This window comes from Pseudorca crassidens, chromosome 3, assembly GCF_039906515.1.
Source record: "Pseudorca crassidens isolate mPseCra1 chromosome 3, mPseCra1.hap1, whole genome shotgun sequence".
Taxonomy (NCBI): Eukaryota; Metazoa; Chordata; class Mammalia; order Artiodactyla; family Delphinidae; genus Pseudorca; species Pseudorca crassidens.
The window spans coordinates 159,226,933-159,277,861 of record NC_090298.1 but is presented as its reverse complement, the minus strand read 5'-3'; the positions used below and the strand labels follow the sequence as shown (position 1 = coordinate 159,277,861).

Here is a 50,929-nt window from a genome sequence, read left to right as displayed (position 1 = left end):
GGGAACAAGCTTGGGGCACACAGGTGGGGGTGGCGGGAACAAAGGGGAGGAGGGCGAGAGTGGAGGCCTGAGATCAGACACTCAGGCGAGGAGGGAGGGTTTTACTCTGAGGGCACTGGGAGCTATGGTAGGATTTTGAGTGAGGGTGGGACAGTCTTTATTAACAGTGATCTTGGGCTGTCACAAAAACACTGATGATAATTTAACATGTATGCAGCACTGACCAGAAGAAATAAAACTTGCCAATGCAATCAAGGCCCATGGTCCCCAGCTCAGCCCTGAGTGTTCCTCTCCCTGCCCCAGAGGGTACCTCTGTCTAGAATTTGGAGTTAGTCTTTCCCATATACCAGCGGTCCCCAACCTTTTTGGCACCAGGGACTGGTTTCGTGGAAGACAATTTTTCCACGGGCCCGGGGGTGTGTGGATGGTTTTAGGATGATTCAAGCGCATTACATTTATTGGACACTTTATTTCTATAATTATTACATTGTAATAATATATAATGAAATAATTATACAGCTCACCATAATGCAGAATCAGTGGGAGCCCTGAGCTTGTTTTCCTGCAGCTAGATAGATGGTCCCATCTGGGGGTGATGGGAGACAGTGACACCCGAAGTGTGTTGCTTATATCTAGCCTGCTCTGTAAGATGCAAGTTCATTGTCACTTGCCACTCACTGACAGGGTTTTGATATGAGTCTGCATGCAATTGATTTATTATGGTCTCTGTGCAGTCAAACCTCTCTGCTAATGATGATCTGTATTTGCAGCCGCTCCCCAGTGCTGGCATCACTGCCTCAGCTCCACCTCGGATTATCGGGCATTAGATTCTAATAAGGAGAGTACAACCTAGATCCCTCCCGTGCACAGTTCACAGTAGGTTTCTCGCTCCTATGAGAATCTAAGGCTGCCACTGATCTGACAGGAGGCGGAGCTCAGGCGGCAGTGCGAGCGATGGGGAGCGGCTGTAAATACAGATGAAGCTTTGCTCACTCACCCGCCCCTCACCTCCTGCCGTGCAGCCTGGTTCCTAACAGGTTGGGGACCCCTGCCTTACACAATTTTATATTTTATTATATTCTATGTGACCATAGATGTCGAAGTGTTGTTTTACGTGATTTTAAACTTTGTATAAATAAGGGGGGGGGGAACATCCTCCTGCAGTTTGCTCATTTCATTAACAAGGTTTATATATTTTTAGCTATTAGTTTTTCAGTTTTTTTTTTTTTTTGCGGTACGCGGGGCTCTCACTGTTGTGGCCTCTTCCGTTGCGGAGCACAGGCTCCGGACGTGCAGGCTCAGTGGCCATGGCTCACGGGCCCAGCCACTCCGCGGCATGTGGGATCCTCCTGGACCAGGGCACGAACCCGTGTCCCCTGCATCGGCAGGAGGACTCTCAACCACTGCGCCACCAGGGAAGCCCAGTTTATTTTTAAACTTTGAAAAACTGAGGTATAACACGTGCACATAAAGGGTTTAAAGTGCATGTCTTCAGTGCATGTGACTTACACGTGTGTAAGCAGCACCCAGGTCACAATGTAGAGCTTTCCCATCACTCCAGAAGGTTCCCTCCAATCAGTAGCCTCCTGGTCCCAGCAGCATCTGCTTTCGCTCGTGCCTGTGATCCGTTCTGTGGTGGCGTGGGGAGAGCCCTTCTGCTTTTTTTGTCGCTGTATAATATTCCACTGTGTGGCTCATCTATGCCTTGTGTTTCTAGTCTGGGGCTATCATGTGTCAGGCTGCTGTGAACATTTGAGCGCCTGTCTTTTCGTGGCATGTGTGCTCAGTTCTCTTGGGTGAATACCCAGAGGTAGAACTGTAGAGTCGCAGCCTGGGCAAATGGTCAGCTTTGGGAGAGACCACTGGGCGTAGCTGAGAGATGTGGCCGTGTCAGCATCCCCAGCCCTGGGCCATTCACTGAGTGAGCAGAATATGTGCCTGGATAAATTGACAACTGTTCTGCCATCATCCCACCAGCTCCCATTTGGTTATTTCCCATCATTTGCTCTTCCAGAGCTATGGTGAGTGTTCTTGGACCGTTTGTGCTTGTGTGAGGGGTATACAGGGGAATTGTGATGGAATTTGGGTCAGGGCCCTAGGACAATGACATTGTTACTTTAGCCTCTAATTTAAAATTCAGCATTTCTGAGACGGGGCTGTGAAATCATAGGGGGCTTAGGGGGGCATTGATTACTGGCCCTTCCTGCCGGCTGTGTGCCTGTGCCAGAGAAAGCCTTTCCTTCTGTGCTTGTCTACTAGGATCTCCGAGAGGGGCGCTTTCTGATGTTTGATGGTAAATGGGGATCGTTTATGATGGGGAAGTAGCTTCCTTCTATCCCTACACCTGTTTCTATTAGAAAAGTCTGCTGTGTCTTAAGCGTTCCTTTCCCAAATTTACTGATGTGGTTCAGTTTGCTGGTGGGATGAGTTATGGGGATCAAGTGTACTCTGGAACCCATATCCTTCCTGGAATAAACCTTGCTTAGTCAGAGCATGTTGTAGTATTGACTTGCCGCTCAATTCTGGTTGCTAATATTTTGTTTAGAAGCTTCTAAAAGTAAGGCTCATCTACAGTTTCCTCTTTTTCCCCCCTATCTTTTTTTTTTTTTTTTTTTTTTGCGGTACGCTGGCCTCTCACTGTTGTGGCCTCTCCCGTTGCGGAGCACAGGCTCTGGACGCGCAGGCTCAGCGGCCATGGCTCACGGGCCCAGCCGCTCCGCGGCATGTGGGATCTTCCCGGACCGGGGCATGAACCCGTGTCCCCTGCATCGGCAGGCGGACTCTCAACCACTGCGCCACCAGGGAAGCCCTTTCCCCCTATCTTTAAAAAAAATTGTTTATTTGTTTGTTTTTATTTTTGGCTGCGTTGGGTCTTCGTTGCTGTGCACGGGCCTTCTCTAGTTGCGGCGAGAGGGGGCTACTCTTCGTTGCGGTACGTGGGCTTCTCATTGTCGTGACTTCTCTTGTTTGCGGAGCACGGGCTCTAGGCGCGCAGGCTTCAGTAGTTGTGGCAGGTGGGCTCACTAGTTGTGGCTCGCGGACTCTTGAGCACAGGTTCAGAAGTTGTGGCACACGGACTTAGTTGCTCCGCGGCAACTAAGCCCGGGCCAGGGCTTGAACCTGTGTCCCTCGCATTGGCAGGCAGATTCTTAACCACTGCACCAGCAGGGAAGCCCCTTTTCCCCTATCTTTAACTGGTCTGGGTGTTCAAGTGCTGGCTGCTTCAAAAACTGAATTGGGGAGTTTTCCACCATTTTGATTGCCTGGAATTAGAGTCATCTGATTTGTAATACATTAAACTGGGGGAATTATAATATCATACTGTAAAGTACATGAAATAGAAATGTACAGTTTAACAGAGTTATGAGGCAAACATCTGTGTTACCACCATCCACTCAAGAAACAGAGTACGGGCAGCATCCCAACCCACACTCCCCTGGTCCTTCTCCTCTCCTCTCCCTCCCCCAGGTAGCCCTGTTCTGACTTAACCTTCATCTGGCTTTTTAGAGTTTTTCCCTTCCTCTGGAAGCATCACTCAAGAATATAGTTTAGTTTAAGCCTGTTTTTGAACTTCATCCCAAAGGAATCACACTGTTTATGTTGTGTGTCTGAATCACTATCGATTAAGTAGGTCTTGATGACCAGCTAAGAAATCCATCCCATCTTATTCTTCTTCAAGATTCTTTGTTATTCTTGGCCCTTTGATCTTCCATGTACATTTTAGAATTCGCTTGTCAAGTTCCACAAAAACCTGACTGGGATTTTGATGAAGAATGCATTTAAGCTATAATTCAATTTGAGGAGGGTATTAGTTTCTTCTTGCTGCGGTAACAAATTACCACCAAGTTAAAACAACACAAATTTATTAACGTAACAGTTCTGGAGGTCAGAAGTCTGGAATGGGTCGCACCATGCTAAAAGCAAGGTGTCAGCAGGGCTGTATTCCTTCTGGGGGTTCCAGCGGAGAATCTGTTTCCTCACCTTTGCCAGCTTCTAGAGGCTGCCTGTGTCCTTGGCTCACGGCCCCGTCCTGCATCTTCAAAGCCAGCAACAATGGGCTGAGTCCTTCACACACTGCAGTTTTCTGGTTCTTCCTCTTCTGTCACTTTCTTCCACATTTAAGGACTATTGTGATTACATTGAGCCCATCCAGGTTATTCAGGGTAATCTCCCTCTTAAGGTCAGATGATTAGCAACCTTAATCCCATTTGCAAACTTAACACCCCTCTGCCATGTAACTTAACATATTCATAGGTTTGGGGGATTAGAATGTGGACATCTTTGGTGTGCATTATTCTGCCTACCACAAGGAGTACTGGCATCTTTGATACTGCGACTCTATAATCATGGTATTTTAAAAATTTAATCCTAGGTACTTCATTTTTTTGACACTATTGTCAATATCTGTAGTTTGCTCAAGAGTTGTTTATTCTTTTAAATCATAAATGAATGTTTAATTTTTTCAAATACTTTACCTGTACCTACCTACTGAAATGATCACATATGTTTCCCTCCCTTACTCCTTTTAAGATAGTGGATTGCTTTTCCAGTATTAAACCAATTTTGCCATCCCAGGATTTAACCCAATTTAGTCACAATGTTATGTCCTTTCTATACATTGCCAACTCCACCCCCCCACCTCCTGGAATTTTATTTAGGATTTTCACATCTATGGTCATCAGTGAGATTGGTCTATAATTTTCTTGTCTCAGATTGTTTCATGGACATGCTTGATTTCCTAAAATGAGTAAGGAAATGTTTCTTATTTTTCTATTCTTTGGGCAGAGTTTGTGAAATTCTTCTTTTTTTTTTTCTTTAATGTTTGGTAAAACTTTCCCAATAAAGTCATCTGGATCTGGAGTTTTGACTAGTTTAATTTCTTTAGTAGTTATAGAACAATTCAGATTTTTCATTTCTTTTGAGTCAGTTTTTTTCCCCTCTAGGAATTTGTCCAAGTTATCTAAAATTTTCAAGTTTGCTGGCATAAAGTTGTTCATAATACCCCTTTATCCAGTACTCACTCCTTGCCCATATGGTATCTTCAGGTGGATTAGAAAAAGACAGTCCTCTTCGAGATGGATGAAGCTCTGGGCCAGGCACACAGCTTGGTAGACAGAAAGTGGGCTGAGTGACTTTGTGAAGTGGCACTTGCCTTGTGCTCATCTTTTTAATGTTTCAAAAGCTACAGTAATGTCTTTTTTTCCCCCATTTCCAATAATAGCTATTAGTGCCTTTTATTCATCTTGCTCAAAATTTCCAGCAGTTTTTCAATTTCATTCATCTTTTAAAATAGCTGACTTGTTGATTCTTTTTATTTGAATGTTTGTTTTCTATTTCCTTCATATCTACTCTTTATTATTTCCTATCTATACTCTTAGGTTTATTTTGTTCTTTTCCTAAATTCTGGAGACAGATGCTTAGCTCATTATTTTCAGTCTTTCTTTTATAATATATATTTTATCAATATATATAATTTTGTATTACATATATGCAACATATATTGCATATATTTTAATATCTAGTATTAATACACTTAAGGCTACAAATTTCCTTCAAAATGCTACTTTAGCTGCATTGCACAAGTTTTTAAATAAGTATTTTCATTATCTCTCAGTTCAAGATAATTTTCCAAAATTTAATTATTTCCTAAAAATTAATTTCCCTAAAATTTCCTAAAATATAATTTTCCTAAAATTTCTTCCTTGATCAGTGGGTTATTTAGAACTGGTTTCCAAAATATGGAGATTTTTCTTATTATTGTTTTAAAATTGATTCCTAACTAAATAACATTTTGGTAAAGGGACTAACTATTTCCTTCAACCTTGCTTTATAACCCAGTGTGTGCTTCAAAGAAAAATGTATTTTGTAGTTGCTGAATACAATGTTCTACATATACAGGCCCATTAGGTCAAATTTATTAATTGTATAGTTCAAATATTCTGTATCTTTACTGACTTTTTTGGTTTACTTGTTCTATCAACTGCTGAGAGAGATGAATTTAAATTGCTCATTATTACTGTGGATTTAACTATCTCTCCTGGTAGTTGTGTCAAATTTTGCTTTATGTATTTTGAGGCCATGTTATTAGGGTCACACAAATTAAAAATATTTTTATCTCCTGATGAAATGAATCTTTTATTATTATTATAATAATATGTCCCACTTTATCTCCAGCAATGATTTTGCCTTAAAGCATATGTTGTCTAATATTAATATAACAATTCCAGCTTTCTTATGGCATTTCTATGGTTATTTTCCCCATCTGTTATATATGTTTTTAAATTAATTAATTAATTAATTTTATCTTTGGCTGCGTTGGGTCTTCGTTGCTGCGTGTAGCCTTTCTCTGGTTGTGGCGAGTGGGGGCTACTCTTTGTTGCAGTGCACAGGCTCTAGGCTCGTGGGCTTCAGTAGTTGCAGCACACAGGCTCAGTGGTTGTGGCGCATGGGCTTAGTTGCTCCGCGGTATGTGGGATCTTCCCGGACCAGGGCTCGAACCCGTGTACCCTGCATTGTCGGGCGGATTCTTAACCACTGCGCCACCAGGGACGTACCCATCCTGTTATTTTTTAACTTTCTGTATTTTAATGGTTTTTATGAGTCTCTTATAAATAACATAGAGTTGAAATTTTTAAAAATCCAGTTTGGCAAACTGACCTTTAGCTGGAGTGTATAGTCCATTTACATTTAATGTAATAATTGATATCACACTTAAATCTACCCTATTAATTTACTTTCTATTTTTACCCTTTCTATGTTCCTTTTTATCCCCCCTCTGGCCTCTCTGGCCTCCTTTTAGGTTGTCTGTGAGTTTTTAAAAAAATCATTGTCTTCCCTCTGAACATTTGGAAGTTACAATTCTGCTTTTATTACTGTAGTGATTCCTTTAGAAGTTATAATGCATGCTTTTCAAAATGCAGATTTCATCGATGTTTTTTACTTTTGTCCCACACAATCGTGGACTTGGAACACTTTAACTCCACTTACTCCCTGAGGACTTTTTTTTTTTCTGTTGTACATTTTAATTCTATCACTTTTTTTAACTCCAGGAAACATTATTATTGTTTTATGCAACCTATGTTTGTTTAAGTTTTCCCATGTATTCACTCCTTTATTCTTTATTCCTTCTTACATCTTGACCTTCCATCTGGGATCACTTTCTTTTTGCCCGAAGCAATATAATTTAGAATTTTCTTTAGTGTGAGTTGGCTGCTGCTGGCAAACTCATACAGGCTTTGTCTGAAAAAGTTTTTATTTCAACCTCATTCTTGAAATATTTTTGTTGGGTTGGCAGTTTTCTTTCAGCACATTGAAAATGTCATTTTGCTTTCATCTGGTTTCCTTTGTTGCTGATGAAAAGTAGGCTGTTTACCTTGTCACACTTTTGAAGTTAATGTGTTTTCCACCCCCAGCTGCTTTACAGATTTGTTGCCTTTTTTTTCTTTATAAATTTTACTGAAGTGTAACATATATACAGAAGAGTGAACAATCATAAATGCTTGATGAATTTTCAAAAGTGAGAACACCATGTAACCTGCATCCAGATTAAAAAACTAATCTCTGGTATTTTCTAATTTCCATTACATATTCTTCTTTAATTACACATGGTAATTTAGAAGTGTTCTTAAAAACTATATTTGGGCTCAGTGACGTGGCGGGGGGGGGGCGCAGGCCCAGGGCGTAGCGGTCACAGCAGCGGCGGCGGAGCTAGAGCAGAGCGGAGCCACCACGGGGGCCCGGCTGAGCACGTTGGGCCACGTGGTCCTCTCCCCAGTCTGGTTCCTGTACAGCCTGCTCATGAAGCTGTTCCAAAGCTCCACTCCAGCCATCACCCTCGAGAACCTGGACATCAAGTACCTGCTGCGGCTGATTGACAAGGAGGTCATCAGCCTTGACACCTGATGGTTCCACTTTGCTCTACCGTCGCCCCAGCACATCCTGGGTCTCCCCGTAGGGCTAGCACATCTACCTCTCGGCTTGAATTGATGGGAACCTGGTCATTCTGCCCTATATGCCTGTCTCCAGCGATGACAAGGGCTTTGTGGGCCTGGTCATCAAGGTTTACTTCAAAGACACTCACCCCAAGTTTCCCGCTGGTGGGATGTCCCAGATGTCCCAGTACCTGTAAAGCATGAAGATTGGAGGCACCATTGAGTTCCGAGACCCAAATGGGCTGCTGGTCTACCAGGGCAAAGGAAAGTTTGCCATCTGTGCAGACAAGAAATCCAACCCTGTCATCAAGACGGCGAAGTCTGTGGGCATGTTTGCGGGAGGAACGGGCATCACCCCAATGCTACAGGTGATCCACGCCATCATGAAGGACAGGGATGATCACACCGTATGCCACCTGCGCTTTGCCAACCAGACTGAGAAGGACCTCCTGCTGTGGCCGGAGCTGGAGGAACTGAAGAACGAACATTCTGAGTGCTTCAAGCTCTGGTACATGGTGGACAGTGCCCCTGAAGCTTGGGACTACAGCCAGGGCTTCGTGAACGAGGAGATGATCTGGGACCACCTTCCACCCCTGGAGGAGGAGCCGCTGGTGCTGATGTGCGGACCCCCGTGCCTGATCCAGTATGCCTGCCTGCCCAACCTGGACAGCATGGGCCACCCCAAGGAGTGCTCCTTCGCCTTCTGATGGGCGGGCCCGGGCTGGCTCTGCCCCACACTCACCTTGCCCTGTCTGCACCCACCCCTACTGCTGTTGTCTGTTAACACCACTCTCCCCCACATCTCCTGCTGCGGCCGGGTTCAGCCTGGCCTGCCCGTGCCTGGGAGGGCACCCCGCTGGGCTGGTCCCCAAGGGGCCCCTTTGGGAGCAGGGCTCTGTTACAGGTGGGCCGCTGTCAGCCACCTTTAGGGCAGATTCCTGTCTGGGCCTCACTGGAGATGCCCTTCCGCACCCCCCTCCTGGCAGGGGCTGCTAGGTGAGAGGCTGCCTCGACCCTAGGGTACAGCAGGCCCGGCCAGCAGGGAGTTGCGCTCTCCCTGAAGCTGGAGTAGGAGGAGGGGGCTGGCCGAGGGCCCTTCCAGCTGGCACATGGGCCCTCCCAAAGCCTCAGCATTTCCCCAAAACACCCAAACATTCGGGCAGCTTTGGAAGCTCCAAGCAGTCGACCTCTGATTGACCAGCTTGGGGTCCCGGGCTGCCAGCCCTAATGGCAGAGCTAAGACGATGTATTTATCCCTCTGTCCCAGACCCCCATTCTGCTGCCCTCACCCCAGATGGGGAGATTTTGAGCAGAGCCTCTTGTCTGAGGGATATTCTCAGTGGCCTCGACGTCGCCTTTAGACCACAGTGTGTCGGCCTCTTGCATATCGGCTTTTTAGAGTCATTTATGAGCAAATTGAAGTAAAACTTTGCTAATTTGGAAAAAAAAAGAAAACTAATTATATTTGTAAATATTTTAAAGAAATTCATTTGTTGTTGATTTCTAACTTAATTCTCTTGAGAATTCCTTAGAGAATGTGGACTCTAATACCAAGAATTCTTGGGAATTTGTGAAAAGTGTTTCAAGGTCTAGTACACTTTTTTTTTTTGGCCTTAAGTCTATTTGGTCTGATATTAATATAACTACATGAGGTTTATTTTGGTATTGGTTAGCATTATTTTCCTTTTAACTGTGTTGTGTACTTATATTTCAGGTGTATATTTCACAAACAGGATATAGCTGGATTTTGTATCTTAAACTAGCAGGTTTGCTTCGTTTACATTTATTGTGATTCCTAACCTTTGGATTTATTTCTACAATCTTATTTTGAGGTTTCTATGGCACAGTAGGAAAAGTTGTGCAGTTTTAAGTGTTATTATTAAAAGATTCTTAGGACACCTTGTATTTATCCCGCTTTTTCATTCTCCTCTCTCCTTTCCTGTTGGTTTGTTAAAATTTTCTTTAAACCGTTTCCCAACCACTGGTTTGGAAGTTATACAAGAATATATAGCTTTTTTAGACTTTAGTCCATCTTCTTCCCAAACAGTAAAAAGACCTTGGGAGGTATGGATGCCAACTGCCTATCTATTTTGCAGGATGCTGTCCAGAATTTTAGTTGTACCTTATGTTACTACTCAGACATTACTAACTCATCACTACCACTGCTTTATATAGTCAATGATAGTTTAGATATTCCCAATGTTTTCCAAGTTTTTCAGCAATCCTCCTCAAGTCTCTTTCCTTCCTCCTGCATTGAATCCTTTTTGTTGTTGTTGTTGTTGTTGGCGGTGTTGGGTCTTCGTTGCTGTGCACGGGCTTTCTCTAGTTGTGGAGAGCAGGTGGCTACTCTTTGTTGCAGTGTGCGGGCTTCTCATTTTGTGGTGGCTTCTCTTCTTGTGGAGCACGGGCTCTAGGTGCATGGGCTTCAGTAGTTGCAGCACACAGGATTCAGCAGTTGTGGCACATGGGCTTAGTTGCTCTGCAGCATGTGGGATCGTCCCAGACCAGGGCTCAAACCCATGTCCCCTGCATTGGCAGGCAGATTCTTAACCACTGAGCCATCAGGGAAGTCCTGAATCTCCTTCTTCTTGTACGCCAAGTTGCTTCGTGAGGGTCTGCTATTGTTAAACTTTTAATTTTGTTCTTTTGCTGGGCACAGAATTGGTCATCACAGACTAGTCATCTTCTCTTAGCAATTTGAGCCTATTCTTTTTTTTTTTTTTTTGCGGTACGCGGGCCTCTCACTGTTGTGGCCTCTCCCATTGCGGAGCACAGGCTCTGGACGTGCAGGCTCAGCGGCCATGGCTCACAGGCCTAGCCGCTCCGCGGCATGTGGGATCTTCCCGGACGGGGGCACGAACCCGTGTCCCCTGCATCGGCAGGTGGACTCTCAACCACTGCGCCACCAGGGAAGCCCTTGAACCTATTCTTTATCTTCTGACTTCCATTCTTGCCATTGTGAAACCAGCTCTCAGCCTAATTGCTTTTTTCTTTTTTGTGTGTGTTGTGTGTTTTTATCTTCTTTGCATTGCTTTTTGTGAACTTCACTGAGTCTCTAATGTTCTGCATTTTGACTGTGATGTTTCTTAGTTTTAGACTTAGATTTATTTATCCTGATTTGGCCTCACTGGTTTCCTGAATCTAAGAATGTAAAGATTTTACATTTAAAATGTTTAATTTTGGAAAATTCTGGTCATTGTCTCTTTGTATATTGTGGCTCCCCAGGGTCTTCTGGAGGGAGGCCACCAGGGCTTGCTGCAGATGTGGGCATGCGAGTGAGGGGTGGGGCATTAAGGGTGCCTGCAAGGGCTTTGGCCTGAGCCCTGGGCCAGGGCAACGTCCTTTACTCCACACGGTAGAAGGCCAAGATTCCACTCAGGCTGACGCCCACTAGACCTCCAAGGAGGAGCTGGGTGATATGGGAGAGGGAGAAGAAAACACAGTCCTTGAATGTAAGAGGGTGTGGGGCAGGCAGGGCCATCAGCGTTGGAGGGACAGTGGGTGCAGGTGCCTGCAGTGGGAACACAAGCTCCTCCTGCCCATGTGCCCACCATGATCCCCTCTATGGACCAGGCAGAGGTTCTCAGACTCCAGTGCGTGCATGAATCACATGTAGAGCCTGTTAACTGGTCTCCTGGGCCCCATCCCGAGACTCTGCCTCAGCAGGTCAGGGTGGGCCTGTGAACCTGCATTTGTAGTGAGCTCGAAGGGGACGCTGATGTTGCTGCTACCAGGACCACACTCTAAGGAAGACCACTGGGCTGGGAAGGGATGGGGGCAAGCTGTTGGTGATCTGAGGGTTGGGGGTTGTAACAGTCATCTCCGATGAGAGGGATCCATTTTGCTCATGTGCTCTCCTCTGTGTGGCCCCCCTGGAAGGGGTGGCCCTGGTGGCCCAGTGCAATGGCTCTGCCGTCCCATTGCCTGTTCCCGTCTTCCCTGGGGTATGTAGGGGCACTGGGAGCTGGTGACACCACACGGAGCCACACATAGGTTGGCGTGAGCCTGCACCTCCCCCTGGTCATCCATGGGGAGTCAGTACCACGCTGCATCAGATGGAAGGCAGGCAGCATGTGTAACTGATGGAATTTAATGTACTCATGACACAAACACAGACAGGGTTGAAGGGGGTGGTGTCCAAGCACGGATGTGGATGACCCGTGCGCCCCACCCTCTGAGGCCAGGGGCCCTTCCTGGACCCCACCTCCCCTGGTGGGACAAACACTGATGTGGCTGAGTGACAGCATCGTGTGGCACAGGCTGGCCCTCAGACGGCGCCTCTGTTGAAGCCTATGTGTCCAGGCCAAGGAGCCTCCAAGGAACAGCCATCAGCTGCAGCCTCCGATCAAAGTGCCAGGTTCTGGCCCGATGTGGGAAGGCGACCCAGCGTCAGCCTCGCTGGGGAGGAGGGCGAGGAACCGGGAGGTCCTGTCCTCGCTAAGTGCTGCCTGAGCGCTTCAGGATGAGGGGCAGGAGGCGTGGACAGTGAAGTTCACGTAAACAGCAACGGACCAAGACAAAAATCCAGGAACACTCAATAAACCTACAACGTTCAACAGAATGGCAACAAAACGGTGGCCCTGCCAGCCCGGCCAGACAGTGGTCTGGCGAGCGTTTCCCAATCTTTTCGTGACTAGGAGCTAAACAGCACAGAAGGCTGTATTTGATCTCTGGAGGGAAAGATTTCTTTCCTTCCCTTCAAACTGACTCGGGGGCAAAGAGACGAGACTTCCTGAAGATAAGCCTCTTCTGGGAAAAGGGACTTGGGGGATGAGAGTGGCGACGGCACAGCAGGTGCGCCTGGAGGAGGAGGGGCCCCTGGGTGGAGCCAGGAGGGTGGCTGGTGTCCAGGGGAGCCCTTCCTTCCGGCAGGCTTGGCAGGTGCTTCCTCCCGGTGCTTCCACCAGGAGCCCCAGTGCCGGGCCGGGAGCGTTGGCCACCGTGGCCCCTCACTGGGTCCGGAGCTGGTAATCTAGGAGTGAGGAGGAGGTGTCTGTTGTCTGCTCTGCACCCTGGACCCACCTGCCCCGACCCTGGGGCTGCTCCGTGAGCACCACCCTGGAGACAGCAGCATGCCCACCAGGGACCTTTTCAGCACCCCCCCGACCTGCCCCACGGGTGGGCCGCACGCACCTCCGTTCTGAGTGATGTAACGAACCCACGGTAGGGCCTGGTAGCCGCTCTTCTCGATGATCTTCAGGTAGCGCACCTGGGGCACAGGTACCAGGGCCCTAAGCATGCACACACCCCCATCCCCCTTCCTGGTCCCCGCTTAGTCATTCCTCCCGGGGCCAGGCTGTGACCAGGAGGGCGAGGGAGGGGGCAAAGGGCCTTGATCTGTCTGAACCTCTCTGAGGCTGAGGGAGGGTGGAGGTACTTCTAGAAGATGCGGCAAAGAGCCAGATGTGCGCTCTCGGGCACAGCCCTCCAGCAGATTCCTGGAGAAGGGGTCCCGTCCAGGGTTCTCTTCCCCATGCAGGTCTTCTGCGGAGGTGCCCAGGAAAACGGGTCCCATGGTGGCAAGTGTGTGGATGCTAGAGGCTCAAACTCTAGTTTTGGGGACTGAATGCGTCTCTGAGCTTGGAGCTCAAGCACAGGTCAGGTCTGGGTAAACAACTGTGGGCCTCTTTCCATTAGGGCCGGGCTGCCCTCGGAGACAGGCAGAGCCAGGAGCACCGCGGAGCCCCAGGACAAGCCAATTAGCACCCTTTTCTAACTGGTTGCACAGATGTCTGTCACCTGCAACCCTCTGAGCCTGGACTGACACCTGGTCCCGGTCCCTGTGAGGGCCCCCTGGGCCTGTCCATGTCTGCTCTGGGGCCCTGGCAGCCCTGGCCGCATGTACCTGGATGCCGGAGGTAGTGAAGTAGGGGATCTCAAACTTGACACTGATCGGGGGCTTGCCCTCCTTGTCCTCCGCCTCTACGCTGGGCAGGCCGAAGTGGGCCCGCATCAGGTACTCCTTGCCGCCCTGGGGGAGAACACCAGGGTGGAGGTGGTCAGGCTGAAGCCCCGGGCAAGCTCAGCCAACAGCTGCCCCTGGAGAATGCCAGGCTGCTGGCTCGGCCACCAACCTCCTCCTGTGTGACCTGCAGTCACCCAGTGCCTTGGCTTCTCCAAAACACTCATACTTGTCTTCCAGGCCTCACAGGCTGCCCCCACCAGCCCCGCTGGGGAAAACTGCTGAATTCTGAGGATGAAGAGAAAATTTCACAAGTTGCCAGGCACAGAAGCCTAGCTGCTTCAAGGAAAATAAGACCAACAGGCCTTGGGAGGGAAGAACAGAGAGGGAGAGCGAGCACACAGCGCAGATGTGGGCTGCCGTGGGACAAGGGCCCCTACCTGCCCAGGCCAGAGTCCAAGTGAACACCCCCAGAGCCCAGAAGGTGTGTGAAAGCAAGAGGGACATGTCAAAATGAAGAAAAGGGAACAGGGAGAGGCAACAAAAATAAGAGACCAAGGCTGGGGGCTGACTGATGAGCTGGCCCTGGGTCTTGCCCCCAAAGGGCGTGGCTCTGGTGCTGGAAGCTGAGCAATGACTCCAGAGATGGTGCTTGGAGCAGGGCCAGGAATGACTGGAACCCTCCTCTCGGCCATGAGGAGTCATGAGTCTTGGCCTGGTTGTCCAAGCGCCCGGTGAGCCTCACCCAGAACAGCAGGGAGGAGTGGGGAGCATAGCTCTCATCACACCCGGGACATGGAGGGTTTTGATCCCCATGCCTCTGGCAACAGCAGTCACTGCCGACCAGAGCTACTTCTGCATGCCTCCGGCAGGGCAGGGCAGGAGAGAGCCACGCCTCCCCAGGGCTGAGTTCATGCTCCCCCCCGCCCCCCCCCCCCCCACCCCAGGATGAAGCGAGTGGTCAGTCTCTGCTCATCAGTGCAGGAATGTGGACTCTGCCTGACTCGGTGCTATGTGCTGAGTGCAGATTCTGGGACAACGAGGGGAGAATAATGTGGTCTCAGCAACAGACGAAGCAGGCAGCAAAGGAATAAAATCAGCTCCATCAGCCTGTGTATGAAACAACCACCTGACCAAAAATCTGAGCCTTATAAAAACAAAGTGGAGGGACTTCCCTGGTGGCACAGTGGTTAAGAATCCACCTGCCAATGCAGGGGACACGGGTTCGAGCCCTGGTCCGGGAAGATCCCACATGCCACGGAGCAAATAAGCCTGTGCGCCGCATCTACTGAGCCTGCGCTCTAGAGGCTGTGAGCCACAACTACTGAGCCAGTGCTCCTAGAGCCTGTGCTCCGCAACGAGAAGCCACCTCAGCGAGAAACCCGCTCACGGCAACAAAAAGTAGCCCCCGCTCTCAACAACTAGAGAAAGCATGTGCGCAGCAACAAAGACCCAACACAGCCAAAAATAAATTAATTAATTTTTAAAAAAAAAGAATCTGCCTGCCAATGCAGGGGTCACGGGTTCAATCCCTGTCCCGGGAAGATCCCACACGCCACGGAGCAACAAAGCCCATGCGCTGCAACTACTGAGCCTGTGCTCTAGAGCCCGCAAGCCACAACTGATGAAGCCTGTGCGCTCTAGGGCCCATGTACCGCAACTACTGAGCCTGCATGCTGCAACTACTGAAGCCCACGTGCCTAGAGCCCGTGCTCCGTAACAAGAGAAGCCATCGCAACAAGAAGCCTGCACACCACAACAAAGAGTAGCCCCCGCTCGCTGCAACTAGAGAAAGCCCGCACACAGCAACGAAGACCCAAACGCAGTCCAAAAAAAAAAAAAAACAAAAAGGTTAAGAGTAGTAATTAAAGAAAAAGCAAAGTGGAAAATGAAAGCAAAACAATATGCAGAGAGGCTGGCCCTCTCTGGGGGGGGTGGAAGTCTGCAAGCCTACCTTGTGTCAGTCATGTCCATGTACATGGGTTTACTTCTCCTATTAATGAGAAAGACTTAGAGGTTGGCTCACAGACCAAAACCCAACTCCACACTGTAAAAGCAGAGTGAGAAAGGCTAAACCAGTAGAAAGAATGGGTGAAGGCATGCCAGCCAAAGTCAAACAAAATAGAGCAGGGCTGCTGCCACAGCGGAGAATTCAGGGCAAAGAATTACAGGTGCAGAGGATGATAGTCCACATCCTAAAGGCTATTCCTACGATCCATAGGGAGGATACAATAGATAGGAGTATCTATGCACCAAATAACATGGCAGCAACTTTTGTTAAGCAGATGCTACAAGAGAGGAGAAGAGAACCAGAGGAAGGCAGAGCTGGCCCAGCTCTCTGTCTGACTGATGCTGTCATGGCATCATGGCAGACCTCATGGCACATGTGTCAAATTCTCTACCCCAATAACAGAGGCCCTATCTTCTTCTCAACTACATATGGGATATTCACAAACTTTGACCTTCTATTAGTGCACAATGAACACTTCAATAAATTCTAAAAGTAGAAACAGCATGAATAACATTCTCTGGTCTCAAAGCACCAAATTTATAGTGAAGACAAAATGGAAAAAAACCCTTGACCAGGAAATTCAAACAAGACAAAACAAAACAAAAAAACACTCTCCATTCAATTACAGAATTTCTAGATAATATCAAACATTACATGCCAGATCTATGGGCTATACAGCTAAGGCAGGGTTCAGAGGAACATTTGTGGCTTAAATATTCATTTATATCAATACAAATTTTAAAACAAAATAATCAAATTAAAATACAGAACTTGAAAACTAGAGCAAAGAAAGGATGAAGAAACTCAAATTAAAGACTTATAAAACTGAAAACTATTACAACAAATAAACTAAAAAGTGAATCTGGAAAAAAAATACGCAAACTACCAGGTAACCTTATCAAGGAAAAAAGAAGGCACAAGTACGCAAAATAAGATATAACAAGGGAGAAGTAATTGTCATAAGAGAAGGGGAAAAAAAGACACCAATTTTCTACAACTCTGTGTAGACAAATTTGAAAACCTGGTTAGGATGGACAATTTTGTAGGAAAATACAATTTACCTAAACTGACTCCAACAGAAATAGAAACTCTAAATGGTCTAATTTCCACAGATGAGGTAGAGAAAGTAACAGAGATACAGATGGTCACACAGCCAAATTCTACCAATCCTCTCAAGGCAAGACGATCTCAAGGCTACTTAAACTGTTCTGCATCATGGAAAAGGGAGACAAAAAAATAATGAAATGGGTACAATATTGATACCTGATAGAGACTGTACCAAAAAATAAATAAATAAATCTCAGTTATGGATCTCAATGTAAAAATCCTACATACAATGTTAACCAACAGGATTAATAGCACATTAAAGAGAAAACAGATCATGATCAAGTGGGGTTTGCCAGAATGCATGGATGGTTCAAGATCCATCCTATATTAATATAGGAACTTACAGACACTGAAGAGGCGTTTGGGTAAATTTGTTGGCCATTTGTGCTAAAAACACAGTAAAGGGGACTTCCCTGGTGGCACAGTGGTTAGGACTCTGCGCTCCCAATGCAGGGGGCCCAGGTTTGATCCCTGGTCAGGGAACTAGATCCCACATGCATGCAGCAACTAACAGTTTGCACGCAGCAAATAAGAGTTCGCATGACACAACTAAGGAGCCTGTGTGCTACAACTAAGGAGCCTGCCTGCCCCAACTAAGACCCAGCACAACCAAATAAAAATAAATATTAAAAAAATAAAATAAAATAAAAAATAAAAACACAGTAAAGTAGGACTGAAGTGAATTGTAGCCCAAAGCAGCAACACACTTAAGAGGGGAAACCCTGCCAGCTCCAGCTGGGGGCAAAGCCAGGAGGCTGCTCTCTCCACCGCCATTTACAGGCAATGGAGATAGTAAGTGAAGCAGTGAGACGCCAGAAGCTATAAGGTGCCCAAGAATGGGAGAGGAAAAGGGGAAACTGCATCTGGCTGCAAACAGTGTGGAAGAATATCTAAAAACCCATGAGAATTGAAAGAAAAACTACCACAAACAAAAAATTTAGTAAGGTACCAGGACACAAAATTACCATACAAATGTTAGCAACCTGTTGTAAGACACAATGGAAGAGAAGACCCCAGTTACCAAAATATCAACTTAAAAATTATCTTAATGAGAAATATGCAAAACCAGAAGAGATCTTTGGGGTGTCCTGGAGGCAAGGAGTGTTCTGTGGCTTTTATCCGGTTCAGTTGTGTTCACTCTGAGGAAATTCACTGAGTTGTACACATATCACTTGTTACTTTTCTGCATGTTATATTTAAATAAAAGTACCTTTAAAAACAACGGGAGAGGCCATATGAGGTATATATAAGGTAAGCATTAAAACATTCCCAAAAGGCACAAAGGTGAGAGTGGGGCAAGGCTATTGATAGGATAATTCGGCCTCAAAAAGGTGTTAATCCTTCCCAATTAACTTACAAATTTAGTGCAAACAAACTGATTCTAAAATTTATGAGAAAAATGAAACAAGCAAGAGTTGCCAGGAAACAGATAAGCAGTGAGGTTGTGGGGAGTTACGGTAGGGGTAGGGTTGGCCCTACCAGATGTTAAAACATAGAATAAAGTTAAAATGTGGCCTTGCGGCATGGAGAGACAGACAAGAGGATGCTCAAAAAGAGACCTCATGCCGCATGAAAATTTGATTTTTGAAAAACACGGCATTTCAAACCACTGGGGGAAAGATGGGACTTTTTAGTGGATGATGTTAGGAAACTGGATAGCCATGTGGGAAAAGATAAAGCTGGATCTGTATGTCACCCATTTACCAGACTGTGCTCCAAAAGGACCTAAGGTCTAAGGTGAAAAATACTACTGTACTCGTTCTAGAAGCACACATGGGTGAATTGCTTTATAGCCTGGAATGGGGAAGCCTTTCAGATCATGACTTAAAATCCAAACACAATAAAAGAAAGACTGAGAAATGTGACTACATTAAACAACAATTAAAAGAAGAAGCAATCAAAAAGGTTACACAGCAAAAAACACCAGAAGCAAAGTCAAAAGACAAACACCAAACACTGAGAAACACCATTTGCAACTGATATCAAAGAAAAGGTACTAATCTTGCCCATGTGTAAACAGCTTTTGGAAACTAAGAAGAAAATGAGCAAACTTGACAGAGAAGTGAGCAAGAGACAGCTACTATAGTTTCCCGAGAAAGAAGCGCAAACAGTCCTCTGAGACGTGAAAAAGTGCTCCATCTTGTTTCTCATGAGAAGGGCGATGGGCCGCACCCCGAGTCGGCGCAGCCGCTTACCCATCTTCCGGTCCCAAGGCACTCGTCACACAAACCCAGACTCAAGTGCTCAAAATCCTGAACACGAGCCAGGTGGCTATACCAGCCTGGGGGCCGGGGCAGGAAGTGCTCTACCTTCCTGGAGCTGGTGCTGGATTCCCGTGAGGCCCTGGCCCCAAGGCAGTCTGTTCCCCAGGAGGGATGTTGAGCTCTAAACAGGAGTGTCAGAGGGAGAAAGGAGGAGGGAGAGAGGGACCCCTGCCGTGACTCTGAAGACAGGCTGGTTCACACACAAGAGGAAGGTGGAGTGCCCCCCTACCCTGGGCCCCAGCCCCACCCCTGCCCCAGCCAGGCTGAGCCGAGCAGGCCTCTGCCCATGCCTGTCTGGAGGGGGTGCCCCGCCGAGAAGGGTGCTCACCGGGAAGGACTTGATGGACCACACAATCTCACTGTTCTCGGGGACCCACTTGACGCTCCCCACTGTCGTCTTGAACTTGGGTGAGTCGGCATCGTTGGGCACAGGGATGTGGATCTCCACGTTGTTGGCTGTTGACCGCCGCTTGAACTGGCTCTTGGCCTGGAGACGAGGCCAATGTGGCCAAGGTTGCGGCGGGCGAAGGTGAGACAGCCTGGCTCCCACCCAGCCTGCTCCCACAAGGGCCACATGCCCCTTGGCCTGGCCTCTGGGAGTCCCACTCCCAGCACCGAGCTGACCCCCACGCCCTCTCCCACCCCCTGAGGTCTTCCTTAAGCTCAACTTTGGACGGTCAGTCTCTGCCCTCCTGTCCCCTTGGTCTTTGGGACTCCCGATCCCTCCCTCTGGCCCTGGCCTCCAGGGAGAAGGTCTGTGTGACCAGGGCTGGCCTGGGCTAGGTGAGGTCACTGAGTGGCAGAAGTGCTCCACCTGGACACTTGGTCACAGGCCACTGCCATGGTGGCCGCACACAAGATCTGGGCAGTGTGTCCTCTCTGTGCCCAAGGCCCCGGACAGGCCAGAGATACCAGAAGGCCTGCACTAGGCGGGGGAGCCCAAATGCCCCCTCTTATGCCCCACACGCCTGGCTGATGCTGCGTGCAGGATGCACACACACCTTGATCATGTACTCGATGCGGCTGTGGGAATGCTTTTCAATCACAGACTCGATCCAGATCAAGGGCTTGACCTGTCGGGGAGAGTGAAGATGGCGCTCACAACCAGTCGTTTTACAAAGCCCTGTTTCACAGAGGGGAAACTGAGGGCAAGGGACCACAGGGCCAGGTGTGAGCCCAGCACACTGCTGCTTGGGGCTCCACAGCTGGTGCCAGGATGGGTCAGAGCATTAGAGAAAATGCAGAAAACATCACCGAGGACGCTCTGGTGGGGAATGCCTGGGAAAGGGGCAGTGGTGTCAAAGGGGTCTGGCCCCTCAGTTCAGAAAGTTCAGAGCCTTGCATTGTCAAACGGGCTCCTTGGAGCCCAGGCTGCTCATGGGGAGCTGTGCCCATCCTGGGCATCACCTCACAAGACGTGAGACTCGCTGTGGACGGGGACGGCTCCCAGCCAGCAGGGAAGAGGAGGGAGGCTGCCCCAGGGGAGGAGCAGGGGCGGGGGCCTGGGGGCCCTCTTGGCTGGCGGCTGGTGCACTCACATGGGTGTTGAGGCGGTAGGACATGAGCTCAAACTCGCCATCGGGTGGGATGAAGGAGATGGTGCGGTCGTTCTCAAAGCGAGAGAGCCGCACACACTGGTGGAACTTCACGTCCTCCAGCTCCACGGACTTGCTTTTGCCACCTGAGGGGAGGTGGGGGTGAGGGCGGGACAGTCCCTAGGCCCCCCAGGCCACTCTCTCAGCAATGCTCCCACTGTCTAGGGTTCACTCCTGACACAGCAGAGCAGAGCTGCCCCCAGATCTGTGAGAGTATCTTGGGCCACGAACACCAAGGGGGCCGGCTTCTGAGGCAGCCACGCCCCATCTCTCCTCACCCCGCTGGAAGCCCCATTACGTCCCAAGATTGGGCTGAGGACAGGGCTAGTAGGCCTAGTTCACAATGAGTCCCCAGCCAGAGTTGCTGCCTGGGACATGTTTGCTGAATGATTAACAGACCCCACTGGAGGTGCCCGGTGATGGCTTGGGGCTCCCTGAGGGCGCCGGTCCTGTCATCCCTGGGGTCCTGTCTTGGTTTCCCAGCCCAGAGAGGCTGTGTGGGTTGAGCTCAGTCCTGAGAGGGGAGCTGCTCTGATGGGCTAACGTCAGAGAGGCCCTCACTAGCGATGCTGCAGACGTAACTATGACAACACGTGCCACTGCTCCGGCCGCCGGTGGACCTGTGGTTGGCGGGGAGGCTGGTGGTCCAGTTTGCAAACACGGAGCCCCAGCCACCCTGGGCTCCTGAGGCCGCTCTGGCCATGCCCCACCATGGGAAGTGCTACATCCAGGCCAGGCAGCGCATGCTCGAACCACTGTGTGTGGCTTTTGAACAGCCCAGACCCAACGCCAGAGGTGAGGGCAGAAACTGGGTCTGGGAGGGGAGAGCGAGCCCGCAGTACCTTCCAGTAGGGTGGAGTTGCGGACCTGTTGTATGATGCTACATGTGCTTTGGCACCTAAGGTGCTCACCTGCACCTCTGGCCCTCGGAGCAACAAGGGGGCTTGACTTGAGTATTTTCACTCTCCCATGTCCTCTAAGTCCAGGTGTTAGTTTATTCGTTTTCACAGTTCTTGTAAACAACGTGAAAATGTTTCTAAGCCAAGTGCTTGAGATGAACTTGTTGTTCATCACGCAGGTGAACAGTCCCTCAGCTGCCCCAGGGGTGAAACCTGGGCCCCGGTAGCATACTCACGGCCCGTGTTGTCGAAGAGAACCTTGTCGTTGAGGCCCAGGCGCAGCTCAGGCATGCCCGACAGGAAGACCCGCATCTTGATGGAGCCCACAATCTCACTGCGTAGGACGTTACCGTTGGCACTGACCTAGGGGGTGGCGAGGAGGGGGTGAGGGGAGGCCCCACGCACCGGTCACTGTCCCCCAACCACGCTGTGTGACCCTCCTGGCCACTCCCATTCTCGAAGCCCTTCTCGCTGTCCCCTGAGTTGGGGAGGCAGTGCCAGGCCAGGCCAGGGAGGCAGACACTTACAGGTCCCGCCTTCTAGTCCTCAGGCCACACTAGGCTCCTCCCTTGCAGATGGGCCAGGTGATACTGTACCTGGAATCCTCTCTGAGGGCTCTACTCTAAGTTGCTCTTGGGATGCCTGGGGCAGACCTGGTGGCTTGAGGCCATGTGCTCGGCTGGCCTGGGCAGGGACTCTACCAGGTCTGCTCATCTGCTGGGAGCAGGCCAGACTGACTTTCCTGGAAATCTGTTTCTCCATGTGGGGCCTGGCAAAGTCCCTAGGGCTTGTTGAAGACGGAGCTTCCTGGACCCTGCTCCCAGGGCTGCCCTGATGTCTGATAACCACCGATCCAAAATAACAATACACTTAAGCAAATACAATCACAGCTACAACACTGACTGAGCAGCTCCTCCTCAACAGGGCGGGGCTGTGACTTGGGCTACCTTTTAACTCCTGTGCAAACCGGAAGGCATCTGAGAGTGCAACTAAAAATCACAGCAGGACGATGGGCAAACCCGGAGACTGTCCTCAGGGGGCCAGGCTGCTGGAGCACCTCTCCTTGGGCCCACTTTAGAGACAAGGACACTGAGGCACAGAGAGGATGCCACACGCCGAGGGCACAGAGTGGCTGGCAGAGGTGCTGGGGCCACAGCCTGGACCACCACCCCGTAGTGCCATTCTGCATGAGGCCACATCCACACCAGCAAGTGAAACAGAGGGCTACAAACTCAGAGGCCCTAGGGCCGTATGGGCCGTTCCTTGGAGGGCCTGAGTTTCCGATTTCTGCAGAGAAGCAGGAAAATCTGTCCAGTCTTTAACTCAGATGTCTGCAAGTAACACGTGCACACATGAAAGCCCTTCGCATCTGAGGGAAGTGGAGAACTGAGGCGCCATGTGGACGATGACCCCGAGAAAGGCACAAAACAGGACAGAAGGCCCTGCGGGGTGTGGCTCCGTCACTTCCCGTCGCTCACTATGCTCTGACCACGCTGGCCTCTCACTGTCCTCGCCTCATCAGGCAGCAACCTGACCCCACAGCACACAGAAGCTGCTTCCTCCTCTGCCTCTTGCCAGCCCTGTCTGCCTGTCCATCCATCCTGTCCACGCTCGGGTGAGGGGTCATGTCAGGCTGCTCACTGCTGGGTCCAGCACGAGGACAGTGCCTGGGGCAGCGGGCACTCGGCGAGCCCGTGCAGACATGGCCCTTCGCCCCTGGGCTCTGGGCAGCTGGCACTACCACCTGCCTTACTCTGCGGGTCCTCCGTGTTCCCCCCAACAGTCTGCCCTTAGACCCCCTTCTCTGGGGGGCTATCTCCCCTTGGGGAGTTGGGACTGCACCACCCTCTATAGCTGAATGATGCGAAAGAAGGCTCAGGAAGTGGAGACAAAAGCCATGCAGCCTCTAAGGCTAATCCTGGCCACCTGGGCAGCAACCAGGACGGTTGAGGCGTGACTGGCAGCCCAAAGCTGGTGCCTTCCCCAGGGTGGGCATGGAGGAGATGTTTGCCGGGGGATCGGCTGCCTAATTATACTAGTACAACAAGATTTTCAGAACCTGGAGGCCAATGTTGACTCTGAAGGCCGCCAGTTCTGCAATCAGACTTAGGAAGGTGTGTTCCAACATGACTGGGATGTCCATACCTGCCTCTTGCTGCCCCTCGTATGGAAGAACAGGGGTCCTTGGGCAGTGCCATGTGTAGGGACACACTGCGGCTGGGACGCCCCTGAACTCCCAGCACTTTCCCAGGCAGTTGTTTATAAGCTGCTCCCTGGGATTGCTTCTCCACCTTAGGACACCCTACAGCCATGTTCTGGGCTCAGTAAACAATTCAGACGAAGGTCCTCAGGCAGGAGGGGAATGCAGTGAGTGAGGCCACTGTCTTGCCTCATGGCTTAGTAAGTAAGAGAGCAAATACGTTTATATTCAGTCCACTGGGAGAATCTTTTTGAAAAGCACTGTTACTTAGCAATTGCATGTCTGGGAACTCGGCCCTCCAGAAATCCTGCCCAGATAAGGGAGATGCCCAAACACACATCTGAGGATGAGCAATCATGCTCATTTCTGCACTGGCTGTAACAGTCAGAAATGGGCACACCTAAGTGGCCCACATGACTGGACTGGCCCAGCCAATCCTTGTCTGCCCAAGTCATGGGAGTGAGGCCCTCTCCCGAGAGGTGACAGGCAGGCTGCAGGTGACATGGGACTGGCCTGCATCACCCTTTCTCTACCACTGACTACAGCTATAAAACCTGGGCAGGATGCATGGGCAACTACTGGAAGACTGAAAAGGTGGATCTGGGAGGAGCCGACTGAATGAGCAGTCCTCCCTACCCCCCTACCCATGTGAAAGTGCAGCAGAAACCTGAAAGTGGAACCAAGAAGTACGGTGCAGTCAGAGCTTGTGGAAGCCTCTGGCTCTAGCTCCAGGGCCAGAAGGGGAACTCCTGCCGCTCAGAAGGAGTATGGAAATCCCTCATTTACCCCCTTTTCTCTGTTTTCTCACGTCCCAGGCCCTAGGCAATTCAGCTGCCTTTCCGAGAGGGTGGGGCAAACCCAGGATTTCAGCCCAAGTGCAGACAAGCGCTGGAGTAGGGATCCAGAGCCCCGAGTTTTTGGCCACAGAACCAAAAAGGGAAGCCCCCAGCCAGAAAGCACCAGGTAGAGAGCAGAGAGTGAAAGGTTCAGGTAAGCAACCTCATGAAGTTGTTTATGTCTCCAGATCTCTCTAGAACCAGGCATGCATGGATATGATCCTAATTAGCACGCCAAAGACATCAAGAACCAAACTCTCCCCAGTCCCTGATGGACCACTGGGCAGTGCATATTTGGCATAGATTCAAATAGCAAAGGGCACAAAGGCTTTGAAAACTGAACCGATTCTCATGGCCCATAGACTGGGGGTTGAAACTTGTGGCCTGAACCTAACCAGGACAATTGTCAGCTAAAACAAACAAACAAAATCAACATTTTCTGTATAATTTAAATAAGACCTAGAATCTTACCCCAGGATATAATCTAAAATTACTCAGCATACAAAGAACCACGAAAATTTCAGCTCACATGGAAAATACAATCAACAGACACCAACGATGATATGGATATTGGGATTATCTGACAAAGACATTAAATAGCTAGGATAAAAACTGCAAACACTCTTGCAACAAATGTCAAACTAGAAAGTCTTGGGAAAGAAACAAGACTATAAGAAGAAGAATCAAATGGAAATTTTAGAACTGAAAAATACAATAACAAAAAAATCACTGAATGAGCTTAATAGCAGAATGGAGATAACATAGGAAACGGTCAGTGAACTTGAAAGCAGATCAATAGGACTTATCCAATCTAAACAATAGAGAGGAAAAAAAGATGGAATAGAATGAACAGAGCCTCAGAGACCCTTGGGACAATAACAAAATGTCTAACATTTATGTCACTAGAGTCCAGACGGAAACGAGAAAGAGTGAAATGGTGAAAACATATTTTAAGAAATAATGGATGAAAACATCCCGAGTTTGGTAAAGTACGTAAATCTACAGATCCAAGAAGCTGAACAAGCCCCAAACATTAGGAATCCAAAGATATCCATACCTAGACACATCATAAGCTATCTGCTGAACACTAAAGACAAAGAAAAAATGTGGAAAACAGCCAGAGAAAAACAACACATTACCTACAGGGGAATACCGATTCGAGTGACTGTGGATTTTCATCAGAAACCATGGAGTCCAGAAGGAAGTGACACAACATTTTTAAGGTACTAAAAGAGAACTGTTAACCCAGAATTTGATATCCAGTGACAATATCCTTTTGGAATGAAGATGAAATAAAGACATTCTCAGATGAAGGAAAATGAAGGGAATCTGTAGCCAGTAGGCCTGTTTTGAAAGAATTGCTAAAAGAATCTTTTTAGATGGAACTGAAATTGTACCAGAAGGAAACCTGGAAAATTGGAAATGAGGGGAGAGCAACAGAAATAGTAAATATCTGGGTAAATATGGTCGAGAGTCTTCTTTTTCTCCTCTTGAGTTCTTTAAAGTATGTTTGACAATCGAAAGCAAAAATTTTAACACTGTCTGATATGGTTTTCAATGTATATAGATGAATATACAGGACAACTCTATGATGGGGCAGTAAAGTTTCTAAATTCCAATTGAAGCTGTAAAATATTAACTCTAAGTAGAGTATTTTATAGCAACCACTAAAATAACTATACGAAGAAAAAAAAGATAGAGTGAAGAAACAAAATGGAACACTACAAATGTTCAAAAAGATCACAGAAAGATAGGAAAAGGAAACAAAGGAATGAAAAACAGAAGGCAAGTAATAAAGTGGTATATTTTAATCCAAGCAAATTAACAGTTACAGTAAGTATAAATGCTCTAAATATATAAAAGACAGAGACTGTCAGAATGGATTTAAAAAATGACTCAATTATATGTTTTCTACAAGATATAGCACAGGTAAGTTAAAAGTAAAAGGATTAAAAAAAAAGGAGTAAAAGGATAGAAAGACATATACCATGTAAACACTAATCAAAAGAATTCTGGAGTGACAATACTGATAGCAAAACAGACCTCAGAGCAAAAAAATTATCAGGAATAAAGAGGGACATTATATAATGATAAAGGGGTCAGTTCACCAAGAAAACAGAAGAATCCTAAATCCATTTGCACCTAATAACAGAACTTCAAAATATGTGAAGCAAAGACACAGACAAATTCACAATTTATAGCTGGAGATTTTAATGCTCCTCAGTAACAGGTAGAACCAGTAGACAGAAAATTAGCAAGAATTGCTAGAAGAATTGAACAATGCCATTAACCAACTGGATGTAATTGGTATTTACAGAACACTCTCTCCAACAAGAGCAGAATATACATTTTTTTCAAGGGTACATGGAACATTCACCAAGATAGATCATATTCTGGATCATTAAAACAGACCTTAACAAACTTTAAAGAATTGACAGTATATAAACTATATTCTCAGACAATAATAGAATTAAATTAAAAATCAATGACAGGGACTTCCCTGGTGGTCCAGTGGTAAAGAATCCTCCTTACAATGCCGGGGACGTGGGTTCGATCCCTAGTCAGGGAACTAAGATCCCACGTGCCACAGGGCAAATAAGCCCACGTGCCACAACTACTGAGCTTGTGCGCCTCAACTAGAGAGCCTGTGTGCCTCAAACTACAGAGCTCACGTGCTCTGGAACTTGCGCACCACAACTACAGAGCCCATGCACCCTGGAGCCTGGGCGCCACAACTAGAGAAGAGAAAACCTGCACGCCACAGTAGAGAGAAGCCCGTGCGCCACAATGAAGATCCCACATGCTGCAACTAAGACCTGATGCAGCCAAAAATAAATAATAAAAAATATATATAAATAAATAATAAATAAATCTTTTTGAAAAATCAATGACAATGAGATAACAGAAAAACCTGCAAACATTTAGAAATTAAACAACACTTTTATTAAATAAGCCATGGGTCGAAAAGAAAGTCTCAAGGGAAATTTGAAAATATTTTGAACAAAAATGAAAATCCAACATATCAGTGTAGGATACAGCTAAAGTAGTGCTTAGAGACAAATTTATAGCATTAAATGTTTATAGTAGAAAAGAAGGAAGTTTCAAATTAGTATCTTTAGTTTCCACTTTAAGAAACTAGAAAAAGAAGAGCAAAATAAGCCAAAATCATGAGGAAGAAAATATTAGAGATAAGAGCAGAAATCACTGTGATTGAAAACAGAAAAATAATAGAGGAAATCAATGAAATCAAAAGTTGATTCTTTATGAAAATCAATAAAACAGATAAACCTCTCATAAGATTGACAAAGAGAAAAGAAAGAACATAAATTACCAATATCGGAAATGAAAGAGAGTGTATCAGTACAGACCCTGTACACATGAAAAAGGTAATAAGGGAATACTATAAACAACACTGTGCATAGAAACTCAGTGACTTAGATGAAATAGATCAATTTCTTAAAAACAGCAAACTACCAAAACTCACTCGAGATGAAACAGAAAATCCAAATAATCCTATAACCATTAAATAATTGAAATTCGTACTGAAAAATAAATCTCCAGGCTCAGATAGTTTTGCAGGTGAATTCTACCAAATAAAATTAAAAATAAGCAATTTACAATGGCTTCCAAAAAATGAAATACTTAGGTATAAATCTAACAAAAAATTTGTACATGGTAAAAACTAGAAAATGCTGATGAAAGAAATCAAAGATGACCTAAATATATATAGAGAGACATACTGCACTCATGGATTGTGAGACTTAATATACTAAAGATATCAAATCTCCCCAAATTGATTAATAGAGTTATTTAACACAACACCAATCAAAATCCCAGACAAGCTGATTCTAAAACTCTAAACAAAGGAACTAAAGAGCTGAACAATTTTGAAAAAGAAGAATGTTGTGAGAGTCACATTATCTGATTTTCAGACTTACTATAAAGTTACAGTTATCAAGACAGTGTGGTTATTGGTGAAGGAACAGATATACAGATCGATGGAAAAGAACAGAGTCCAGAAATAGAGTTGCACAATATGGCCAATTGTTCTTTGACAAAAATGCAAAAGCAATTCAATGGAAAAAGGATAATATTTTCCAAAATGATTTTACAACAAATGAAAAAAAATGTTCAATATGCAAAAAAATGGATATATGCCTCACACCTCAAATAAAATTTAAGTCAAAAATATCATAGACCTAAATGTAAAACTATAAAACTTCTAGAAGAAAATTTAGGAGAAAATCTATGTGACCTTGGGTTTGACAATGAGTTCTCAGACATGGCACCAAAAGCTTAATCAATTTAAAAAACTGACATTTGGACTTTCTCAAAATTAAAAACTTTTGCTCCGTGAAAGACAATGCCAATAGAATGAAAAGAAAAGTGACAGACTAGGAGAAAATATTTGCAAATCACACATGTGACAGAAGACTTTATCCAGAATATATAAAGAACTTTCAAAACTCAACAATCAGAAAACAAACAACTCAAAAATGATCAGAAGATATGAAGAGACACTTCTCCAAAGAGCATAATGATGCCAAAGAAGCACATAGAAAGATGCTCAACATCATTAACCATTAGGGAGATGCACATTAAAGCCATGATGAGACACCTATTAGGATGACAGAAATAAAAATGTTGATCAAGGATGTGGAGCAACCAGAACTCTCATCTGCTACTGGTGAAAATGCAAAAATGTTAACAGCCACTCTGGAAAACAGTTTGGCAGTTTCTTACACAGTTAAACATACACTTACCATATGACCCAGCAATCCCACTGCAGGGTATCTGCCGTAGAGAGATGAAAACTTCTGTCCACACATAAACCTATACATGAAATGTTTATAGCAACTCTTTTAACAACTGCCAAACGTTGGAAACAACCCAGATGTCCTTTGATGGGTGAATGGATAAACATACTGTAGTTCAACATATAAAATAAACAAATATAAGAAGAAATAAACTTTTGATAACAGAGCAACTTGGATGAATCTCAAAGGCGTTATACTGAAAGAAGCTAGATTCAAAGTGACACACACTGTATGATTCCACTCATACAACGATCTCAAAAAGACAGAACTATAGTGATGAAGACCAGATCAGCAGTTGCCAGGGGTTGGGAACAGGCAGGAGGGTGTGACTACCAAGAGGCAGCATCCAGGGAGGTTTCTGAGGTGATGGAGTTTGTTCTGATTCCTGGTTATGATAATGGGTACACAAATCTGTACATGTGCTAAAATTCATAGAAAATATGGTCAATTACCAAATAGTCACTTAAAAAATAAAATTAAAAAACAAACGAACATACACAAAACAGTAAAAACCAAAAAACCCGAAAAACAAGTCACAGGAGAACTACATCTTATGTTCTCAGTTTCACAGAAAAACAATGTATGTCTGTATATCTACAGCACGAGGTCCCAAAGGATGACAATGAATCCTTAAGCGATGTGGCCTTTCTGATTACAAAGCCCTTCACTTTCAAAGTCTATACACTGCTTTTTTTTTTTTAATGATGTGCATGCATTCACTCTAAATAAGAACAGAAACTAATGAAGATAAAACAAGCTCACATTGCAATGAGCAGCCCAACCTGAATCCCGCTGATCTGCTATCACACAGAAACTACCTGTTTCTCAGGGCCTTGCTAGTTTTAAAAGTAGAGCTGCTTTTATTTCCAATCATGGAGAAGATAAAATTTAAAAAAAAGAAAAGGAAGCCTACCAGGAGATTGACGGACTCAATGACGTCCAAGAACACCTCGTTCTTCCGGTACTTGATGCCCTCAGAGCGCCAGGACACTGCGTTGGTGACGGTGGCTGGGGGCCGTGGGGCCCCTGTTTCCAACTTGTGGCCTTCCTGAGTTATGTACCTGTGGGCCCGGGCTCACAGTTAAGCAGCTCAGGCACAGACATTCTTCAAAACAGCCCCTCCCTGTAGCAGGCGCCAGGAAAGGCAGGCTCTGGTTTCACCTGAGGCTGTTTAACACAAGAATATCTTACGATTTCCAAAGCCTCCAACAAACTCTTCAGTTACAGTGAGTGCAGAGTGGTCACTTTTAGGGAGCCAAGGAGACAGCGTTGGTGAGGAAAACAAGAAGTGGGCATGAAGTGCTTCCCCTGCTGGGGGTGCAGAAGGGACCAACCTCCTAGGGGTGTAACCTGGTGACCCTGATTCCACTTGGGGAACAACAGATGTGAGATGTGCTGAAGTTCATGTGGCTTCTCTGAGTGTCCCTCTGCTCCCCTGTAAAATGGGAAGACAGCACCCCTGATTGTGAATGGAGTGAAAAAAGCACTTGCACAGGGCCTGGTTCACAGGAAGTGCTTAATCCACGGTGACTGTTACTTGATGGGCAGGATTCCAAAGGAGGGAGATTTTTCATCATAGCTTCATTTATGACAATAAAAACAAAGGCAGGTGACTCCCTAATAACAAGCCATTTAGCACACTTCTGCGGATGGAAATGAAGACCTCGCAACAGGAAAAATGCTCATGCTACGCACGGATGCTGCGTGGAAAAAGGACCCACAACTGTCCCAGTGACTTAGTAAACTTCTGGTGCGGCTGGAGACAGGGCAGGGGGACCAACAACATGAACATACGTTTGCTTCCTCCACCTCCAAACCTGCTGACGACATCAATATTGTGACATCACCCAGGAGGGGCCTGACCCCTGCCCCCCATCCCCGGGCCCCATCCCACCCACTCACTCCTGCAGGATCTTGCTGTCTGTGGTCTGGGGGTAGCCGAAGTCCATGAGCTCATCCAGCAGCTCGTAGATGATGACGAAGTTGTCGCGGATACTCTCCTCTTCCAGCTCCTTGAAATATTCCGAAAATACCTGTGGTGTTGCGTGGGGGGCAGATCGTTGAGAGGAAGGACGAGGACGGGATGAACGCTTGCACAAGTTCATTTGCCCTTCGTGCCCTGAGGCCCCTGCTAACAGCCCTTTTGTCCACGAGCTGCATTTGCCCGTTTCCCAGAGTGCTATGGACGAGGCCTTGGGCTCAGGGAATGTGGGCAGGAGGACAGCAGTGGCCGCCTATGAGGCAGGAACCAGGCTGGGGGAGTACAGGCGTCAGGCCTGGTCAGAAGCCCCACCCCAGCGGGCCCACTCTCCTCCCCTCCCTGACAGACACTCCCAGGCCTGGGGCCCCTTCCCATCTTCTCTTTAATCCTGACTGTAACTATCACCCTTTGCCTCTGAGCCAGGAGTGACTCAGGTGAGGGACAAGAACCACTGTGGAGGGGACAAGTGGCTCTTCCAGCCTCCTCTGGCCTCCCTGAACTCCAGTCTGTACAGCTGTGCCTGCAGACGAATCTGCCCCATTTCAACAGAAAATTAAGAGGATCAAAGCAGGGATGCCAAAGGAGACAAAGGGAAGAGGAGCTTGTTCGAAGCTCTTTCATGAGCACAAACACTGAAGCAGAAAGGCAATGCCACACACTTCAGGGAGGAGAACCTTCCTCCTTCCCGCTTCCCCATCTCCACACCCCAGGACTGCAACCGCTGGGCCTCTCCTCTGAAATCACAGGCAGCGCAGCCCGGCCTGCAACAGCTCTGGAATGCAGGCCTACTCCTCAGCCTGCACCCGGGGCCTCCCCGCGGGACATGCTGCTCTCCTGCCCCCATGTCCTCACTGCCCACACCAGCCTGTTCCCCAGCGTCTGGCGTAGATGGCTCCTGATCGGGCTGCACAGGGCATCATCTGAGGGATGAAAGCTTTCCTGGGCCCACCCCAGGCCTCCTGGGCCCATCGCCCGCTTTCTTCAACCCCACAGCCCCCACTTTGGCCGCGCCCCTCCATCTGTCTCCTGGAAATCGGCCTGGCCTCCCAGCTGCCTTCAAGTGCTTTTTCTACTCAGCAGCCAGAGATGATCTTACCTCGAACCAGGTCTTGTCAGTCTCCTGCTTAGTGCCCTCCACCATCTCTCGCGAGACTTGGAATGAAATCTGAACTCCTCACTAGGCCCTGTACATCCCGCCCCTGCCCACCCCGCCCATCCCTATGGTCTAGCCCTGTCACCTTGCTGATAGCAGCCCCACACTCTGTCCCGAGCACACTGGCCCACCTGATGTTCCCTGACTGCACCACGTGCACTCCCCCGCCAGGGCCTTTGCATGTGCTGCTCTCTGCCTCCCCAGCTGTCAGCTGGGCCTGCTGTGTGTCACCTCTCTCCAAGGTAGGGCCTCAGGCCTCTGTGTTTAGGCCCCGCCCCCACAAGATTCCGAATAGAACTTGGCTCCGCCCTCCTCCTGCTTTTCCCACCTTCCTAATCTCTGACTCATCTGATTACCCTCCACCCTTCCACAGCCAGCTAGGGGGCATACCTGTCCCTCTTGGAGTCATGGCGCACCTGGCCTGAGCCCCACCTCCCGTTCGCTTTCCTCTCTTCACCAGGCAGAGGGGCAACTAAGGCCACAGAATCCCACTCACGGATCACGTGGAGCTCCCCCATCTCACTTCTGGGGTTCCAGCTCCAAACTCCCTAGGGATGCTGCAGCCCTCGGGCGGCTGGTATGGTGAGGCACACTGCAGTGCCAGGGTGACGGATACCCCTGTGGCTCAACTCACCTGCACCACCTTGTAGAGGAAGGAGAACACCAGTGACACGCACGCGTTCTTCTTAGAGGTGGCGACCACTGCATGGCGGCTGCAGTCAAGGAGCAGTCAGAGGCCTGGGCTGCCACCCCACAGACCCCAGTTCACTGCATGTTTTGGAGCCACCCCAAGCCATGACTCGGCCCTCAGCGGGTTTCCGACCTCCTGGTCTGAGCTGGGCCTGGGACACAGCAGTTACAGCCAGAGGAGGTCCCGGCTCCCAGGGAGCGCTCAGCTGACAGAGGGGCAGCAGGGGGCACAGGGAACCCACCCCAGCTGCCGGGTAGCGGGGGCTGCCCTGAGGAGGTGATGCCTGAGCTGAGGGCTGAAGCCCAGGGTGTGGTAGAGGGCACTTCAGGTGGGACGAGCAGCCTGGGGCAGGAGGAGGTAGTGCGGGTCATCCAGGAGCGGAAAGCAGGAGCGGCCCTTCTCCAAAGCCCATCGCTTACGTGACCCTCCTGAGGTCCAGGGCTCCCCAGGCAGGCTCCGGCGGAAGCAGCCGGGGCCAATTCTAGCTCAAGCCTTTCTTTGAGCCTTTGCCCCTGAAGCAAACCTTTTGAATGAAGCCTCCATTTTCTCACTAGTATGATGGGGGCCTGAGAGTGGATTTACTGAGGTGATGTATGTAAAGTGTCTGGCACACTCCCTCTGATGGGCGGGGGGGGGGGCGGGGGGGGATGGCGGAGGGGGGGCGGGGTATGTCCTCACCTCTTGGGGTCAGTGTATACTGGGCACTTCCTGTTCCTCTTTCCTTAAAGGGCCTCAAGCCACGCAGGGAGGCCAGTTCCTGTGCACTGCGCCCTGGCCATTCACAACAAGCCTGTGCCACTCCAGTGCCAAGCTGTGAGCTCTGGGAGGGAGAAAGGGACTGCCTCTACCTCACTTCCTGCCTCAGCTGGCCCAGCGCAGGGCCCCAGGAAATGGAGCTGGGCCAGTCAGAGGAGTGCTGGCTTCCCACCTCTAGTCCGGGCAACATGCCGTCCAGGTGCTCTCTAAGGAGGGGCAGAGGGCACCTCTGACCCTCATGGCTGGGCCTTGCTGGAAACTGCCACCTGACGATGGAACTCAGGCTGGAACTCAGGCAGGGTGTGCTGGGCACTGGCACCCAGAGGGGCAAGCCCTCGATGTCTCCTCCCTGGCTGCCCATGCATGAAATACTGGGGCCCAACTGGAAACTGGTCTGACGGCTCTTGCTGCGCTGACACAGCTGCCCCTCCCTCCTCTCCATACCCGGGCAACCACTGCCCAGACCCAGGGCAGCTTCCAAGATAGCAAACTCCTGGCTCACAGGCCACCTACCATACTCTACAGAGCTGCCCCTGAGGCCTTCCAGAGAGGGGTGAAGAAACAGAGGCACGATGAAGGGAGCCAGACCTCAGGGCACTGGGTGAAGGTCCCAGGCCAACACCTCCCACCCTGTAACATGTACACAAATCACTAGGGATGGCCTTGCTACAATGCAGATTCTGACCCAGCAAGGCTGCATGGCATCTGGGATGCTGCATTTCCAAAAGGCTCCCAGGGGATGCTCGGGCCCGTGGACCACACCTGCACTAGCGAGGTCCTGTGTGTCTCCATGAACACGGGAAAGGGGAGAGAACCCACATCTGCTGGGGGTGATGCATCTGCACCAGCTCAACGGACCCTAACAGTCCTGCTCTCGCTGGACTGTGGGAAGGTTAGGACTTGCCTCCAGTCACATAGCTACTGGAGCTTGGGTCTGAACAGGGCTGTGTGCTGCAAAGCCATGCCCTTCTTGCAGCAGTGTGGATACCAGAATGTGCCTGACCAAAGCCGTGGGGGGCTGGCTGGTCAGACCTCACGGATGGAAACTGCCTCAGCCAGGTCTCCACGTGAGCCTGAGCACGGGGGGCTCTGAGATCTGGGCAGGGTTGGGAGGAATCTCTCCCCTCCTCTGTATCCCATCACCCTTCATGATCCAGGCCACCGCCCTGCCCACCTCCGCCTCCCCACCCCTCCCTATGTCCACTTCTGATCCCTGCAGTCTGGCATCCACTCAGCAGCCAGAGACTTTCAGAAAATGCAAACGTGCCCGTGTCACCCCTCTGCCTGAAACCTTCCGAAGACTTCCCCACACACTTAAGGTGATTTCCTATGAGGCCTTGCAGTGCACACCCTGCTGACCACTTGGGCCCTGCTCCTACCATGCAACCCCCTCCAGGGCTCCAGTCACCCCCCACTACAGCTTCGGAATGAGACTTCGCCTGGGCTAGTGCTCCTCGTGCCGGCCAACTCCCGTGGCTGGCAGACACCTGGCCTTCCTGCAGGTCTCCTCCAGGATGTCACCTCCTCAGGGAACCCTTCCTGGCTCCCTGGACCTCTGTCACACTGGTCATCCTTGGGCAGCAGGGAGCTCCAGAAAGACAGGGCTGTGCCTCATGGGCCCCACTGGCCTGAGCCAGCCCTGGGTCAGCCGGGTCAGGGGCCGGCAGCCCTCAGTTGCACGTGTGTGTGAATGCACACACATGTCCACACGGGGCCCCCTGGGAGCCCCCTAGCCAAGGGATACGATACAGGTTGTTGTGCTTGATCCACATGAAGCGGACTCCCCCATGGGCCAGGATAGGTGACAGCATCCCCTCCTCCTCTTTCTCCATCAGGATGGGCATGAAGTGCTCCACCTCCGACATGTCCACGTCACCGCGGTAGTTCCGACAGATGAGCACCTGGGTGGAGGTGGAAGACAGGGAAGACACTTTCATCTTGAGTTCTACCAGCTGGATGGCTGGGGTGGCGGGTGAGACGCACCAGCTTCCTTCCCTCCAGGGACCCCAAAGACACCTGTCCATCAAAGGGCCATCTGATCTCCATCCCCCAGGGGATTCCTCAAGGAAAGCATTTCGCCAAGTGAACTTCCACAGGGGCCAGTGGGAATCTTCCCAGAGGGAGCGTGGAGGGGGGCTATGGGGCAAGAGTCCAGGACCGCGTCACTCGGGAGATGCCAGGTTAAACGATGTCCCATAGGCTCTCATTGCAGATCTTCTCAGAGCCTTTCTGTGCTAATGAGCCCTGCTCTTCTGTCTGTGTCAGGAGAGGGACACTGCTAAGTGTTCACATCTACCAGAACCTGCCTGTGGCCTGAAGAGAAGCTCTTCTCCTCATCTCTCTCTCACGGCCTGTGGGTTTGGATGTGAAGCATCACTGCCGATAGGAAAGGAAAATGGGACAACCACTTTGGTAAAGTTTGACAGGTTCTCAGAAACTTCTAATCCAGCTTATAACCCAGCCATTACTCTCTTAGGTATTCACCCAAGAGAAAGGAACCATACGTCCACATGAAGATGCATGCATGGATGTTCATAGCAGCTTATTTTAAATAGACTCAGGCTGGCGAGAATGCCAACGTCCTTCAACAGGTGAATGGAGACATAAACTGTCCAGCCACACCATGGAACACTCCTCAGCTATGAAAAGGAATGACTACTGACACTGGCAACAGCATGAGAGAATCTCAGGATCACTGAGCCGAGTGAAAGAAACCAGACAATGAAGAACATATCTACGTGATTCCACTGAAATAAATAAATCCTGGGAAATGGTAACAGAAAACACATCAGTGGCTGCCTGGGGACAGGCTGGATACAGACGGGTGTGAGGAAGCTTTAGGGGGTGATAGAATATGTGTTTATGGTTTCCTGGGTATACACAATGACTGAACTCATCAAACTATATGCTTTAAATAAACACAGTCTGTTACATGGAAGTTACACCTCCCTGAAGGAATGAAAAAGGAGGTGTGAAGCTATGCCATTCTGAGCAAGGCCCCATTTGGAGATGCCGCCTAGAGCTGCTGCCACTCTTGTGTGTCCATGAGGACAGCTGGCAGTATAACTCAGTAATATGCTGAGAATGACACCACAGAGCTGACCAGCCTGGGAGCCGCCTGCCTCAGGACCTGTAGTTCCATAAGATACATTGTCTTACTGTTACAAGCCAGAGAGAGAGAGACAGAGAGACAGAGAGAGAGAGAGAGAGAGAGAGAGAGAGAGAGAGAGAGAGAGAGAGAGAGAGAGAGCGCAGGCGAGTGAGCAGGCGAGAGAGAACCTTCCTTTTCTAGTTTCTCCTTTGTGGCCTATGGGCAAGGGACCCTGTGCCCTCACTGCTGTTCAGAAGGCCTCTTAGAGACTCAGCACCCAGTGGGTGAGCTTATGGGTACCTGGACCAGGCCCTGGCACAGGGATTCCCACATACCCTCTCATATATTCTTTGCCAGGAGTATATATTGCCTCATATACTCCCCCCACCATGAAGCAGGACTGATATTTTTAAAGAGATGGACAGTGATGTCCAGAGAGGTGGCACCACCTGCCTGAGGTCACACAGCGAACAAAGGTGAGCCAGGATTCTAACCCCACTTCTCACTCCCTTCAGGGCCACTTCTGCTTGATAAATATTGCTTTCCTGGGCTTCCCAAGCCCACCTTCTACCCCATGTATCCAATTTTGGGGGATGCCACAGGCATGGAGTCCCCGGGCCCCCAGTGTGTTCAAAGGAAAGAGCAGGGAGCAATTTATTTTGCTCACCTTCATCACCAAGGCTGCAGAGAGGTCCACTCATTCATACCGTCTACCATACATCATGCTGGGCCTGGAGACACAGAGGTGACCAAGACAAACAGGGTCCCTGCACTGAGACAGCTGGTCAGGGGGAAATGAGAGACTCTGCAAGGGTATGACCTTCAAACTGAGGCCTGAGGGGACAGGCAGGATAGAAGCAGAGGGACCAGTGTGGCTAAAGCCATGGGGTTAAGGGTGTAGCCCATGTGGGCACACCTAGGAGCACTGGTTAGGTAGAGTAGGGGCAGCCTCGGAGCTCAGGCTGCAGGTCAGGACAAAGGCAGGAGACAGGACAGATTGGAGGGAGGCAGGCAACGAGGGGACAATCCTCAACCCTTGCTGCTGATCCTGACCCCACAATTCCTTCCTCGCAGACAGTGAGACAGGTGTTCTTAAACAGAATCAGATCAGATTGCTTCTTGTTTAAACTGCTGCTACCCCAGCCTCCCCTCATACAGAACAAACTGCAAGTCCATCCCCATGGCATGTCTTCACAGCCCCTCCAATGCCTCTCCATCCATGCTCCCCAGACTCACCCCATTCCAGCCATCCTGGTCAGCACCCTAGCTCTCTCTAAGCAATCTACATTTGCTCCTGCCTCAGGGACTTTGCACTTGCAGTTCCCTCTGCCCAGAATGCCCTGGCCTAGATCTTCTCGGTTCTCAGACCTGAGCTCAGATGGCACCTCCTCCAAGAAGTCTTCCCTGCTCACCCTGGCTAAGATCATATCCTGCCCCTTTCCACTCCCAAGCCCACTTCACCTTCACTGCCCACATCACCACTGCATTATATATTCATATCCTCATTTATCATCTGTCGCTTCTACCAGAGTCTAATACTCCCTGAGAACAGTGACCACTTTCGTCTCGTTTACGGCTGTGTCCCAGCACCCACAACAGAGCCTGGCCCATAGTAGCTGCTCAGTAAAGTCTGTGCAGTGAACATGGCAGTGAGGAAAAGGAGGCCAGGATAACGCCCATGTCTCCAATGTGGGCAGCTGCATGGATAGTGGTGTCAATCACTGAGATGGGGAGAGAGAGCAGGGCTGGCAGGTGGCAGGGAGCTCATCTGGGGAAATGCCAAGTTTGAGGTGGCCGTGAGACCTCCAAGGTGTCCTGGAGGCCTGTGGATCTCCAGATAAGTGCTCTGGACTTTGGAACAAATTTGAGAGTCATTGGCACAGTGACATAAATCAAAGTCTGCCTCAAGGAGAGCAACAGTACAGGAGGCACGCCAGGCCCAAGCATGAGGAGCCGACGTCCAAGGGGAGGGCAGAAGATGAGGGGCAGCAGTCAGTGAGAGAAACGGGGAAAACAGAGAGCACAGCAACCTCGAGGCCAACAGAAGCCTGCTGAGGAGGAGCGTAGTAGTGGTGTCAGAAGCTGCAAAGAAGCAAGAAAGATAAGGGCAGAGAAATATCCATGGAGGGCTTTCTATCAGCTGAATGTGGCCCCGCTGGTTTCCTTGGTGATTAGAGGCTCTGGCTGGCAGGCAGATATGTGGTTGTGAATTTCCTGACTTTATTTTTTATTAAATGAAGTCTGCGCAGAAGGCAAACTTTCAAAACATGAGGTCCATGGGGAGTGGAATAATAAATGGCGTGATGGTCACTGAGGATGGGAGGCAAACCCACAGCTGCCTCAGGAGCTTCCTGAAAGGCACGTATAATCATACTTCTTCCAGGCTATTGTCTCCTATGGTGGCTGTTCCTTCTTGGGATCAAAGTGGTTCCCTCTGTCCTGCTCTCCCATCTGGACATCCTCAACACCCACGGCCCTCTTGGTATCATCCTCCAGGCTCCAGCATTACCCAGGACTTTTGGCTTGCCAGCGCCAGCGGGCCCACTGTGACACCTCCTCGTTCACCTGACTGCCACCTGGTCACCTTCCCAGCTCTGGCATCTCCCTCCTCCAGGAAGCCTTCGTAAACACTTCTCCTCCCGCCAGCCCAAACTGAGGCTGGGTAACTGCATTACCTGGGGCCTTGTCCTTGTGGCTAATGGGATCTGACCATTTGGATCCATGTGTCTGCTTGGATCTGTCAGCTTCCATGCACCTCCCCTACCGGAGCTCAAAGTCCGTGGGGACTAACATGGCCTGTGGACCATGGGTGGTGCTGAGCCTGCCTGGTGTGTCTGCTCAGCGAGTTCACACACTCGCTCGCCCTAGGTCATGCAGCTGAGCAGCAGAGACAGGTTTTGAGCTCAGCCCTAACTCCTCAGTCACAGAGCGATGGTCCGCACTGGAATTGGTGCCTACTAGGTGCTCATGAAATGTTTGCTGAAGAAATGAGTGATCTGAGTAGGCAGCCTGTAGGACCTCTGGTGACACAGTGGCCAGGGAGGAAACAAGAACACGTGCTACAAAGACTTGGGGAACACTGCACCCTCCCAGCCCCTGGTGTGCCCTGTGTCTTTCTTTGCCTCCAAGAAGGTTGAAGAAGGGAGCCTAGTACTGGGTCTCACTAGCTGTTGACTTTGGGTGGCATCCAAGGCAGGCAACCCACTTAAGGGACTCTGGGAAAGTGCTGGGGGTGGGGAATGGAGCAGCAAGGGACAGTCACTTCACCTCTTCACTCCCTGCTGCTTCTGAGCTAACTCCTGCCCACTTCACCTAGGCCCGACACCAGTGTTTCTCTCACTCACTGATGTGGAGCTTGTTTAATATTGTTGGTTCTGCCCTATTGTTGTTACTCCCCAATGCAAGAGGTCTCTTGGCTTCTAGCTGGGATGGACTTGGGGGAAGGCAGCAGGTCACTTCTGAAAAGTTTTGAGATCCCTCCTTTATGAAGCTTTCCCAAAAACCCCTGGGAAAGGCACCCAAGGCCTAGTTATGTCCAATTCCTCCTTCATGTCTCAGCCGGGTTTGTCACTCCCCCTGGGCAGCCCTTCCTGATCCCCAGCAGAGGCTGACTCTCCCTATTATATCATCACTGCTCCACCACTGCAATTTATATTTATTTGTGCTTTTTGAGATCAGTGTCCCTCTACCACCAGATTCTGAGCTCCAGAAGGACAGGGACTGATTTCTGATTTTGCTCCCCAAAGGCAGCCCAAAGCTTAGCACCCTGCCTGGCACTTAGTAGGTGCTCCTCAAATATCAGCTGAATGAACAATTGATTCTGGGTTCAACTCCTAGACCTGCCACTTCTCTGTGACCGGTGTGACCTTGGGCAGATTGCATCGCCTCTCTGTGCCTCAGTTTCTCCCTCTGTTAAATGGCACTCCCACCACCCACTTCACCTGACTCTTGTAACTCAATGTCACAGTGAACGTTAAGAAATCCCTACAGGGACTGGCACAGAAAAATCGCTGAATAAACATAAGCTGCTGCGCTCCCAGAGGGCGGGACTGGCCCGAGGGCACACTGTCCCCGCAACGCCTCACCACCTCTGGTCAAGGGTCGTGCAGCCCCTCGGCGCCAGGCCTGGCTTCCAAGCGGGCTGCGGCCCGCGCTCCCCGGCCCCCACGGAGGCCTGGGCCGCCAGCCCACAGGGGTGGGGGATGAGGGTCTTGCAGCCGGTTACCTGGCAACGGCGGCAGCCCACTGCGTTATCTAGCAACGAGGCAGGGCTAAGGCGGACCTAAGACCTCTTCCTGGACACTTAGCAACAGGGTGGAGGCCTCAGGTGCTGCCAAACGGCTTCCTTGCCTAAGACCAGGATGGCTCCCATTGGCCGGTTAACTAGCAACAGGGTGGGTCCCCATGGGGCGAGGCCCCCGCCAGTTGCCTGGCAACGCGGAAGGTGGGGCGCCCTCGGTACCTTGCCCTTCAGGTCCAGCACGTAGACGGCACTGGCGGACATGGTGGCTGCGGAAAGCCTCGGCACTGGCCGAGGGCGGCGGCGACAGCGGGGACTGCCAGGCGGTGAGCCAGGCCGGGTGCGCCCCGCGACAGTTCGTTTCCACTTCCGGTCCGGGGAACCTCGCGCGGACCGTTATGTCCGGCCGGGAACGAGCTGTCAAGAATGCGCCGGCGCAGGGCGCAGGATGCGCAGGCGCAGTAAGTCCAATGCGCCCTAACTTCCCGTTCCTCCCTCAAGCATCCCGGAAATAAGCCGAGAGGGGCGGGGCGGGGCGGGGCGGGGCGGGGCGGGGCGGGGCCGGGCCGACTGAGGCAGGGCACTCTAGCTGCCAGACTGGGCGAAGCCCCTGCAGCTGAAAACCCCACTTTGTGGGCCAAGTTAGGTAAGAGATCCTTGTGGTTGAACCCACCTGGGGCCCAGCCGTATGGAACCCATAGCCTGGTGGGGAAGTCGAAAACAAATATACAGTCACCAATTGTGATACCCTTTATAGGGAGGGGTAAGGTGATGGTTACTTGGAAAGAAGTTAAACTCTCTGGCAATTGAGCCGTAGCAACAGTCAGTTCCTGTCACCTGTCAGTGTCAACGTTTGTCAGTGGACAAGTGTTTCAGTTTATTGCCTGAAATGATCTCCTGAAAGCCACACCCCACTGAACCTAGGCAAAAAGCAGGTGATTTATTTCTGTAGTTAGTGGTCACTGTGGGTAATGCAAACTGTGACCCCAATTAATCTAATTGAATTATATCTCATTTGCTTTTATGAATACTCGGCCTTTGGAGAAATGCCTGCATTCTGTCCCAATGAACCATCACAGTGCCCTGGGCCCAGTCCTGCAGTATCAGAACCATTTACCCAGGCTGCTTGCCTCTTCTTTTATCTTCTCTACTACCTCCACTTGGGGTTTTCAAAGATAGTTTTTGCAACTCTGTGGTTATACATCCTCTACTTGGGGTAGAGATGTAAGTGCAAGAAAATCCAGAGAAGAAAACTGGAATCTTTAAAGGTTATCAAGTGAATCCTGGGCTGGAAGAATTCTTCCACAAAGCAGCCAACTGAGGCTTTTTGACATCAACTCTCTCTCAAGAAATCCTACCGTGCCTAGCCTCATACCTTGCCCAATTTACTGCAGTGTTTTAGAAAAACATGTCTTTTTTCTAACTACAAAACTGTACATCTCACTGAAGAAAAACTGAGGAAATGCCAAAAAGCATAAGGCAAAAAGAAAAGCCATCCAGGAGAGGCAACCCTTTCCATTATGGAGGATTTCTTTTCAGGCTTGCTGTGGGCATTTTAGATGTTTAATACAGTATCGGGGGGCTAGGAGGACAAAAGTCTTTTGAGGAAACAAAGACTTCCAAGTGCCAAGAGTACTGTCACAGTAAACACTGTTTACACATAAGTTACTTGTAACCTCCTTTTCTCCATATGCGGAGGAAGGAATTTGAATCATATCTGAATTTCATTCTTGGTAGTTAATGTATAAGTCAGATTTGACCTTGGTGACGTCTCAGAAAAGACCATACTGATTGTGCTAGACCAGAGTTTTTCAAACTTTGCTGCATGCTGGGGTCACCTGGGGAGCTCTGAAAAATCTCATAACGGAACCCCACCCCAAGCAGCATCAGTAGTTCTTAATGCTCCCCAGGAGAGCCTAACATGCAGATTTGAGAACCACTGTGGTAGACTGTAAGTGATGGCCCTCAATAAACCACATCTTCTGGTGTTCGTGCCCTGTGTAATTCCCTCCCAGAGTGGGTCTGGCAATGACTTGTGTTGGCGATGGAACAGGTTATGTAAAGGGAGATTCTGGAGGACGGTCTGGCCCCAGGCAAGTCAATGTAACTTACACATGAACTAAACTACACCTCGTGGAGCAGAACCATCCAGCTGAGCATGGTCAATACACAGAATTGTGAGAGAGAAATTCCACTGTTTTCAGTCACTCAGTTTTGGAGTGATCTGATGGGCAGGGAGAATTGGAGTAGCTGTCTTCCCCACTACTGAAGCAGGCTTTTCACAGCGCCACCGCATCATGCTCACAGACCCCAACTGCTGACTCATGGATGGCAAAGGCCTGAAAGTGCCTTTCTACCAGTCAGTGGGGAAATCCACTACAAGGAGCCATGCTAAGGAAAGGGTATGTCACCTCTTTTAGGTAGGTTGCAAACCCCAGGTGGAAACACATGTCATCTAATTTTCTCCAAATTGAGGGAGAATAGTTGTTTTGTGGTACGCACATTCTTTGTGTGTGATAATCCTAAAGGCAGTGTTTCTAGTGGTAGTCAAACAGCCTGTAGTTATGATACTCAGACTCACAGTTAATAACTTTTTTTTGTTTTATTCTGCATTTCACATATGACAGTCCCAAACCCAACACATGGTTTTGTTTTCTGCCTTTCTTATTCTCTCCGCATCTATGTCAACACATTTTTTCCCAACAGCATATGCAATCTGATCCTTATCTGATGGGTATACAGAGGCCTTCAAAGATCCTGGCTCTCCAGCACGGGAACCTGAGTCCTTCCTTTCGACTACACTCACGTCTGTCTGTGCTGGGGGTCTGCCTCGGTCCCATCACCCTCGAGGTGTCCTTAGGCCAGTAACGCCAAACATGTTATGTGCCAACTCTGAACAAATACGGGGGGCTGCTTGGAGCCCAGGGTTGAAGGTAAGATGGCAGGCTGTGCCTGGGTTCCATCACAAAGAATGCTGTGCCTGACTGGCAATGCCTGCCACGGCAACACCCACTAGACATGTCTGGAATGGGGATATGGGGAGAAGAGGCTACATGCTGGCCACAGGTTTAGAAAGGGACAAGGTGTACGTTCCATCCTTGCCTTAGGTGGTTGTTCTGTTTCCCAGGCTGTGCTGTCTCACTGGCCAGAAGGCTGAGGGGGCAGACTGAAGACCACAGCTGCAAGTGGCTTCCCCAACCCCTGGATGGGAGAGCATAAGCCCCAATCTAGGGGGAGCTTGGAAGGGCAGCCTGTGCAGGGCCCTACAGGGGTGTACATGCTGCAGGCCATGCTGGCATTAGCTCCTTGTCCTCTGGAGTCAGTTTCATCCAGGCAAAGCCAGCTGGCTGGCTGTCAAAGAGTCAGATACAACTCGGGGGTAAAACCACTTTTCCATGGCACTTACACAGAAATAACCTTAATCTCTGGATACACTTTCCAAACTAAAAATGTTCCTCTTCTATGTGCTACTGAGAAATCAAAATAGAGTAAAAGGACGGTCTTATTTTAATCAAGTTCCAGAATGAGGACATACAGCTTTGAAAAGCACTATCTCAGCAGATGATGCAAGGATGTGTGTAAAAGAATGTTTCTAGAAAATACCAAAGGCGCCAAATATAACCCCAACTTTGCCTTCTGCTTCTCCTTGATGCCACTCCATACCCCAGGAGGGGAGGCTACTTTGTCCAGCTGACTTTGGGAATGTCATAGTGCTCCGTGAGTGTGTCCAGGTGTCTGTTGAAGTCCTGGAAAAGCCGAGGAGAAAGCCCATGTCAGCACAGACCCAAGCAGGGCACTAGGGATATGCAGCACTGCCCACTCCCACTTCTCCACATCCTGTCTCTCCTCAGTGAGCCCCTTCCTCTCAAAGCCACCCTGCCAGGCATTATAGATGCCTGAACCCTGGCCTTGCCCTTATATGACCCTGGGGAGGTTGGGTAAAGCACCCCCGCCCCCACCAACACTCCAATGGCTCCTCTACCAGGCTCCTAGCCTCTGGGCCTAGCCTGGTCCCTACATGGCTCAGTCTCCCCCACCAGCACATGACTTACCTCTACTCTCTGCTTGTGGGTTTTGGATGCCTTCTTCAGGATCCTTTCCATTTGCTGAAGAGAGGAGAGAAATGGAGGTGAGTCACATGCCTGATGCAGCCCAGGCCAGCACACGATGGAAGATGAGAGCCCCCAGCCAGCCTGGGTCTCACACTTAGAATGGCTGGAGGTCTCAGGGTGAACACCTCGCCCCTCCCTCAACTCCACTCAAGTGGGTCCAGCAGGGATGCCTGACCATAACACACCCCGGTGGGAACTCACATCAGCTGCCCTTTGGTCTGAGTGGTGGGAAACGTCCTAGCACTGACTTAAGGAGAGAGACTCCGCTGGGAGCTGTACATGTGCTTCCTGCATCCTTGGGCAACTGACTGCATTCCCAGTTTGCAGAAAAAGAAAGCCTCAGAAGGGGTCTGAGGAACGATGATAAATGAGGAAGGTAAAGAGCCTGACACAGAGTAGGTGCTTGAGTGACAGGACACAGAGCCAAGAGGGTTACAAGACCCAGATGGCCTTGACAAGTATGATGCTGGAACACGCACCCTGTACCACCACGACCTACCCTCATGCTTAACACCAATTATACCTGGTGTGAGGTGAGAGCATGGGATGCAGAGCCACGCAGACCTGGGGCTGCACCTGGCTCCACACTTACTAGCTGGGTGACTGTGGCCGACTCACTTTGGTGCCCACCCCCCCCCCCATGAACCGAGCTGCCTGGTACTGGTGCCCTGGTGCAGTCCTCTGTCGCACTGACTCTGGGTTGGTCCTGTGACACGGTTTACTTAACAGAATGCAGTGCCAGTGCTGGGCTGAAGCTGTAAGGAGACCTAGCAGGTTTTGCTGTGTGTTCTTGGAAGCTAGCCACCATTCGGGAAGTCTGATGACCTTGCTGCAAAGAAAGGACCTGGAGAATGAGATGACATGTGGGGAGGGAGGCCATAGAAGAGCAATGAGGCACCAGACACCTGATGGTGAAGCCATCTTGGATTTCCAGCCCAGATGGGCCTCCTGCCCCAGCTGCCATCTGACTGCACCAGGTTCCAAGGGAGGCCAGCAGAAGAACCAGCCAGCTAAGCCCAGGCAACCCACAAAAGCATGAGATATACTGTAGACTGCCCCCTGGCTGCCCCTCCCTTTCCCTCCTCTTTCCTTTGCTGCCTCTTCATCTCCCTCTATGTCCAGTCAGCTCCCACCTGGCTGACACTCCCTCTCCCTCTGAAGTATCTGCCTTGTCCATCCCTGCCCCTTCCTGCTGCTGTGAGCCCACGTGAGGCCCGTGTCTCCTCACAAGAGGCCACACTGACTTGAGCAGCTGTCACCAATGCCAGGCACTTTGGGGGGCTCTGCCCTCCCTCTTCTCACTCCACACACCAAGTTCAGAGGGCGTCATGGGTGCTGTTGTAAACCCCACTTCACAGACAAGAGAAAATGAGGACCAGAGTGCACAGTGGGTGATGGGGCTGGAAATGCCAAGCTCTGATCCTCTCCACCAGGCTGGAGCCTTCCTTCCAGCTGTCCAGCCTATAAAGCCCACTGTGCTCAATCCAACACTCTTCCACAAGGGAATCTGCATTTCCAACTGTACCTCGCTTTGTCCACACCTGCTCCCTTCTCTCTCATCCATCTCATGTACCTCCCTCTCTTCCCCTCTCTTTCTCTCTCTCTCTTCCTGCCCCCCTCTCTCCCTCTGCTGGGCCAAACCAAACTCTCAGGAGGATTTCTGGTATTCATTGCCAACAACGAAAACTTCACCTTGACCTTCTACCCTCCAGCTAGAGGCCCATTTCTCCATTCCCTTTGACAGCAAATCTCCCAAGATTAATTTCTAATCCTTGTCTCCATCTCTGCCTTTCCCTGCCCCCACTTGGATCCACTCTAATCAGCCTTTCCTCCTTCTCATACCAAATGCCAGCTAAGGGCTCTGAGTGCTCACCCGCCTAGACCTCCTGCCAGCATATGACACAGTTGATCACGTCTTCCTTCTTGAAACACTTTCTCCACTTGGCTCCTAAGGACACACTCTCCTGGTATCCCTCCGTCCTGTGCTCCTTTGCAATTTCTTTTCTGCCACCCTCTGATCACCAGGGGTCAGATCCTAGACCTCCTCTGTCACTATCCTTCCTCAAAGGATCTCATGCAGTCCCCAGAGCAATTCCCCAATGTTGATCTGGGCCCAGACCTTTCCTCTAAACTGCAGATTCAGGTATCGAACTGTCCATGAGAATTCTCCACTTGGGTTTCTAACAGGCACCTCAAATTTAACTTTTAAAACGAAGATCTTGATCCCCCACTTTAGAAACCTGCTTTACTTACAGTCCTTCCTGTTTCAGTAAAACAGCACCTTCATTCACCCAGCTTCTCCCACCAAAAATCTTGGTCATCCTTGGTTCCTTTTTCCCAGCCCACACCCAGCCCATCAGCTAATCTGGCTGTTCTTCCTTCAAAACCTATCCCAAATCCGATACATTCCATCACCTCCACTATTGCTGCCCTACTCTGAGGGGCCATTATTAGTCACTCTGATGGTTGCATGAGCCTCTCCCCCTCTCCACCCCAACTCCAGCAGTAAAATCCCAGCCCTGCCTCTGACTATAACCTTAAGGAACGGGCTTGAGTGCATACACTTGTTAAATCCTCACCACCTATGAGGTTGGGACTTGAGTCCCACTTTACAGATGAAGAAATTAAGGTGTGGGAGGTGAGCCAACTTGTCCGGAGTTACACCACCAACAGTGGTAGAGACAGAATGGGACGCAGGTCTGTCGTGTCAAAGCCAGTGTCTCTCTCTCTCTCTCCTTTTTCTCTCCTATGACTCAATTAGGCCTGGGAGTAACGAGTTAACTTTTTCCTGACGTTACTGGACCAAATCACCAAGACCACCATTAGCGTTTCTCAGCCTGGGCACTACTGATATGTTGGGCCAGATCAATCTTTGCTCTGGGGGACATTGTCTCAAGCCCTTCAGGACGTTGAGCAGCATCCCTGCCCACCCCCGCCCCACCCAAGCTGTAACAAACAAAAATGTCTCTAAACATTGCCAAATGTCTTCTTGGGGGTAGAGGTGGGGGACAAAATGGCCCCCAGTTGAGAACCACTGACCTAGACTGATTATTCCCCCCAAACATAATGGGCTGAACGTATCTATCCTACGCTGACCTCTCCTACCCTTCGCCACCCAAATTTATTAAGTATTTTATATTAAGAGAAATCATTTTTCAGAGCCTGAACATACAACGTATTTGAAGCCGCCAAAGTCGTCATGGGAACACTTCGTGGTGACCTACAGCTGTGAGTATGCCCATTTAATGTCAACAGCTAATATCCATTGAGCACTGACTTTATGCCAGACTGAGTGCCATTTGCCCGCGTTACCTCATCCAAAGTTCCCATCCCTCTCAGGAGAAAGCATGATCCTGACCCCTACATATGTGGAAACTGAGGCATCAAGAGGTGAGTCACTGACCAGTGTTACGGGTCAAACGAGCGACAGCGCTGGAATCCAAAGCCGGGTCTCTAGCTCTCCCCTCTGCAGTCCAATCCGGCCAGAATACCTTCTTGTCCTCGGAGCTCCCCCACCGTGGACTCTTACTCTCTTACTCACGCAGCATCTTCTCCCCGGAATTAAGGTCCTCACTGACCGCTTGCCCTCCCCGGAGCGTTCTGGGGTAGACCCCGGTTACCGGTCTCCGGGTCCTGCCTCTGAATCCACCCCAGGAGACCCAGGCCATCGATGCGGGACATCCCTAGGCTTCCCACCCGCCTTACCCGCTTCTCCTGCATCTTCTCGAAGGCCGCCTGGGCCGGTGTCCGCTTGTCCAGGCCGCGCCGCTTCTCCTCCTCGTTCTTTTTGCTTGTTCCCATCGCTTCCAGCAGTTTCGCCTTGTCTTTGTCCTTCTTTTTCTTCTTCCTGGGAGGGGAGACGGGGTAACGGCGGGTCAGAGGGCTACGCTCCGGGGTCTCAGGAAGATGCTCAAAGGGACAGGCTCTCGGGACTCACCGCTTAGTCACTCCGAGCTCTGCCACGCCTTTCAGCTTCAGGGGCGCCTTCTGGACCTGCTCGTAGGCCTCCATGGCGCTCGGCTAACGTCCGGAACGTAAAAAGGCCACACTTCCCGATTTTCACCCGAACGCCCGCCTTCCTTCCTTTTGATTGGCCGATCTAGGCTGTGCTCATGCGTAGTTGCACCTGGACGTGGCTACACTTCCGGGTTCAGGGCGGGACTTGGAGAGTCAAGCGCGTCCCCAGCTTCTGCATCCTGTTTCCTGCCACACTTCCGGCTTTGGCGCCCACTTCCAATTTCCCCCGCCTTGGGCACCTAGATCTGGGAAGCCTTTTTGGCAAAGCACCGGTTTCCTAAAACCCAACGTTTTATTGAGTGTTTTGCGCGTATTTGAATGGTCTGTTCTCCTTTATTGCCATATTTTGAGGGTTCAATAGATAACCTAATTTTGTAAGCCTAATAAGTACTCCTTAGTTTTTCAACTTTTTGTAAATGACGGTAGTATGTGAAATATATGTTCGTGGTATTTAAAATAAAAATCGATTTCATTGAGGTACAATTTATAAACAGTAAAATGCACCCATTTAAATTGTAGCCTTCCACGAGTGTAGTCACATTTATACACCTATGTAATCACCTTCAGAATCAAGATAACATTCCTTAACCCCCAAATTCCTTTGTTCCTCTTTACAGTTAATTCTTCCATCCTTTTCCCCAGGTAACTCCAAATTTGTTTTCTCTCACTATAGGTCATAATGGTCTTTTTTTAAAGTTTCATATAGGTGGAATCATAAACCATGTGTTCTCTTGAGTTAGAGTACTTGCACTGGGCATAGTGTGTTTGAGATTCTTCCTGTTGTTGGGTATAACAGTACTGCATTTTTATTGGTAAGTGTTATTCCATTGTAACTGAGTAGGACCCTTCCTGGAACACACCCTCCCCCACCCACTCACCCACCATGTCTTCTGCCTGCCTCTCGTTTGTAGAAGAGCTTTAGCCTCCTAGGCTGTCCCCAAGTTCCAAAGTGTAAATTTAATCAGAGAAGTGAGACAATGGAGAAAGAAAGGAAGACAAAGTAATAATAGTTCAGCCATTAAATAAAGTCAAGGGGACTTGCCTGGTGGTCCAGTGGCTAAGACTCTGCGCTCCCAATGCAGGGAACCTGGATTCGATCCGTGGTTGGGGAACTAGATCCTGCATGCATGCCGCAACTAAGAGTCCGCATGCCGCTACTAAGACCCAGCATAGCCAAAATAAATAAATACTTAAAAAACAAAACCAACGTCAAGGACATTCAGTTCCTCCTCAAGGGCTACAGATAATATTCTGAGCCATACCCTTTGAGGGTTTCCCCACCAGGTAGAAGAAGTTAACTGTATGCTGACCACAAGCACATAGATC

The 50,929-nt window shown here is 49.5% G+C and overlaps 2 protein-coding genes and 1 pseudogene across 2 annotated transcripts; 1 reads left to right on the top strand and 2 right to left on the bottom strand.

Annotated features, from left to right (window-relative positions):
• The first annotated feature begins 7,674 nt into the window (after nucleotides 1-7,674).
• Nucleotides 7,675-8,832, top strand: LOC137222203 (NADH-cytochrome b5 reductase 3 pseudogene; annotated as a pseudogene).
• A 3,173-nt stretch (nucleotides 8,833-12,005) lies between these two features.
• On the bottom strand, nucleotides 12,006-41,880 carry AP1M1 (adaptor related protein complex 1 subunit mu 1). Its single transcript, XM_067733074.1, has 12 exons — nucleotides 41,697-41,880; nucleotides 35,888-36,044; nucleotides 33,331-33,398; nucleotides 31,465-31,595; nucleotides 30,476-30,623; nucleotides 21,946-22,072; nucleotides 20,754-20,896; nucleotides 20,217-20,288; nucleotides 19,544-19,702; nucleotides 13,777-13,902; nucleotides 13,065-13,140; nucleotides 12,006-12,903 (listed from the first exon to the last, which is right to left on the bottom strand). Exons 1-12 carry the CDS (start codon nucleotides 41,736-41,738, stop codon nucleotides 12,881-12,883), a joined length of 1,272 nt encoding a protein of 423 aa, XP_067589175.1. The 5' UTR covers nucleotides 41,739-41,880; the 3' UTR covers nucleotides 12,006-12,880.
• Nucleotides 41,881-44,057: 2,177 nt separating this feature from the next.
• FAM32A (family with sequence similarity 32 member A) lies at nucleotides 44,058-49,680 on the bottom strand. Its single transcript, XM_067733075.1, has 4 exons — nucleotides 49,524-49,680; nucleotides 49,292-49,433; nucleotides 45,527-45,580; nucleotides 44,058-45,220 (listed from the first exon to the last, which is right to left on the bottom strand). Exons 1-4 carry the CDS (start codon nucleotides 49,595-49,597, stop codon nucleotides 45,152-45,154), a joined length of 339 nt encoding a protein of 112 aa, XP_067589176.1. The 5' UTR covers nucleotides 49,598-49,680; the 3' UTR covers nucleotides 44,058-45,151.
• Nucleotides 49,681-50,929: the final 1,249 nt, after the last annotated feature.

Bases quoted from the DNA above. Each gene is read 5' to 3' on its own strand.
- FAM32A (XM_067733075.1), bottom strand. From the start codon at position 49,597: ATGGAGGCCTACGAGCAGGTCCAGAAGGCGCCCCTGAAGCTGAAAGGC. The intron at 49,434-49,523 runs GTGAGTCCCGAG...CTCCCCTCCCAG, and splicing joins GAGCTCGGAGTGACTAAGCG to GAAGAAGAAAAAGAAGGACA. The intron at 45,581-49,291 runs GTAAGGCGGGTG...TCCTCTCTTCAG, and splicing joins AGAAGATGCAGGAGAAGCGG to CAAATGGAAAGGATCCTGAA.
- AP1M1 (XM_067733074.1), bottom strand. From the start codon at position 41,738: ATGTCCGCCAGTGCCGTCTACGTGCTGGACCTGAAGGGCAAG. The intron at 22,073-30,475 runs GTAGGCTTCCTT...GCCACCCCCTAG, and splicing joins TTGAGTCCGTCAATCTCCTG to GTCAGTGCCAACGGTAACGT. The intron at 20,289-20,753 runs GTGAGTGCACCA...TCTCCCCGACAG, and splicing joins CCTACCGCCTCAACACCCAT to GTCAAGCCCTTGATCTGGAT.